This window comes from Magnolia sinica, chromosome 4 (genome assembly GCF_029962835.1).
Source record: "Magnolia sinica isolate HGM2019 chromosome 4, MsV1, whole genome shotgun sequence".
Classification (NCBI taxonomy): Eukaryota; Viridiplantae; Streptophyta; class Magnoliopsida; order Magnoliales; family Magnoliaceae; genus Magnolia; species Magnolia sinica.
This window is the reverse complement of record NC_080576.1, coordinates 45,576,248-45,648,336: the sequence shown is the minus strand read 5'-3', so window position 1 is coordinate 45,648,336 and position 72,089 is coordinate 45,576,248. Positions and strand designations below refer to the sequence as shown.

The 72,089-nt window shown below is 38.0% G+C and overlaps 2 long non-coding RNA genes across 2 annotated transcripts; both read left to right on the top strand.

The window, feature by feature from the left end:
* The first annotated feature begins 39,928 nt into the window (after nucleotides 1–39,928).
* LOC131244481 (uncharacterized) lies at nucleotides 39,929–41,380 on the top strand. The gene is made up of 2 exons (XR_009170317.1): nucleotides 39,929–39,996; nucleotides 41,126–41,380. It is a non-coding gene; the product is annotated as an uncharacterized LOC131244481 (long non-coding RNA).
* Nucleotides 41,381–43,705: 2,325 nt separating this feature from the next.
* Nucleotides 43,706–44,431, top strand: LOC131244480 (uncharacterized). Its single transcript, XR_009170316.1, has 2 exons — nucleotides 43,706–44,170; nucleotides 44,208–44,431. It is a non-coding gene; the product is annotated as an uncharacterized LOC131244480 (long non-coding RNA).
* The last annotated feature ends 27,658 nt before the right edge of the window (nucleotides 44,432–72,089 follow it).

The following is a 72,089-nucleotide window of genomic DNA, read 5'->3' as shown; positions in this document are numbered from 1 at the left end:
ATGTTTGTAATTCCTTTTATGTTAAAGTGGTGAATGCTTGTAATATTTAGTTTTATTTACTCTTGCTCAGTTTGGAATTTTGATTCTTATCACGTTCGTGAAATAAGGTTGTATTACGAATCAGTTTGAATCAACGTTTCACTACAAGTGCAATTGAGATTTCTAATTTGTTTACTTATTCAGCACTTTATTTGATTATTTGGCATAATCCTATTCACCCCCCTCTAGGACTATTTAAGCTCTCCTTTTCAGGTTAAAAAATGGGCAGAAATATGATATTGTCAATGCTATCGATGGGTATTCGATTCCATTAAAATTTGAATTTCGATGTCATCAAACTATCTTCGATTGCATCGGCTTTTTACACCAGATATTCAATTAGGTGTAAAACATATTATTTCCTATCTCATCGAGTATCCATTGATGTCATCGACGTGCACTTCAATGCCATTGAGGGGTGTCTCAATGTCATTGGGATTCCTTTTTGAAAAATACGCAAAGGTCGCTAGATAGTTTTGTCACCTATTCAATGCCATTGAACGGTTTTTCATGAGCTCAAAGAAAAATAGATTTTCTCTAAAAGCTTGTTGGACAAACTGAGGTTAGTTTCGATGCAATCGATCAGCCTTCGTTGTCATTGATAACTTACTCTCAATGCTATCGAGAAGGGTTTGATTACATTGAGGAGCACTTAAGAGTATCTTTGTATTTGGAAGAAATAAGCCCAAGGTTGATGTAATCGAAATGCGTTCAATGTCATCGAAACATAGGTTTCGTTGTCATTAAACAACATTCGATGTAATCGATAATTCTAGCATTTCTTCATTTTGTTGCTGGACAGTATTGATGTGTATTCGATGCAATCGAATGATGTTCAATGACATTGAATATGTCCTTGATTCCGGCTCGATGAAATGGATAAGGACATGATTTTCCTATTTTGTTTCTTTCCTCCAACAATACTCAAGGTGCAATTTAACTCAAACTTACCAAAAGATGTTTTGAAGTAGTTTTTAGGGTAAGTTAGTTTTTTATGGGGGCATATACCTATCAGGGTTTGTTGTGGGTTGATGAGGCTTTAGTTTACCTGTTAAGCATGATCGTATACCTTCATTTTTAAAGAGTCTTGGACTTGATGTCTTCATCTTAGGGCTCACTTAGCTGACATACTCAATACTCATGTACATTGACAAATAAGGGCACTTCCACTTAACACTTTCACCTTTTGCCCTGATTATTTTTCCACCATCGCCTTCCACTGCTTGAAGTTAATGAAAACATCAGATTTATTCTTAATAAAATAAACCCACACTTTTCTGGAATAGTCGTTAATGAATATGATAAACCATGATATCCCTCTACCAGAAGTTATGGGCGTTGGCCCTCATACATTAGAATGCACATAATCAAGAACACCCTTACAAACATGTTTAACAGACTTAAACAATAACATTAATTGTTTACCATATATACAATACTCTTAAATACTAAAATCAATACTTTTTAAAACTGTAATTAAACAGCCGTAAAAAAGTACCTTTATGCCTCGCTCACTCATGTGGCCCAAGGGTGCATGCCACATACGTACAGATGTTAAATCTACTACAGACGCCGCAACTCCACCCAATAAAATCCTCCCGATCAACCTATAAAGGTTTCCATTCCTCTGTACCTTTATGATTATGAGTGACCCCTTTGAAACTTTAAGGACATGATAAAACCCAATGAATTTGCACCCAAGTGCCTCGAGTTCTCCCAAAGATATTAAAACTCTTCCTCAAATCATGAACATGTCTCACCTTGACCAACATATGCTCCATGCCATCAAACATCTTGATGCGCATAGATCCAACACCTACCACTTTAAAGGCAATATCATTACCCATAAACACCTAGCCACAATTGTACTCATTATAACTGGTGAACCAACTCCAATGAGGGGTCATGTGGTATGAAGCCCCTATATCCAAAATTCATTATTCGTAGAAGTACCCATATTTTGATGTAGTCGGCACGTCACTACCGTCTACTTTCTCACTAGATTCCACAGTGTTGACTTCCCTAAAAGAACAATCTGAGTTCTCTTTTCTTGATTTAAAATTCTGACAATCCTTCTTCACGTGCTCGGTCATCTCACAATTCCAGCACTTCAACTTGCCTTTGCATTTGCCCTTAGATTTGGACCTCGATTGTGAAGATCCACTATCCCACTCAGAACATCTCCCCCTCGTAACTAGTGCATATGTAGAAACACCCACGTCACATTTTTTCTTCCCACGTCACATTTTTTTCTTTCTTACCACGCTCAATTGAAGGGTTGAGATAATGAACTTGATGTTAATGGTAGTTCTACTAGTGCATAATGAGTCCTTGAACGACTCATATGAAGATAGGATAAAATTCAGTAGAATGCATGCCTGATCCTTATCTTTCATCATTTCCTCCACGTCTAACCATTTGTGAATCAATTTATTGAAGTTACTAATGTAGGCCTCAACATTAACCTCCTCTGCCATCTTCAAATAGAAAAATTAAAGCTTCAAGTACAAACAATTATCAAGATATTTCTTTGCATAGATGTTCCTTAATTTCGCTCATGTACTTGCTACAGTTTTCTCCTCATGACATTATATAGGACCTCATCCGTTAAGTAAATTGGATAGAGGTTCTAGCTTTCTTATCCATCTTGTTCTATTCATCATCTGTCGAAAATATTTTTATCAGAGTATTTTTCTTAGATGCCATTGATATGTTGCTTTCAGATTCAATCTGCTTCCCAATGTTTGTTATGATATCACCTACTGGGGAACCACAAAAGCACACAAAGATGAATCAATCAAAGTACTCCAATCACACAACCAAGTACAAACACAAACAATCTGAATTTTATGTGGGAAGAAACCTTTCGGAAAAAAACTGTGGCAAAAAGCAACGAGTAATGTACTATGAAAGCAGAAATACAAGACATAGAGTGTTACCAATTCGAACAAGCCTCGAATCCACTTCACAAGCACAAGCTATGTCCTTGAAACCCTTAGGAATGAATTAGAAAGCCTATAACTCCTTTACTTACTCCAAAATCTCGATTACACCTGATATATATAGTATCATCTAGTATCATAATCAGAATAGAGAACAAACCCTACACTTACGAAATTTTGCCCGCGTGCTCAATGGGACTTTGATGGCATCGAACTTCTTTGATGACATTGAGTAAAACACCAAAATATTCTAGCAACAAAACATGGATTTTTTGAATTTTTCGAATGGCATTGACATCTACTCAATCGCATCGAGCGATCTGTTAATGACATTAATAGACCTTGTTGATTATAGATTTAAGACATCAAAAATAGTAATTTGATTTCTATGATCATGGTCCCCTAATTGGAAGCCTATTTCTATGATTGTGGTTTGCTTGTTTCGAAACTTGACTAATTTTAGAGCAGATCAACTGCACAATTAGACCCACCTGATGGCAGACTTGGATCCTTCACTTGTGTGCCATAATAACACACGTGGTTATTTGTAAATGGTATGTATTAATACCCACTTGGGGCCTTAGTTAACTCTTGATACCCATGCAATCAATTTAAAGTGTATTCATATAAACTTTAGGAGTGATGGACTCATGACATGACCAAGAGTCCCTTTCCTCCACAAGTCAATTTGTAATACGTTTCTCTGACTTCACCTTCATGAAAAATGTTATTAATCTGAGTGTAAATGTTAGTCACATGCATATTCACTAGCATATACTTGTGTGTAGCTTGCATGTTTTGTGTTTTTCATCCAATAGGAGCATTAAGTGAGCCCCCCATGATAATGGGTGGCCAAGAAATCAATTCAGGCCTTTCTGTTGTAGAGATAAGGATCTTTGGATCCTATAATCCTGTAAATATCCTGGATAAAAAAATGCTTCAGTCCTCTCAGAGCATTATAAGTTATAATGCTCCTAGTTGTATCATTTAACTTGGAATCCAATTGATTAATCTGATATGCTCATTAAGTCCAGAACACATTTCATGGGCCGCCATGGAAATATCACATTGATTGGATGATCCAATCCATCCTTGATTTGGACTTACTTTATATAGCCATCCTTTCTCCAAGCCAAGGACGGGTGGTTATGATTGCCTAATAGAAGTAATTCTTTAGGATTATAAGCAATCCATGATGGTCCTTAACAAAGGGATGGATCAAATTGTTGGTTGGATGTATTTTTTGTCTAAAAAATCTTGACTGTCGTTATTATATGACATTGATCAAATGGTTACTATTTATCATATTGATGTGACATTTGCATGCAACGTAACAGGTGCTTGGATAAAAGAGAAGAGATCACGGTCTTCTTACTGAGAATAGCCATTTTTATAAGGAGAGGAATCTTTAAAAAATGAAAAAAAAGTACTATTTTTAATAAAAGTTTATTTTCAAAGATGTTTCATACAATCGAAAAGCCTAAATTTGTAACTTTCTTAAAATAATAAATTTATTAATTAACGTCTTCTAAATTGAACAGTGCTTCATGACTCAAACAAGGACTTTAAGCTACCCAATGAAATTGCATGGAATAGGATACCGTAACTATGTGGGGAAGCTAGGCGGAGTTACGAAATTATGGTTGTCTTAGAGGGAGGGTGATTAGGACCAAATAAAAATTTCACATTTTAAACAAAATTGCTAACTTAAACTAATATGTAAATTAAACTAAGAAGGGAATTAACTCTAACACTTCCAAGCCAATAGAGGTTCTAATCACGTAAACTATACATGATATGACATTCAAGGAACTACTCCATAAATGATAATGTACATGTGTGTCTGGGATGTGTAACCTATTAACTCTTAGCATTAATCTAATCAAGCATACATATAATTAAATATTTAAACACAAGTACAATTAAATAAGTGCTAAGAAACAATCCCAAACATAAGCATGTGTAGTGGTTCGGTTTCCCTATACCACTCCCAATGGATGCACACAACCCATTACTGTACCAGATTTTGCTATCAAAAGGTTTTAAATCAGGTTCATGTTAGGAGTGAAATATTGTATATTTCATCCTTCTTATTCACTGATTTTGTAAACATGAATGTGCTTAATTGATCTAATTACACATGTTTTCTCTTACAAGGTGATTTTGAGAGCTAAGGAGAAAAGGATGCTTAAAGCATGGATTTAATACTCAAAGAATTACCAAGTGAAAGATTGGATCTATGGAGGTCAAGATTAAATAATTCAAGAGTCCAAGATTCAAGAAAACCAAGTGAAGAAGGGAAAAAAAAAACTAAGGAGACAAAGTACAGAAAATCAGAAGCACAGAATTTGATAGTTCGATGCCATTGATAATAGCTTCGATGACATCTAAGTGTCAATGCATCGAAGCCAATTCGATCCCATCATAATTATTTTTTTAATCTGATTTTGTTGCTAGACATATTTGAGCATTCTCCGATTCCATCAATGAGATGTTCAATTCCATCAAAGCCAGATCGATCCCATCGTACGAGGTTCGATGACATTGATAAAATACGTAAAATTGAAAGTTCGTTGTTGCATTTTCTCAATTTCACCAAACTCTTTGATGGGAGCTCGATGCCATTGAAACTGCGATAGCTGCGTAATATTAAGTCTATTTTGAAGTCGGTTGGAGTCAATCTTATATAAAGGGATATTTTAGGAGTTTTTAAGGACGAATTAAGGTAAAAAAAAGTAGAGCAAAGAGTTGTGGTGCTTCAAGGAGTCCTCCCTCCTCTTTAATCCTTCGGTTCTAGTTAGTTTTTATGTTTTTCTTTAAGAGTTTTAGTTCAATCATGTCTATGGTTGGCTATTCTCTTAGCTAGAGCTAAGAGGTGAAGCTTGTATTTTTTTTATATTTATTGTACTTTGTTTCAACTTATTTGGTTTGCATGTTAAACAATTCATAGATATTGTTTTAAATGAAGAAGTATTTTTTTGATCAATTGCAAACTCCGGGAACTTTGGATGCTTAGGAAAACTATTGATATTCTCTTACATGTTTTACAATCGTTTGATTTATAAAGTTCATTGATCTATAATTGACTCCAACCACAATAAATGCTTTGAATTCCTTCCGATCAATATGTTAATGCTTTATGAGGTAACCAATTTAATGAAAGTTCAAATCTATTTTAGAATTTATGAATGATACTTTAACTGCTCCATTATCCATCTGGATAGGATTTGACTTCGAGTCCAATTGTGTGAACTAATTAAATTAAGTAACATTAAGGAAGCTATAAGTGAATCCTTGACACTCTAGTATTTTATTCCTGATAGTTTCTTCCATAATTATACTTCAAATCTGAATTTATTAGATAATTTAGATTCTAGTTCTAGTTCTAATTCTAACGTATTTTAGAAATCGCATAAAAGCAAGTCCTTATAGGTATGACCTCAGTCTCACCGAGTTATTACTACATCGCAACCCTGCACTTAAGGTTTTCAAAACAGTTCATCTCTAACCATTCCTTAGGTAAGAGATTAGCTTAACATGGCTAACATCTTAGAAAGAAAAACTAAAGACAAAGTAGAAAGACAAACTACATTTGAGGGATCGAAAAAGGATGGCTCTGTAGAAGCTCTACCACCCTTAAGTCTTTCTCCCAAGCCCTAATTCGTACTTATGAAAGCCTAAAACACCTGCTTAAATAGTGAAAACTCACACTGACTTGATACTGACTTCAAATTTTTGCAATTTTATTATGCTTCGATCTCACTAACAGTAGCCTTCGGTCGTAACGAGCATCACTTCAGTCACACTGAACTGGTCTCTTGGTTGCAACCAAATTTTCCCAATATTCATTGAAGTCTCTATCATCCTTAGGTCATACTGAATTCTCCTTTGGTCGCACCGTACATGAATTTGTTCAAACCTAAGTGTCGAGCCGAATTATCTCTAAAAATCAATATTTCTTATTGGATTGTTCTATGCACATTTAGTCAGATTGAAACAACCCCAGGTGAGACCGAACAGTTTGTTATTTCTGTTAATGCACTTTATGATTATTTTATATTTTTCTCTTCCTTTGTCCTTTGATTTTCTTAGATCTTTGGCACTTGAATTCTTCATATGTCCTCTAAATCTTTAATTCTTCATTATCTTCTTTTGATATATAAATACATCCTTTTAAACACATTCCTTTTTAGGTCCAAAATCACCTCGTATGCAATATATATATATATATATATATATATATATAATTAAATCTAATTAATACTTAAATACTAGAAAAGCTAATGTAATTAAGAGGATAAACATGCAATATTTAGACGTTATCACACCACCAACTAGCATTTTGCTAGTTTTGAGCAAAACATGCGAAATATATTTCGAAACCAAATGAATAAATTTTATATAAACACAAGCAATTCTAAAAACAATCCATATTATAGAAATTTCAAAATTAATGGAGAACATACTTCCTCCTAAACTCTAGTACTTGGTAAACATCCTAATCAAGTAAAAATCATTAATCCTATAATTAGAAAAATTCTAAACATTGAGTTCTATGGGTGCATAGTGAAATATAAACTTAACACAACCAAATGTTCAACTATCTACTTTCTTGATAACAATGATAATCAAAAGAACATTAAGGATAACCAAAACTTGCCTTACAGTTCAATATTCAACTCATCTAGCTTTTGATTTTTCCATCGATAGCTTTCACGCTCTTTTCAATTTTTTTATTTCATTCTTTTTCACAACAGTCCTTTTATCGAACTTTTTCAATAGGTAGCCCTTATCGACAACAACTATTTTTTTAGTTGGGTATTACTTTTTTTTTATTCTTCTTTCTTTTTTTTTTAAAAAATTTCATTTCATTGAACATGATGGACAAATTTCCCAGGTTTAGTTCCTATCATTATCAATAATCATCAAGTTAACAATTCAATATCAAACTTAAACTTTAATGTGAAAGCTAGATGAGACATATGAAATATATGTCTCAATCAATGTTTAAAACTTTCAATTAAGAATTAAAAACTCCACACTTAACTTTAAAATCAATCAAATAATTAGAATTTAGGTTTTAAAAAAATCCTCAATATTAAATATTTTATCATTCTCATCTCTAGATTATCTTCAAAATTATGTAAATTCATAGAAAATTTTTAAAAATTTTAAAACTTTTAACTTATAAATTCATAAATTTTACAAAAATCCAAAGAATTTTCAAAGGAAACCTACCCCCAACCTAAATTCTACATAGTACTCAAGGTATACACATATGCAATAAGAGCATCATGAGAACAATAAAAATAAAGAGTTGAAGAAAAGTACCTTAGATCAGTACTCGAGTGTTACCATGAGAATCAAGTTTAGTACAAATACAAGCCAACTCAGCTAAACATTCACCTCCGATCTAACCTAAACCCGACCATTAAGAAGGGCCTTATCTGTATATCGAGCCATCCAACCCTCTAAGCATAGGACCAATGGTTAGATCTCAGGTGGGACCTTCTTGTCTTTAGGACATCTAGAACTATTAGGGAAGGAGGCTAAAAGAATTGCATTGGTAAGTCACGAGATCCAACCATTGAGATTGTAGAGCAACAATGAGATTCAAAATCGACCATTAAGTTTAGACCACATATCTTACAATAATCGACCTGATCATCAAACTTTATTATTGGACTAATCTAAAGGACTTCTAGACTTGAAATGAACTGCCCTAGAAAAAATTAGTCGTCCAAACTCGTGATCACCCATGCAAGTGAGATGTAAGAGTAACTAAGTGGGGGGATGACTGGTTAATCCACCCTAAAAAGGATTACAAACCATTAAATATGTTGATGATCAGATTTAGGAAGGATTTGACCCTTAGATCAGTAAGATCATTAGTTAAAACAAATACTCAGTAGATATAACCCACCTGAATCTAGGATCTGCCTCATTCTTTGGACTGGGCCTTAATGTTAGTTGAAAAAGCAAATGAATGGAGTGGATGGATTAGGATCGTCCCTGTGGGCCCACATTGGACGCCAACATTGGACGTGTGTGCATGTGGAGTGCGTGCACTCGCCACACACTGGATTGGGAAACCCAGTCAAAGCGGGTTTGACCCGCAACACCCAAAGAAGGAAGATTCCTTCCTTTCAAATTCCTCTCCCACTGCTCGCTACTTGAACGGACAACGTCCGTGTGGTGATGTTGTGGCCCACTATCAAGATAATCTCGAATGATTTGAACCGCACATCCTAAAGATGAGTCAATTTCGAACAAACCCTAGCTTATTTCTCATGCAGACAAGCTCACACGAGGGCACAAGTCTAGTCGCAAGTGGACTATGAGTGGAAGAACAACCTAAAAAAAAGGGAATTGTTTGATCTACCTTGCTGGATATCCACGCTTATAACGATGACCATTGGATGGAATACATCTTCGCCATCCAATCTACACCTAAAAAAGATCTGACACCAATCATAGGGCGACCTCCACAATCCAGGAAGCAAGAATCCTTCCTCATGACCCCTCACCGAGGAGACAATCGTGTTCGAAGGAGTTCCTTGCCCGAACCTAGGAATCTAGCTCCAATCTAAGCCGTCCAATCCCTGGAGATGGGATTTTCAACTGCATCCATGTCAGTAATGGAGGGAGGAAAGAATGTGGAGAGATCGACACACCCTGATTGTAGTTGAAAAAACTCGAAAATCTCGACCGAGCAGACCTTGCTGCAGGGCCACCATTGAAAGGGCGATTAAAGGTTCTTACACCCAAGAACGTAGCCACAGCCTCACATTTGTGGACCCCATCAAAAGAACAAATCATATCTATTAGCAAGGAACGGAGGAGAAGAGAAGCACCAAAAAACAGGCTTCTGCACGTAGTTGCGCAAACCGATCGTGAAGGGTATGTGCTGCAGACCACATACGTAGAAGAATCTGGACGATCCAGATTGTTATAAAAACCCCAACTCGCCGATTGCAGGAGATCACACCAATAAGAAACACTGTCTAAAATCGTGAATTTACGACGGGTTTTGCAACGGATTGTCCGTTGCAAAAATCGCTTGGTTTAACGACGGATTTAATTCGTCGCTAATGGAAAAAGTCCGTCGCCAATCCCTTCTTTCTCAAAAATCTGTCCAAACGTCGTGGAATTTTGCGATGGACCAAAATCCATCACTAAAATCGGATTTACGACGGGTTGTGGTCTGTCGTAAACTGGCGACGAACTAAATTTGTCACAAATTTTGATTTTGTGATGGAATATGATCAGTTGCAAATTCCTGCCCAAAATAGCAATTCTCGACGTTTTTTAATTTCTTTTGTGACGGATCATGGTCCATCGTAAAAGGACTTTTGACTTGAACATTTTTTTTTTCATTTTTTTTTTAAAATATGGTGGAATTTTTTTTCTAGTCTATGAATTGGTTTTTAAATACAAATTCAGTGGTTTAATCGAACATATTTGTATCTAATATTATTTTTTAACAATTGATTGAATGCAATATATATATATATATATATATATATATATGTGTGTGTGTGTGTGTGTGTGTGTGTGGGAAAAGGTACTATGCGCTCAACCTCACGAGTCCGTCCCATGAGGTCGAGCTGTGTGGGCCCCACCGTGATGCATTTCGAACATCTAACCCATCAGTCAGATGCACCATTCCATCGTGGGCCTAGGTCTCAAAAATCAAGTCAATCCGTGACTTTTGTGGGCCACACCACATACAGAAGTGGGGAGGGGCCGTGCACCATTAAAACATTCATAATCAGTTTTTTGGGCCCACAGAGATGTGGTTTGCAAATCCAGCCCATCCATTATGTGTGTCCCACTTGGATGAGGGTTCAGACCAAGTTTCAACAGCATTAAAAACTCAGGTGGGCCCCACCAAGTGCTTTTATATGTTTTAACGGTGTTTCACATGATTTTAGATGGTATGGCCCACCTGAGTTCCGTATACGGCTGATTTTTAGGATATCCCATAATTTAGAGGGTACCCATCAAATGCAAGGTGTTGATGGTCGACACGCATCACGATGAGAAGTTAAAAAAATTTAACAATGTTTGAGAAAAAAATGAGATTTTGAAAAAATAAAAATCATGATTTAATAAAAATCTATTTTGTGGGAAAAAAAAAGAATATTGAAGCAAGTTGATAATTTTGAAAAAAAGAATTTGATTTCGAGAAAAAAATATCCTGAGAAAGAAAATTAAAAAGATTTTAAAAAATGTGAAAATTTTAATGATGTTGAAAAATGAAAATATTTTGAAAAAGAAAATGAGAGTTTGTATTTTGAAAAATAAAATAAAATTGAGATGTTTGGAAAAAATGCTTTTTTTAAAAAAATGGAGAAGTTAAAAAGAATTGAAAATTTTAAAATTAAACAATATTAAAGAATCGATACTTTAACAAAAAACAAACATTTTGAAATGAAAAATAAAGTCGTAAAAATTTGTGATTTTAAAAAATAATTGAAAATGTTAAGAATTTGAAATTAAAAGAAGAAGTTATTTATAAAAAAATTAAGATTTTGAAAAAAAATAATTCATTTTAAAAAAGAAAATTGAAAAGTTGAAAACAAAATGATGCTTTTGAAGAAAAAAAAATCGGTGTCCTCGAATTTTTGAGAAAAATAAAATATAATTTGAGAAATTTTTTAAGATTTTGAAAATAAAAATTCAGAATTTGTATTTTAATTTTTTTAAAAATATTTTATAATAAAAATAATCTTTTGTTAAAAGTTTTCAAAGAAAAATTAAGCGTAAAAAATATACATTTTGAAAAAAATGTTATTTTTAAATGGAAATTGAAATTTATCTGTGAAAAAAAAAAATGTAGCCTGATCAGGGTGAGTAACTAGTTAAATTGAGGGTATTGATCAGTAAAATAGAGTGAATGGACTAAGCATATTAAATGGGCCAAATATTCTGGTCAAAATTGTGACCCAACTTACTGACCTCGCAAGAACCTAAGAATTAATGTTAGTAAGTTTTGTGGGCCCCATCATGATGTGTGTCGAACATCAACACCATGCATTTGATGTGTCCCCTTTAGGTTATGAGATATCTCAAAAATCATCCGTATACGAAACTCAGGTGGTCCATACCATCTAAAACCATGTGAAGATATCCTAAAAAATATAAAAGCACTTGTTGGGGCCCATATGAGTTTTGGATGCGACTGAAACTTGGTCTGACCCCTCATCAAAGTGGGACACACGTAATGAGTGGGTTGGATATGTGAATCACATTTAGGCAAACCCAATATATGATTATGAATGTTTTAAGGAAACCCCTCTCTACTGCATTTAGGTGAGTTACTAATTACCCTTAGCATACTAAGTAAACTCTGTAGGGTCCACCAATATTTATTTATTTTATCCACTCCATTCATCCATGTTAATAGATAATTTGAGGTCTAAAGAATAAAAAGGAAGCATATCCAAAGCTCAAGTGGACCACACCATAGGAAATAGTGTGATTGAACCTCTAACATTGAAAAATTCTTAGAGGTCATAGAAGTTTTGGATCAAGCTGATGTTTGTGTTTTCTCTTCATTCATATCTTTTTGATATTATGAATAGGTTGGATGACAAATAAACATTATTGTGGGCCCAAGGAAGGTATCAACGGTGGAAATCATTATTCCACATTGTTTCGTGTGGCAAGGTCCACTTGAGTTTTGGATTTACCGAAAATTTAGGATCAACCCACACCATTCATCCATTTTTCGAGATCATTTTAAAGAATTATCCAAAAAATGAATCATATCCAAAGATTAAATGGACCGCACCACAAATAAGGAGAACGGATTGGCTACTCCCCAAGGTGATTTGGATCACTGCATGTGATCCAAGTTCCTCAGGTATTTACTGGAAACTATCCTACCGCATTTGTTTCACTTGTCGGTAAGACCTGGGATCCTACGAACATTTCTAAATTCCATCGCCCCCTTCCTAAGTCAAAGTGCATCAGCGTGCATCGTGTTACCATAACCCAGGTCCAGTTTAATCCAAATCATGCTCTGATACCAACTTGTAATGCCCTGGATTTTGAGAGTCGAGCAAAGCTCAACTCCCAAGACCTAACGCATCATTTATGCAACATAGATAATGATGTTTAAATGTCGTCCATATTAGTGTATTAAACATGAGAGGGATTATACTAAATCGGCATATTATATTCCGGGTGTAATTAAATTAAGCAAGCGAAAGACTTAAGTATATGTATTTACACATGAGAGTATTTTCCAAACCGGAATATGCGTATGTACTAGGCTGAATATATATAAGTTGTTTCAAAATATACAAAATATCAAAATACAAATGTCCAACTAGTCCATGTATCCCTGTAATCCCATTAAAGCAGCACGAGGTCTACATAGAACTACCAGAGAGCTGAACATAGAAGAACTCTTCCTCCTCATCTATGAAGTCCAACTCTGCTGCATATACATCTTCATCACCTGCATCTATAACAAAATCTGGTTAGTGTTTTAAAACATCGTCCCAGAGTGGGAGTGAGTGATCAACTTAGTGGTACTATAAGATAAAAGTTAACATGTTATCAATTCAATCAAGCAGTAATGATAAAGCAATATGACAATCACTTCCTAAATACTCTGGTTAATGCAAGAATGGAGTGCAGTAATGATGCATGCACTCACACAAAGCTCCCTCACAAGCGACAACATCAGCTATTCATGCATGACAAACTCCCTCATCCTGCCCTTCATCTACAAAGGCACATGCAATGCGGTGCATGGTCGTGTTAGCCGAGTTCTTAATTAGGCTTATTCATACAGTAGATTTGGTAAGCTAAGGTACCTCCCTTTAAATCATTTACCCAAATAAAGGATCCATCTATGGTCGTCAATCCTAGTTAATCACATATGATAGGCAAGTTGTAGGGCATCACCCTAATGAAAACAGTGGATGGGCAAATTTAAGAGTTTATACTCGAGGTCACTACGGGGAGGCTCGTCACCTCAGTGTAGGCCGATAGCTCGAATACAGTGTCCCATACCACCGTATTCGACTAACAAGTTTGGGTTGCTCACTAGTCACTACGAGGAGGCTCGTCACTCCAGTGTAGGCCGACAGCTCGACCACGGTGTCCCATACCACCATGCCTGGCTCATGAGTCTTAACGGATCATAGTATCATAGTTGAACGGGTCTTACATTGGTAAGTGGTACCTTAGATTCAAGCAGTGATGTCCATACATGGTAAAACCACAAAAGGCCAATCAGTTTGTTGGATAAGTGCGATTGGTACGAGCGCACGCTGAATTAATTGACATGGTGTGCATAAGCACTACACGTGGCCTAACCATTGTCGACAATCGTCGTACGACCCGAATTCACCGAACGTATCAAATGTGGCGAGACTAATTCTACCACTCAACGGGAATTGTTACCGATTGCCTGGGCCAGGGTATGACCCCAATCCTACTCAAGTGCAGTAGGTAGAACACATGTGATAATCATAGTAGCAATTAACAAACAATTCAAATACAATTCTCATTTGAGCATTTTGTCAAACACATTGAACATGTTACCCAATATTTGCATTTCATCCATAAATTGCGTAATCGAAATTATGACTACGTGACGGAACCATACATATAGATAAGATAATTGAGAATCCTATCTCAATACCCTTAATAAATACAATCCATCAACAAATTCTCATTCAGACATTTTATCAAACACTTAGACTACACCTTAGTAAATACATAGACTAAATTAGTTACAACATGTACCATAGCAATTCATTACACAACATTAGTCATAAAGCATGTAACATACATGGATCTTAAATTAGAAATCATGTCAAACACAAATCAGGATTTCATGTTCATTCAAACATTTCAACAAACACATGGAATGCATCTTATATTCAACATAGTTCACACATGTGTAATTTATCGAAAACGTCATAACTAAGATCATAGGGCATCAATCAAGTCAAACATAAATCATTGCTGACATTGAGAGCATTGAAAACCATAATCTAAACGTTTATAGTCTGCACCTTTCGTCGGAATACTCGATTCGGACATGGTTCGAATCCTACACTCTCGTATACAGAACAACGGTTACCTAAACATTGAAATAGGTTAGCTATTTCATCATTTATGTTATTTAGATCCCTAAATCAAGACTAGGGTTAGGATTCCTTACCCAAATCGTATTTGAAATGAATCAGTTAGCTAAATGTAAAGGCGATTCAGTGCGTGGAGTAGCAGGAAGGAATCGCTGCAGCAAACTCCAAGAATCCTTCTTCCTTTCTTCCCCCTTTCTCTCCTTTTCTCTCTTCACTCTCCTGGGGTTTGGAGAAATTTGTATGGGAGAGAGAGAGGGTGGTTTAAGGGCTATATATAGGCCCAAAATTGATGTCAATAGCCCCAGGGCCATGGTATACTCAGGTTATAGCCAAAGGGTGTCTATTTTTGACAAACAGGGCCCTTAGGAAGCTCCATTTCTCACTGACATCATAGAGCATGTTCCTTAACTATGGATCTAAGCCAGGTTATGATTTTGGTACAATTGGATTAGTGGATCGACCGTGAAGAACCAGTATTAGATCAACAGTCATTTAGTATAGATAGTGGTTCAAACTAAATCCACCGCCTATTTAGTTTAGTATTTAACTAAATTCGTGTCTAATTTCTATAGGGTATGGTCCTTAAGGTTTTCTGCTTGAGGTGGTACTTGGGCCTTGGTACGGATTTTTTCGAGACGTTACTTGGTAATTCATCACAATTTATCTCAATCTGTGATCCTTTTCAACTTATTTTTCTCCATGCAAACGTGTTACAGATGAATGAGGTGGGTTTTTATTTATCATATCTCCCTCTAGCACATATCTTTGATCGCGTGCTTGAGGACTTGTTTATTTCTCATGGTGCCTCAATAGGATTTTGGGGTGGGGTAAGTTTTTTGGAGTTTAGGATATCATTTAATCTAATAACATCCAATTCAAGAATTGATCACGGGTTTCATCTTTAGGATGTCAATTGTTGATTGAAGACATTGGGGAGCTAAAACCAACTATATTTTGTGTTGTTCCACGTGTGCCGGATAGGATCTATACTGGTATATTTTGGGAAACCATTGTCATTGGGAGTTTCTGAACTTGCATGTGATAGTATTTTTGTGAATGTTTACATTTTTTCCCATTGGTCACAGGAATAATATATTCCATAACAGTAAGATTGTTACCATTATAATCTGCACCGTAATGGCTGTTACAGTTAATTTTTATTTTTAGAAAAAAATCTGTTCAGCCCTGTTACAGGACCTTTTTTTTTTGTAACTATTGTTACACTCGTTTTGGCCCTGCAACACGTAACAGTTACGTAACTGTTTTGGCATACCATGCATGGGAGCTTATTGAGGGAACTTGGAGTGAGGAATCTTTGTTGTTCTAATCAACATGCCAAGTATGACTCTTATTAACTGATTGTTTTTGTTGTTTTGTATCTCTTTTTTCACTCTTAATAAAATTCAGTTACCTGTAAAATAAAAAATAAAAAAAAATGCATCTCATGACCCATAAGCATACACATGCTTGTTATTCATGCATATGAAAGTGTCATAGTCCACTAATTGTCCATAACCTACTAGCTCCTTTTTCCTGATCCATTGTCACACTGCAGTTGCTCACAAAACAGAGAGGAGAGTTGTCATGCCCCAAATCCGGGGACAGACAGCTTCCGTGATGCCCCGAATCTGGCACTCGACTTCCATACACCAAGTCCCGAGTTCGGCGCACCACAAGGAAGATTTTTGATTGATTTTTTTTATATACATAGTAATACCTGAGCATAAAGATCCATGATCAAATTACCAAGCCAAAGACACTGTTATGCAGCTTGCATCTATGAAAAGTAATGCTCTACTCAAGATCAGCTTTGTTTGACAAGCACTGTTCACAAGTCAAGAATCTCAAGAAGCTTTCAAGTTTGAGCTCCATCAAGACTTCAAGCCTTGCTACTTTCAAAGGTCTCTTGTCTCTAAGTTTCAATGTCCTTACTTCACTATTGAGGTATGACTGACCTTAGGTTGACCTTTAGAGTACGTCATTCTGGATACGTAATTCATATGTTTTATGTATGTGAGTTTAGGCTATTTTAAGACTAGTCCTGGACCTTGTTCGACTAGTACAAGCATTGCTTCGACCTGTCTAAGAATTTCCTAGATCAGTCGTAAGGTTGTTGCAAAATTTGGATATTTTCTGTTTGACTTTGACTAGTCTTAGGGTTTGTTCGACTGGTTGTATGAACAGTGTCGACTGTTTCTTCGACCTGTCGTAGAGCTACGACTCAATGTACAACATTGAAGATTGGCTAGCTTCGACTAATCGTGTAAAACATACGACCAGCTGAAGGGGATCTACGACCAGTCGTAGACTACTTACGACCAGTCGTGAAACCGCCAGATCTTATCGCGCCCAAATTTTCAAATATCTGTTGGTTCTACGACCTGTCGTGGAGGTCTTTAGACCAGTCGAAGACGTGATTTGTTCACCTATAAATAGAGCATGAATCTTAGAATAAAACATGAAATTAAAGCTAATTTAATTCGGCCTTCTGAGAGATAAGTCTATGCTCCATTTTAAGTTAGGTGTGCATATTTAATATTCTCTTTCTTTAGCTTTCCTTATTTGATTTTGTTCCTGTATTCCAATCTTATTTGAAAAGTACAATTGCTGTATTCCGTCTTCTTGGAATCAAAATCAAATAGAGCTATGCCCAATCGGTTTAATTTAAAATTTGTTAGAACTTAGAACCATTACGAAGAGAGTATTGGACATTGAACTTTGACATTCAAATCTCTACTCCGACTTGGTTCTTCTGGGCTGCTACAACGAAGGAGAAAGTCAGGTATTTTACATTTATGTAATTTACTTTCATTTGGTTTTTCTTTTGGGATTTGCAAGAAAAATCTCATTGTATTGGTTATCTAAGGAGAGCCAGGAAAACTCAGAAGAGGGGTTTTTTAATTGTGTAAGCCCACAGAGAAAAACATAATTGTGAAGGTTTTGGGTGAACCTGAAAAACCTATCTTTGATAGTGAACGTTGATATCCCTTGTGTGAGGATATTAGGAGTGGAGTAGCGCTTTGTGGCTGTTGTTGAACAGTTGGTGTACACACAGGTGAACCACTATAACTCTTTGTCTTGTGATTTGAATGCTTGCTTAAGTTTTATATCTCTTTTCATTCAAATTTGTGGAATGTATGTGTGGATGTGAATGTTGTAATATTTACATTTCAAGTACAATGGGAATGTTGTAATAATTTAGTTTTAAATTCCTGCAATTTATTTTAATTCCACTCTATTTATTTATTCCTCTCTGGTTTGAGTTATTGATACAAAGGACGTTCTAAAAATAAGGTTGTCCTGCCATAAACCCTTAGTTTTTATGGTGTAATGTTGTCCTTAGAACTGAATTCGTATCAACCTCTCAATACTTGTTTCGTGAGGTTGCTTTTATTTCAGCATTGTGATTTGATTTAGTTTATTTGGCTATCTATCTTTCTTTATTCTGCTGTTAAAGTTTTATTTTGGCATCATCCTATTCACCCCCTCCCCCTCTAGGACGTATAGCTAGGCCATTTCAAGTGGTATCAAAGCCTAATAGCTTGCTCTTATTGCTTTTTATTTGGATTTATTTCTTGAGCTAACGATCTAAGCTATTTTAAAAAGATGATAAATTTTAATAGCCTATCAGTCACTAGGCCTCCACCCTTTGATGACTCCAATTATGCCTATTGGAAAGCCAGGATGAGGATCTTCCTTAAATCAATGGATGAGAGTGTGTGGCAAGCCACAGTAACTGAATGGAACCCACCTACCACTGAAGTGACTGGTATCGATGGTTCAAAATCAATGAGAGTAACACCATATTTCTCATGGACCACCCTTCAGAAAAATGAGAGTAGTGCCAATGCAAAAGTACTAAATGCAATCACTTGCGCACTATCACCAGATGAGTTCAAAAGAATCATATCTCGCGATACTGTAAAGCAAGCCTGGGATATATTAGAAATGACACACGAGGGTACTACAATTGTCAAAAAATCTAAAGTCCAACTCCTCACAACCAAATTTGAAGAAATTCATATGGAGGAAAATGAAATGTTTATAGACTTTTATACAAGATTAAATGACATTGTAAACTCAATGTAGGGTCTTGGCGATAAAATCCCAGAAAGTAAAGTGTGTGGAAAGATACTACGCTCACTTCCTGAACAGTTCAACTCTAAGGTAACCGTGATCCAGGAACTTCATGATACGGATGATATGAGGGTAGAAGAACTAGTTGGTTCTTTACAAACCTATGAGTTAAATTTTAAAGCTCCTAAAAATAAATATATCGCTCTTAAATCTTCTAAAGACAACTCTGACTCTGAAGATGATATGGCTCTTTTAGCAAAAAAGTTTTACAAGATTTTCAAGAGTAAGAAGAGGGTTGATTTTCAAAAATCAAATGACAAGATTAGATCAAAACCTAAATCTAAAACTTAGAAGTCTTTGAAAGATAGTCAATGTTACAACTGCCAAGAATATGGGCATTTAGCAAACAAGTGTCTTAAAAAGGACAAACCTAAAAAGAAGGGTATGTTGGCTACTTGAGATGAATCATCTGATTTTGAAGCCTCTTCTGAATCAGAAGATTCTGAAACTGAGTCGGGCAGTGAAGTTAAAGCCTTTATGACTCTAGCCAAATCCACTTCTTCAGATCATGATGATTCAACTAGAGAAGAAAATCTGAATAGTGATTATGAAGATGAAGATGAAGATGATCTTCAAGACGCTTACAATGCCCTATACAAGAAAAGTTGTAAAATTGCTGTCAAACTTAAAATTCAAAAAGAAAAGTTTTTTAAACTCAAAGAATGTTTTGAATCTCTTATTTTAGAAAAATTCCAAATTTCATATTGTTTTGAAAAATCAAAATACGATTTAGAATTCAAAACCTCCCTGATTGAAAATCTGAAATCTGAAAATGAGAGACTTAAAAATGAAGTATCTTCTCTTCTGAGTTTAAAGGATACATGGATATATGCGCAAGGAGATCTAATGTTAGAAAAAATTTTATCTGGATTTATAAAATGTGGCGACAGATCCGAGTTGGGTTATGATAAAAATGGTCCTCCTAAACAAAAGTATACTTCTCCTAAATTTGTGAAAGGAGAGTCCTCTAACTCAAAAGGGAAAAATACTAGTCAAGTTTTCTTTAAAAATACAAAAGCTTTTCAAAAACCTAGAGGCAGCTATGTCAACTTCAAAAATTAGAACAGAATCCCACTAGCTGAAAAGATAGTTGATTTACTCAAGGAGCTCTTAAAATCTAACTTAGTAGGTCAATCTTATAACAACAGACAGAATAAGACCAACTATACTCCTAAACCCAAAACAGTTCTGAAATGGGTTCCTAAAGTTGCCTGCTTGGTTGCCCACACCGCTTTCAAAGCAACAAGCCATTCAAAGTGGTACCTAGATAGTGGATGCTCTAGGCATATGACAGGCGACAAGGCTTTATTCACCGATCTTAAAGATATGACTGATGAGTCAATTACTTTTGGTGATGGAAGCAATTGCAAGATTATGGGCCAAGGTACGGTTCAACTCTATAACCTTCCTTTGTTTAAAAATGTTCTGTATGTTGAAGGACTGAAACATAATCTTCTAAGCATATCACAAATTTGTGATAATAACTATAGTGTTTGGTTTTCTAATCAAAGATGTGAGATTCTAAACAACAAGGGTTCAGTAATACTAACTGGACGTAGAACGTCTGAAAACTGCTATATTATTAGTGAATCCAGCTCATCTAATCAATCGTGTTACATGGTCCATACAGACGAGACTGATTTGTGGCACAAATGTCTTGGACATGTACACTATCGAAATCTATATAGATTGAGCAAACGAGAACTTATAAGAGGTCTACCCAAACTACAAAAGTTAGATAAAATATGTGGTGAATGCCAGATTGGTAAATAAATGAGGAACTCACACAAAAAGGTGAATTCCAATACCACATCAAGACCACTTGAGCTTCTCCATATGGATCTTATAGGACCTACCAGGACGGAAGTTGAGGTGGCAAAAGATCTATCTTGGTAACAGTAGATGACTTTACTAGATATACATGGGTTGTCTTCTTAAGGGACAAATCAGAAACCTTTGAAGAAGTGAAAAAGGTTCTCAAGTCAATAAGATTCGTAGTGATTATGGATCTGAATTTGAGAATAGCGGTTTTGAGAAGTTCTGTAGCAACCAGGGAATATTACATGAATTCTCAGTACCCAAAAATCCACAATAAAATAGAATAGTTGAAAGGAAAAATAGAGTGCTTCAATAAATGGCTAATGTCATGTTGAACAGTATGAAGCTCTCTAAGAATCTTTGGGCTGAAGCAGTCAATACAACTTGCTATATCATTAACTGGGTTTACATTAGTAAAGGTAATAATAAATCGACTTATGAAATGTGGTTTGATAAAAAGCCTACTGTCAAATACTTTCGAGTGTTTGGCAGCAAGTGTTATATTTTACGAGATCATGAATATCTGGGAAAGTTTGATATAAAGAGTGATGAAGGGATCTTTTTAGGATACTCTTTAAACAGTCGAGCTTATAGGGTTCCGAACAAAAGGACTGGTGTGATTCATGAGTCTATCAATGTAGTCATTGATGATCACTTAAACAAACCAGTCTCAAGTTCAGATAATGATGAAGTACTAGTAATCGATAAATCTGATACTTCATCTAATCAGACTGATTCTGAACTGAGGACTGTTAAAGATCATCCAACCACACAGATTCTTGAAAATCCTCTCACTGGTGTTCATACCCATAAACAACTTGAGGATATATGTAATTACGTATGTTTTACATCCCAGATAGAACCATCTAACGTAAAAGAAGCTCTTGCTGATGAAAACTGGATTGTTGCGATGCAAGAAGAACTTAACCAATTTGTGAGAAATGATGTTTGGTATCTTGTACCTAGACCTAAAGATAAACACATCATTGGAACCAAATGAATTTTCAAGAATAAGTCTGATGAGCTTGGCAATATAATTAGAAATAAGGCTAGACTAGTGGTACAAGGTTACACTCAAATTAAAGGTATTGATTTTGATGAAACCTTTGCACCAGTAGCACATCTTGAATCAATTAGACTCTTTATATCCATTACGTGTTTTAGAAAGTTTAAGATTTACCAAATGGATGTGAAAAGTGCTTTTTTAAATGGTGACCTGCATGAGGAAGTCTATGTTGAACAACCGATGGGTTTTGAAGACTCCAAAAATGCTGATCATGTGTGTCACCTTAAAAAGGCACTTGACGGTTTAAAACAAGCTCCTAGGGCATGGTACGAGAAACTAACAAAGTTTCTATTAAGCCATAATTTTTAAATGGGATGTGTTGATAAGACTCTGTTTATTAAAAAACATAATGATCACATTCTTATAGTACAGATTTATGTTGATGATATCATTTATGGATCTACCTGTACTAACATGACTATTGAGTTTGCAAATTTGATGAAATCTCAGTTTGAAATGAGCATGGTTGGGGAATTGAATTATTTCCTTGGGTTGCAAGTTAAACAAAAACCTGATGGAATGTTCATTTCTTAATCTAAATATGCTATGAATTTGATTAAGAGATTCAGATTTAAGAATGGCAAGAACTTTGATACTCCTATGAGTACAACTTTGAAACTCTCAAAAGATTCTAAAGGTAAAAATGTGGATCCGAAATTATATAGGAGTATGATTGGTAGTTTACTGTATTTAACTGCTAGTAGACCCGATATTTCTCTAAGTGTTAGTATTTACGCTAGATATCAGTCTGATCCTAAAGAGTCGCACTTGACTACTGTTAAGCGGATTATACGATATGTCGAAAGTACTGTTAATCTCGGTCTCTGGTATCCTCATGAGACTAGTGTTCAATTAGCTAGGTACTCGAATGCTGACTGGGCTGGTAATCTTGATGATAGAAAATCAACCAGTGGTGGTTGCTTCTATATTGGAAATTGTTTAGTTTCTTGGTTTAGCAAGAAACAAAGTTCTATATCACTTTCAACAGCTGAAGGTGAATATATCGGAGCTGGTAATGCGTGTACTCAGCTAGTTTGGATGAAACGTATGCGAAGTGATTATAGAATTAAACAGGATTCTATGTTATTATATTGTGATAATTCCAGTGTCATAAATATTTTAAAAAATCCAATTCAGCATTCTTGTACTAAACATATTGACATTAGATTTCATTATATTCGAGAATTAGTAGAAGAAAAGGTTATATCTTTGGAATATATCCCTACCGAAAATCAACGTGCTGACATTTTCACTAAACCACTCGACAAAAGCAGGTTTAACAAAATAAAGTTTGATCTTGGCATGTGCATTTTAAAGTGATTGTTTATGCCTATTTGTATCATAGTGTATATAATTGCTTGATTTGTTTTCTAATTTTTATTATAATGTCGGAAATCAGTTTTTCTGGCCGGTACTCGACCAGTCGTGAATCTACATGACCAGTCATGCTACGACCAGTCGTGTACATCCACGACTAGTCATGAATCGCGTGAATCACTTAAAATTTGGGAAAAATGCTTCTTCTTCTTCATCTCTTCTTCACTCTCCAATGGGCTAACGCACGACCAGTTGAACCCTTCTTTCAAAATCTTCAAGGTTAGTGCTCCATTTGCATTTTTCTTGTAGATTTGAGTCTAGATTTCTTATATTTTTCTCTTGAAGTTATCTATTTCAAATTTCGTTGAGATTTAGGGTTTTTCTTAGGTAAAATCTGATTTGAGAAAACCCACTTCTCAATCCTTTGCAACTCTCTATTTTCTTGAAATCCTTGTTGCAAATGGCATCTAGAGGGAGAAAGATAACATCTCGTGGTCCATCTTCTTCCTCCAGGTTGGCCCCTATCACTAAGCATCATCTTCGAGCTCCCGAGGACGATCCATCTTATGTTCGGGATATCAGATTACGTAATGTTATTGTTGAACATCCTGTTGACATTAATCATGTTGCTTCATTTGAGATCTTTCCTATGCTCTAAGCTTTAGGTTGGGATAACTTATTACATTGGGGTGGGCCAGCATACTGGTCCATTGCCCAGTCTATGTTTACATGCATATGTGATTTTTCATTGAAAAAATTATCTTTTAAGATAGCCACTAGAGAAGGACCATTTGACGTTGATCGTCATTTGATTTCAGCTCTTATGGAAATCCCCGTTAATGATGAGGGCATTCCTATCCATAACTTATCTGAAAAACCCTCTGTATCTGAAAAATGTATGCTCACTAAAGATTTATGCAATTTGGATGTTCAATGGACTCATAAAGGGAATGCGCTTCCTTCAAAATATCTGTTACCCAAATACAGAGTTCTTCACAAAATCTTTGTGTCTAACTTGTATCTTCGATCGGGTAATAAATCTGAATTGACTTCCTTCATGGTCTGTGTTCTTCATGCTATTGCTAGCGGTGCTCATGTTTGTCTACCATCCTTGATTTGTCACTCCATTATTCAGTTTCGACTCCATCCTGGTTACAGTGACATTCCTTTTGGTTATTTGATGACTGTGTTGGCTACGCATGTGCTAGTCGATATGCCGATTGGAGAGGCTCCTATCCATCATCTGATATTTAACAATTCTAATATTAATAAGATGAAGCTTGATTTCCTTCCTAGTCAAGGTGTTGGTGGTGGCAATGCTGAAGCTGAACGTGAGGAAGAAGCTAGTGATCTTCATCCTGATGATATTAACATGGATGATATTTTTGAAGAATTTGGATCTGATTATGGAAATGATCCAGATTTTGAGCCTTCTGAGTTTGATGCACGTCTATGTGCATTGGAAGATAAAGTTGAGAATATGAATGCTAAGATGGAAAACATGTCTGTTGCCCATGATTTTGTAGTTCAAGTATATGCACAAATATCTTAGGCGCTTGAACTAGGGCATGCTTCAACTTGATCCTTCCATCCCTGCTCCTTCATCTGGTTCAGATTAGTTCTTTTAAGTTAGTTGGTCTGTTATAACTTTATTACTCTTGTGTTAGCTTAACTGGTTTTAAGACTGTAACTATCTTTAACTTCACTCAGTTTATGAATTATGTGAGCTATTTATGCTAGTTAATCATATCTTGTCTTGTTTCCACTTATATATCTCTTTCCTTATTTCTCCTCAGCCATTTGTTATATGCTTCCTTTGTCCTATTGTGACAAAAAGGGAGAGAATGGATATGGATGTGATGTGTCTAATGAATGAGTATGTTATGAGGAGGGAGTAGCACTGTATGTTACTCAGGGGGAGTATGTGCAGAAGTGGACTGTATGTTTGTTGAATATTGATTTACAGGTTTGTAGGATCATGTATGCCGGTTGATAACAACTGGTACCTGATATAACAATTGGTGCCTGATTCTTTAATCAGATATTCTATGTTATGTAACATATCTTGGAAGTGTGTTTTGTCACTAATTTGACAAAGGAGGAGATTGTAAGTGCTATAGTTTATAACCCTTTTTGCTGTCAAATTTGTGGTGCCAAAGACACTGTTATGTAGCTTGCATCTGTGAAAAACAATGCTTTACTCAAGATTAGCTTTATTTGACAAGCACTGTTCCCGAGTCAAGAATCTCAAGAAGTTTTCAAGTTTGAGCTCCATCAACACTTCAAGCCTTGCTACTTTCAAAGGTCTCTTGTCTCTAAGTTTCAATGTCCTTACTTCACTATTGAGGTATGACTGACCTTAGGTTGACCTTTAGAGTAGGTTATTCTAGATACATAATTCATATGTTTTATATATGTGAGTTTAGGCTGTTCTAGGACTAGTCCTGGACCTTGTTCGACTAGTCCTAGCACTGCTTCGGCCTGTCTAAGAATTTCCTAGATCAGTCGAAGGTTGTTGCAAAATTCAGATATTTTCAATTTGGCTTCGACTAGTCTTAGGGTTTGTTCGACTAGTCATATGAACAGTGTCAACTGTTTCTTCAACCTGTCGTAGAGCTACGACTCAATGTACAACGTTGAAGATTGGCTAGCTTCGACTAGTCGTGTAAAACATACGACCAGTTGAAGGGGATCTACGACCAGTCGTAGACCACCTACGACCAGTCGTGAAACCGCCAGATCTTATCACGCCTGAATTTTCAAATATCTATTGGTTCTACGACCTGTCGTAGAGGTCTTTAGACCAGTCGAAGACGTGATTTGTTCACCTATAAATAGAGCACGAATCTTAGAATAAAACATGAAATTGAAGCTAATTTAGTTCGGCCTTCTGAGAGATAAGTTTATGCTCCATTTTAAGCTAAGTGTACATATTTAATATTCTCTTTCTTTAGCTTTCCTTATTTGATTTTGTTCCTGTATTCCAATCTTATTTGAAAAGTGGAATTGCTGTATTCCATCTTCTTGGAATCAAAATCAAATAGAGCTACGCACAATTGGTTTAATTTAAATTCTGTTAGAACATAGAACCATTACAAAGTGAGTATTGGACATTGAACTTTGAAATTCAAATCTCTACTCTGACTTGGTTCTTCTGGGCTACTACAATGAAGGAGAAAGTCAGGTATTTGACATTTATGTAATTTACTTTCATTTGGTTTTTCTTTTGGGATTTGCCAGAAAAATCTCATTGTATTGGTTATCTAAGGAGAGCCAGGAAAACTCAGAAGATAGGTTTTTTAATTGTGTAAGCCCACAGAGAAAAACACAATTGTGAAGGTTTTGGGTGAACCTGGAAAACCTATCTTTGATAGTGAACGCTCATATCCCCTGTGTGAGGATATTAGGAGTGGAGTAGCACTGTGTGGTTGTTGTTGAACAGTTGGTGTACACACAGGCAAACCACTATAACTCTTTGTCTTATGATTTAAATGCTTGCTTAAGTTTTATATTTCTTTTCATTCAAATTTGTGGAATGTATGTGTGGATGTGAATGTTGTAATATTTACATTTCAAGCACAGTGATGTCATGTTTTAGTGTTTAATGAAAATTTTTATGGGTATGCTGAACTTTTATCTGTACTTCACTCGCTTGGGGGTGCGATTCATTCACAAGCAGATTGGGGTGTAGAACTCCAAGTGCATTAATTGTTCAGATATGAATAGGTTTTTCTCAAACTAAGTAGTTATGCTAGTAATGTGAATCTCTTCTTCATGGAATTTTTTTAGGTGATCTTGTTGTATTGGGCACCTTATCTCCAGAATGCCAACATATTGTATTCTCTTCACACAAACACCCATAAAAAATCATATAGGGTTCTAGTGCAAATCCTCTTTTCTTCTTAACCTTGTATGTATAGCAGTAATGGATATATCTGTATTTTGGGGCACATCAAAATAATACCTGAATTAAGCAGCACTAATACCAGAGGTATAATGGGGACCTGTTGAAGCTTGTTTGAATCATTATAAGGTTATAGTGCCCTAGAACAATGGCAAGTTTGTTTATTTTGGCATTTGCTAACCCCAAACAAGTGTATAAATTCAGCCCCTTTGCACAACAACATTGAGCGTGTGTGTGATCCAGGCTGTCTATCAGTTGGCCCCATGACTTAATTTTCATGGCCCAAACATCAGGTGAGTCACAGTTCGTAGAACCAACTATCAGTTGAAAAGAACTTGGCCAAAATTTGTTAGTGGTACTTTTCTTTTGTGCACTGTTGCCCATTTGATGAGTGGACTGGTCTAGCTATCTAGCCAGTACCTCAATAATGTGGGGCTAAGCTAATGGACAGCTTGGATCTCAGACATATGTGACATTTAGCGATGTGTTGGCATGTAGAGGAACTACCATATATGGACATATGGGTTTGGCAAAGCTTTTTTCTATTATTAGTAATGTAAGGATGTTTAGCAATAGGAAACCTCTATTTCGTTAATGATTTTATTAAGCAATGTTGTCCAAGTCATAATTGTATCATTAGATGTAGTAGAGGTCGAATCTAATCATACCATCAATGGTATTGTTTTTTCTATTTTTTCTTAAAAAGGAAAATTTCTGAAAAATTGATAAAAAAAATAAAAATAATAACTCATATGATCACTATCTGGATGTCTTTGTCCTCTCCATAATGACTGCAGATTATTTTAGTGATTTTTTTTGTTTTTTTTTTTTTTGTTCTATTTACATCTTTTCCTTCTTTCCTCCTGTAGTTGTATAGTATAGAGTTACATGAATCTTCTACTTTTAATATTGTTTAAGTTGTTGCTCCCTTTCCCATTTTAGTAAATAAGGTTCATGGTCATAAACCAGAGGGCTGGATACTTCTGTTGAATTCAAAATCCTCACATGAAGATCATTTGAGCACCAAAACTCTTCATTGAAGACATTAGTATTCAGTAACTTCAGTTTATTGAAATGCATTGTGTAGCTTCTGTAACTCTAATTAAGATAAGTTATTTAATCCTCACTTGATGATGGATTTTGATGCCTTCCAAAGTTCAGTTGGAATTTATATATTTAAAAAATTGTGTTTAATGATATCATTGATAGAGTTGAATGCGGAACTGGATTCTTTTAGCTGGGACAATGCTTAGATTACCACTACTACTACTACATGGGAAAGTCAAATATTGGAATGTTCTGTATCATGAAACCTAAGTTCTTAACAATATTCAATGGCATTGGATTCATCCCTGGTGAAAAGTGGTGGAAATAGCTTGAATATTATTAGGCATAGCAGCTCGCTGGCAGGGCTTTTCTCACACCTATCTGTGGAAAATGGTATAGATTCTCTCTCTCCGGATTTGGCTTTTCTTTTCTTTCTTTTCCTCTTTTTTTTTTTTAATCTTTTTATCTTTTTCGAATTATGTTAATAGAAGTAGAACCAGATAAGCTTTTTGCCAGGCCAAGCTTCCTCTCCTGGGATGTTGTCTCGGATATCTGAAATGGGAATCGAAAGCCTCAGAGGAAGTAGCCCTGACGACGGGAGCTTGGGAAATAACGGTAGTAGTGGCAGATGTTACATCCCTGAACATGTTGTCTTAGATAATGTGTCTCTAAGCTTGTAGCTAATTACACTAGCATCAATCGCATCATGTGCCTTTGATGTTCAGTCTGAAATCTAAGATTAATAACATCATACATGTTTTCATCTGAAATTAAATAGTCACTATCAATCTATCATTATTGTAATAATAATGGCATTTTTGTGTGAAACATATGGTTGAGAATCTCTTATCAGGCTTCTTGTTCCAAAATTACAACCAACCATGTTCCTTTTGATGAGACCCAACTGAAAATGGATGTAAATGTTTTAATAGTTGAACTGCATGTTTGTTGGGCATCTTAATAGAGTAAGTTTACATATTTTCACTGATGTTTGGTAACTGTATCGATTTTCTTATGTAGTATGGTTGGAGATATGAAGACCCCAATGTGGTTGACTGGAATTCTCCAAAATCTGTTGATCTTGCACTCTCTAGAAGATTTAATAAATCAAGTGTGCTTCATATTGCTTGTAAAGAGTGGAAATTGTGTTGTTCTTCCTCTTCTTCAGAATCATCCGAAGCAATTTCTTCCTGAAACACTACGGAAGGTATGATGTGACTCTTTCTAGCTTCTCCCATTTGATCTCCTTTTGGATCAGAGATGGGAATGTGCATGAACATCAATAGAGATCCCTGTGCATGTGCAGATTTAATTGTCTATTCTGTCATTAATGCAACAATATTGAAAAAGAATATGAACTTCCCAATAAAAGATTATTCACACCAAAGTAAAGCTTCAAATTTTTAACTGGTATGTCACAATGTAACGACCTCAGTTTTGGGCGCCTAGTGGCATACGTTTGTACATGTAAGAAAATAATGGATATTATCATCGTCCCTAATAATAATAGAAGCATTGAATTTCGGGGACGAAATTCTCTTTAAGGGGGGTAGATTGTAACACCCCGTACTTTCCAGTACTCGGGTGTTACCGTATAACCAAGCTTAGCATAAATACAAGCCAGACCTAAGTAAGCACTCACGTTCATCCTAGTTTAAATTTGATTGTTGAAAAATAGTCCGCACCTATATATGTAATGTATATATAATATTATGAAAGTAATATTATATCAACTAAACATAGTGGATAATAATTTTTCAATGTATAATTAAAATATAAATATCAACGTAGTATTAAACATATATACAAATTTTTTTTAGATATTTAAATAAGATGGTATATGAGACATTATACAACTTTCAATCCATACATGTGTGTAATATGATATCGTATATTAGGAATTATATATTAATAAATATGTGATTAATAGCATATTAAATATATATATATATATGTATGAGTTTTTGACCATTTTAATTACAAGTACATACATATTAATATTAGTATTGGTTAATGAAAGCCTTAAATGGACCCTTGGACCCTTTTAGCCATTGACGTTCAATTTCGGAACAATCCGACCATTAGATTGATGAGAATCCACCAATTCGACCCAAATCGGGTTGTGGGCCCCACCTAGACCTTGGATCTGCCTCATATTTGGTCCAGGTCCCTAACTGGACCCTTAGAACCTAATGGGCGGTGTGGATTTCATCAAATCCACTTGTGTACCCACATTTCCTTGCACGTGTACACAGTGCAGGAGCACCCGCCGTGCACCGGAGTTGCAAGCTCGGTTAAGCACAACTGACCAGATGAAGCCTAAAGAGGAAATCTCCTCTTCTTTCGTTCTCTGCCAGCAAAACGAGCAACGCCCGTTTGATTGATCCGCGGGCCACCATGATCATTCGATCAGAAAATCCAAACCGTCCACCATCTCTAGAGTGTGGGGCTGACCAAAACCTAGCTGTCACAGAAGATTTTCCTACACGTGTGGACGCACTATCCTCACTGCAAATCGGCCCTACAAAACCATATTTTCAAAAATGGAAACTGCCAGCTGTTATGATCCGTGTGAGAAGAAGTCCTCCAATCCCAGCCCTTTATTTCAGTGAATCCCGACCGTTTGTCTGGGAAAATCTCAGCCATCCATTTGCTTAGGGCGTTCCTTGTAAAACTAGGGATTGCTTTAGTTCCCACCCACTGTTTTGGAGGCGGTTGCAGCCAGAGGAGATCCTGGCCACTTGCTATTGATCCGACGATTTAGGAGGGATCAGGGCAAGCATATAAGGCGTGCGGATCGAGGAACAGTAGCTCACCCTCCATTTTCGCAGCCACAACCATGAAACCAGCCATTTCCCTTCCACCTCCGAACCCATCGAGAAAAGCTCATCTGAGCTTCATTTATTCTATTCTCCAAGCTTACTGGGGTGCATTAGATCGGTCCACAACAGGTGGAATGAGGAAAGAGCCACCGGATTTTGATCCACCATTAGAGGCGCACCATCTTCCCCGATTGTTTTCTTCATTCAACGGTGCTGCTGGTGCCACTGGACCGAGGCTGTTGGGTGCGGTCTGGTCCAGTAGTTGTCAACCGGTACAGATAAGAAGAAAAAGGAAAGAAAGAAAGAACTAGAGAGAGAGAGAGAGGTCAGGTGGACTCGAGCTAGTGCCGCACTAGCCGTTGCACCGAGCTACTCGGGCCAACTGCGGGCCGAGTCTGCCATGTTGGGCCACCCCTGAGATGGGTCCAGCCACATCTGGACTGTTTGGAAGCAGAAAAGAAGGAGAAGAGAGAAGCAGGAAGAGGGAAGAAGGAAGGAGGGAGGAGATTTGTGAGAGAGGCGAGTGGGGCTGTCCCGGTCGAGACAGGCCGAGTTGGCGAGTTTTGTTGGGTGTTCCCAGCAGCTGGGAAGAAGGAAGAAAAGAGAAAAGAAAGAAGAAGGAAAAGAGTGGAGAAGAAAGTAGAGGAGAAGAAAGGGAAGAAGGAGGAGAGGAATGTTGTCCTCTTCGTGGCACTCACTGGCGAGTCAACTGGGCTGTGAATCATAAGGCCTGGTCCAGTCCAGCTCCTTGCTGGTCATTCCCAGACATGGGAGTTGAAGAAAAGAAAAGGAAGAAAAGGAAGAAAAGGGAGAAGAGTGCTTGTTGAGCCGAGTCAACTCGACTCGAACTGAGTCGACTAGGTGAGCCCACATCTTTCTGTCCAGTTTTAAGTTATTTTAATTATCATTGCTATTGTTATTACCATATTTTTTATATCAAAATACAATTCACCATTAGGAGATTATTCATATGGGTAATAGTTGATTCATATAAAAATCTTCATTATTTTAATATTAATATTTCACCTTGTCATTCTTAAAATATTATTATTAACTCTAGAGCACGCTATTTATTCTCATCAGGATGACTATTAGTGCCTCATTGGCTAAATGTTAAGGATATTGTCAATATTACTATTTGTTTTGGAATTATTAGCAATATGATCCACCGTGGGTTGTTGTTAGGTAATTTAATATAATAGTAGCCATGGTTAATATTTTTTAAATTAATAACCAATTTATTTGATTAATCTTATTATTCCCTTTGATAATATCATCCATGACCATACAAGATAAGAGTTCAAATCCTATAAACAAAACCTAAAAATCTAGCCTAGACCTAAACTCTAGAATAAAATCTTAGACAAGGTCAATACTTTAAACGTAGATGGTGTGTTAGGTTTAGATCTATGTGTAGAACTTAATGACGCCATATTTAAATATAGACTTATGAACTATCATTATTAACATATTAGCTGATATAAATTATAAGACTAACACTAATAGTAATCTTGTAATTATTAAAATCTAATTTTAATTAATATACTAAGTAGAGTTCAAATCCTAGAATCTAAATTTAAGGTTAAACCCTAAGATAAAAATCTAAATTTTACATTAAGAACCCTAAGGTAAATAATTCAAACCCTAGGCCATGATCTTAAACCTAGGTATTGTGTAGAACTTGGATCTAATTGTATAAGTTCATGATTTATGATAGGATACGATTCTAAGGGTGTAATTATTTAGCGACACTAGAAGGCGATTCAAAGTATAAGGTGATGATTCTTCCCCTTGAGCTTTCCATATTCTCATTAGCTTAAGTTATAGTTTTTATTAAAAAATTATAATTGATATCTCTCTCTTATAATCACATGTATTAGTTGGTGGAAATTGAATTGCTATATTGCCTGCTTAATGTTCATCCTGTATATTTGTTCATGCTTGTGAACTATTTGTGTATTGCTTATGGACTTTAAACTGGTACATTAGTGGGAAACCCCGACCTATAAATGTACACTCATACTTGGGATGTAACCCGACTAGTTGTGATTAAAATGGACCTTCGACTTAGTGGTTATTGAGTAGTGGTCTAAACGGATCATTGATGTGGGCCTACCATCCAGGGTTATTGTGTCCAAATGGTTTTCAAGGATGGTCTTTTATCGCATGGTTTTGACACTCGCCCTATGAGGCCTATTTTGATAATTGCCCTATGTGGCTTGTTTGATATCGCCCTATGTGGCTTTGTTTTGATATTTTTCCTATATGGGTTTGATGTTTTATACCGTCTAACTATACGATAGTAAGCCCCATATATTGTAATATGATTGGCCACTAGTCGACGGGTTTCCATTAAACATCCTAAGATGGTAGCCTCATGAGCCGGGGATGGTGGTAATGGGACACTATGCCCGAGGTGTCGGCCTACGCTGGGCCATGTGCTCCCCGTAGTGACCTTTGAGCTTATCTAAATTGGCTGGTTGTAAATGGACTAATAATGACTTGGCTAATCATGCATGCATGGCATACTAGACGGCTTGGATCATTATGCCCATGCGATTACGCTGCGAGTTGTGCTAATGACCAGTCGATCGATTTATGATGATGACTTGGATCACTCATGCCCATACGATTACGCTGCGTGTTGCGCTGATGACCACTCATATCTTTGGGTGACGACCCCATTGCCTGTCTGGATGTTTTTCCTGGGGCTCCGACCGTCCGGATGATTTACCCGGGTCGATGATTGCATTCATGCATCCATGCACCTAATAAGACTGCATTTACTCTGTTTTGGTTGTCTAGATGTTTTATACTATTTCTTACCTAATGCGGCGGTGTGTAATCTTGAGGGGAATTCACACTGAGTTGACCACTCATCCATCAAATATACAACTGTACAGGTAGTATAGGTGGCTTTAGTAATATGCTTGTTCAGACTTGATGAGGAGCAGGGTACGATCACCAGGGATGCATGGCTATATTTACCTGGAGGAGCTGCATGATCTCGTGGCTTATATTTATATGCTTTTCACTATTCTTCATGTATTAAATTCTTGTAAATCTTGTACTTATTAAATTCAGAGACATTGGTTTGTATAAGTCATTATGGGCAACTTCTTGTAAATTTGAATGATAATGAAATTTTCCTTTATGTTAATTTGTCCACACTACGCTCATTTGCTTACTCTGATGAAGGAAAAGAAAATGTGCACTCGAATTTGACCATCCTTTAAAAGCTAACACTCGGGTTTTTGGGACATGGGTCATATACTTGGGTCTTGAAAATTCGGGGCGTTACAAGTTGGTATCAGAGCATAGTTTGGACAAACTTGGCCTTGGGAAATGATCTTATACAAGCCTTAATTGTCTTAAGTTAGGATGTTGGAATTAGAAATTTGAACTTAGGTGAATTTCCCTTAAACTTAGAAGAATAGTTGCGAACGTAGAAACCCAAACTTAGGTCCCCTTAGTAATTACTAGAACATCCTTTGAATTTGTGTGAAATTCCCTTACAGTAAAGGGAAATTTGAGAAGATAGAGACTTCAACCTTATGCTCCCTTGAAATTTTAGGTTGGGCCTTTTGATGTTAACTTTTGTAGAAATCCCTTAGAATTAGGAAGAAACGATAATGTAGAAGCTCAAATGTAGGCTCCCTAGAACATTGTTTGGAGAATTTTAGAACTTAGAAATGATCTTAGGTTCCCTTAAAAATTTTAGGCTTAGACCTTTAAACTTAGAAGTAAAAAAAAAAAAAAACTTAGTTCCCATGTAAACCACCAAAACTACTATTTGAACTTAGGATTAAACGTAGGTTCCCTTTTGTAATTATTAGAATAACCATTTGAATTTATATGAATCTCCCCTGTAGCTATGATAAATTAAGGATATAGGGACTCAGAATTTTAGGCCCCTAGATGATTGTTTTGGACGATCATAGAAATTAGAAATGATCTAAGGTTCCTTTAAAAATATAGATATTCAATGTTTTAGGTCCCCTAAGAAAGTTGTTGGAAATCTTAGAAATTCAGACTGGACCTAAGTCCCTTTAACATTCTAGGTTAGCCATTTGAATTTAGAGACAAAGCTTAGTTCCCTATTATAGAATATCAGAGTAGTTTCTTAAACTTGGAACTAAACCTAAATATTGTAGGAGGACAACTTGAGAATATAGCTACTTCAAACTTTAGACCCTTGAAATTTTCAGGACTAGACCTTTGGACTTCAAACTCATGTAGAGATCCTTAGAAACTATTAAGTTAGCCATTTGAAATTAGGAGGAATTGAGAACATAGTGATTCAAAATTTTAGGCTCCTAGAAAAGTTATTTGAATGGCTGGAGAACATAGAAATGAACTTAGGACCCTCAGAACATTTAGTCATTGAACTTATGGAAAGTTCCCTGCAAAAATTATAGTTTTGAGAATATAGATACTTCAAAATGTTAAGCTCCTTGGAAGATTGTTTTGGTAACTGTAGGACTTAGAAATGAGTGTAGGTTCCCTTGAGAGATTTTAGGATTAGTCATTTGAAATTAGAAACTAAACTTAAGTATTGTGGATGTACAAATGCCCACTATGATGTATAAAAGGACCAAACCAGAACATTTTTATACTTAACTTCCAAATGAAAATTTGCTAGAAATTCGGGATATGAAATTTCTTAAGATTTCATGGTTAGGGATAACGTCATCGTAGTAATCAATCAAATGGATTGAATTTAGGCTTCGTAGGAAACTCCTTATCTACCACATTGTACATTAGGTTAGACATAAGCACTCCCTAAACTTAAGGAATCGCAATGGGAAATGTAATTTGAATTCTTTCACACATACCTCTACCTAGAAATAGTATTTCCTACAAATTCTAGCACATGAAATTAAATAGAGGTGAAGTTATGGGACTTTGGGTAAATTTTCAACCCTAGGATATGCATGTTGGGATTAGATTTGAAATTCTAAGTGATTTTAGAAATTTTCGACTCAAACTTCATGTAAAAATCTTGATTCTGGAATTTTCAATTAGTGCATTAAGGAATCAGAGTGCGCATTGGAAGCATAATGGGCCATGTGGTCTTATCCGTTATGGATGTAGGAAAATCAGATAATACTTCCCATGACTCTGGAACAATCAGGATCTCGGATTGATGGAACCATATTTAAGCGAAGCTTACGCAGTTTGGGCTCAAGTTCTAAGTCCTAGCAAATCTTGATGATCTCAATGCCCTGATCAGGTAGAAGATCGAGATTTAACAGGATTGTGAATTGATACCAAAATCCTCTGTCCTGCAGGCAGACGACTAATGTATCAGGCTCAAACCTAATACAACCATCTATTCGTGTTGGCTTAAGCATGAAAGTAGAAAATTGCAATGTACTTTAGTCAGTAGTGAAACCATCATTAAAAGAAAGAGAAAATAAAGAGAAAGATGCAAAATATTATTAGTGGCCACCTAAATGAACTTGTAATCTTTGTAGATACTATGGGAAATTTTAAACGTTGACAAGCGATAGGATAACCCTGCTACTTGTACCATTAAAAAAAAAATTGGAAAGAGTATCATAAGAATCTCGGGGACGAGATTCTTCTTTAAGGGGGGTAGATTGTAACGACCTCAGTTTTGGGCGCCTAGTGGCATACGTTTGTACATGTAAGAAAATAATGGATATTATCATCGTCCCTAATAATAACAGAAGCATTGAATTTCGGGGACGAAATTCTCTTTAAGGGGGGTAGATTGTAACACCCCGTACTTTCCAGTACTCGGGTGTTACCATATAACCAAGCTTAGCATAAATACAAGCCAGACCTAAGTAAGCACTCACGTTCATCCTAGTTTAAATTTGACCGTTGAAAAATAGTCCGCACCTATATATGTAATGTATATATAATATTATGAAAGTAATATTATATCAACTAAACATAGTGGATAATAATTTTTCAATGTATAATTAAAATATAAATATCAACGTAGTATTAAACATATATACAAAATTTTTTTAGATATTTAAATAAGATGGTATATGAGACATTATACAACTTTCAATCCATACATGTGTGTAATATGATATCGTATATTAGGAATTATATATTAATAAATATGTGATTAATAGCATATTAAATATATATATATATATATGTATGAGTTTTTGACCATTTTAATTACAAGTACATACATATTAATATTAGTATTGGTTAATGAAAGCCTTAAATGGACCCTTGGACCCTTTTAGCCATTGACGTTCAATTTCGGGACAATCCGACCATTAGATTGATGAGAATCCACCAATTCGACCCAAATCGGGTTGTGGGCCCCACCTAGACCTTGGATCTGCCTCATATTTGGTCCAGGTCCCTAACTGGACCCTTAGAACCTAATGGGCGGTGTGGATTTCATCAAATCCACTTGTGTACCCACGTTTCCTTGCACGTGTACACAGTGCAGGAGCACCCGCTGTGCACCGGAGTTGCAAGCTCGGTTAAGCACAACTGACCCGATGAAGCCTAAAGAGGAAATCTCCTCTTCTTTCGTTCTCTTCCAGCAAAACGAGCAACGCCCGTTTGATTGATCCGTGAGCCACCATGATCATTCGATCAGAAAATCCAAACCGTCCACCATCTCTAGAGTGTGGGGCTGACCAAAACCTAGCTGTCATAGAAGATTTTCCTACACGTGTGGACGCACTATCCTCACTGCAAATCGGCCCTACAAAACCATATTTTCGAAAATGGAAACCGCCAGCTGTTACGATCCGTGTGAGAAGAAGTCCTCCAATCCCAGCCCTTTATTTCAGTGAATCCCGACCGTTTGTCTGGGAAAATCTCAGCCATCCATTTGCTTAGGGCGTTCCTTGTAAAACCAGGGATTGCTTTGGTTCTCACCCACTGTTTTGGAGGCGGTTGTAGCCAGAGGAGATCCTGGCCACTTGCTATTGATCCGACGGTTTAGGAGGGATCAGGGCAAGCATATAAGGCGTGCGGATCGAGGAACAGTAGCTCACCCTCCATTTTCGCAGCCACAACCATGAAACCAGCCATTTCCCTTCCACCTCCGAACCCATCGAGAAAAGCTCATCTGAGCTTCATTTATTCTATTCTCCAAGCTTACTGGGGTGCATTAGATCGGTCCACAACAGGTGGAATGAGGAAAGAGCCACCGGATTTTGATCCACCATTAGAGGCGCACCATCTTCCCCGATTGTTTTCTTCATTCAACGGTGCTGCTGGTGCCACTGGACCGAGGCTGTTGGGTGCGGTCTGGTCCAGTAGTTGTCAACCGGTACAGATAAGAAGAAAAAGGAAAGAAAGAAAGAACTAGAGAGAGAGAGAGAGGTCAGGTGGACTCGAGCTAGTGCCGCACTAGCCGTTGCACCGAGCTACTCGGGCCAACTGCGGGCCGAGTCTGCCATGTTGGGCCACCCCTGCGATGGGTCCAGCCACATCTGGACTGTTTGGAAGAAGAAAAGAAGGAGAAGAGAGAAACAGGAAGAGGGAAGAAGGAAGGAGGGAGGAGATTTGTGAGAGAGGCGAGTGGGGCTGTCCCGGTCGAGACAGGCCGAGTTGGCGAGTTTTGTTGGGTGTTCCCAGTAGCTGGGAAGAAGGAAGAAAAGAGAAAAGAAAGAAGAAGGAAAAGAGTGGAGAAGAAAGTAGAGGAGAAGAAAGCGAAGAAGAAGGAGGAGAGGAATGTTGTCCTCTTCGTGGCACTCACTGGCGAGTCAACTGGGCTGTGAATCATAAGGCCTGGTCCAGTCCATCTCCTTGCTGGTCATTCCCAGACGTGGGAGTTGAAGAAAAGAAAAGGAAGAAAAGGAATGGAAGGAAGAAAAGGGAGAAGAGTGCTTGTTGAGCCGAGTCAACTCGACTCGAACTGAGTCGACTAGGTGAGCCCACATCTTTCTGTCCAGTTTTAAGTTATTTTAATTATCATTGCTATTGTTATTACCATATTTTTTATATCAAAATACAATTCACCATTAGGAGATTATTCATATGGGTAATAGTTGATTCATATAAAAATCTTCATTATTTTAATATTAATATTTCACCATGTCATTCTTAAAATATTATTATTAACTCTAGAGCACGCTATTTATTCTCATCAGGATGACTATTAGTGCCTCATTGGCTAAATGTTAAGGATATTGTCAATATTACTATTTGTTTTGGAATTATTAGCAATATGATCCACCGTGGGTTGTTGTTAGGTAATTTAATATAATAGTAGCCATGGTTAATATTTGTTAAATTAATAACCAATTTATTTGATTAATCTTATTATTCCCTTTGATAATATCATCCATGACCATACAAGATAAGAGTTCAAATCTTATAAACAAAACCTAAAAATCTAGCATAGACCTAAACTCTAGAATAAAATCTTAGACATGGTCAATACTTTAAACGTAGATGGTGTGTTAGGTTTAGATCTATGTGTAGAACTTAATGACGCCATATTTAAATATAGACTTATGAACTATCATTATTAACATATTAGCTGATATAAATTATAAGACTAACACTAATTGTAATCTTGTAATTATTAAAATCTAATTTTAATTAATATACTAAGTAGAGTTCAAATCCTAGAATCTAAATTTAAGGTTAAACCCTAAGATAAAAATCTAAATTTTACATTAAGAACCCTAAGGTAAATAATTCAAACCCTAGGCCATGATCTTAAACCTAGGTATTGCGTAGAACTTGGATCTAATTGTATAAGTTCATGATTTATGATAGGATACGATTCTAAGGGTGCAATTATTTAGCGACACTAGAAGGCGATTCAAAGTATAAGGTAATGATTCTTCCCCTTGAGCTTTCCATCTTCTCATTAGCTTAAGTTATAGTTTTTATTAAAAAATTATAATTGATATCTCTCTCTTATAATCACATGTATTAATTGGTGGAAATTGAATTGCTATATTGCCTGCTTAATGTTCATCCTGTATATTTGTTCATGCTTGTGAACTATTTGTGTATTGCTTATGAACTTTAAACTGGTACATTAGTGGGAAACCCCCACCTATAAATGTACACTCATACTTGGGATGTAACCCGACTGGTTGTGATTAAAATGGACCTTCGACTTAGTGGTTATTGAGTAGTGGTCTAAACGGATCATTGATGTGGGCCTACCATCTAGGGTTATTGTGTCCAAATAGTTTTCAAGGATGGTCTTTTATCGCATGGTTTTGACACTCGCCCTATGAGGCCTATTTTGATAATTGCCCTATGTGGCTTGTTTGATATCGCCCTATGTGGCTTTGTTTTGATATTTTTCCTATATGGGTTCGATGTTTTATACCGTGTAACCATACGATAGTAAGCCCCATATATTGTAATATGATTGGCCACTAGTCGATGGGTTTCCGTTAAACATCCTAAGATGGTAGCCTCATGAGCCGGGGATGGTCGTAATGGGACACTATGCCCGAGCTGTCAGCTTACGATGGGCCATGTGCTCCCCGTAGTGACCTTTGAGCTTATCTAAATTGGCTGGTTGTAAATGGACTAATAATGACTTGGCTAATCATGCATGCATGGCATACTACGACGGCTTGGATCATTATGCCCATGCGATTACGCTGCGAGTTGTGCTAATGACCAGCCGATCAATTTATGATGATGACTTGGATCACTCATGCCCATGCGATTACGCTGCGTGTTGCGCTGATGACCACTCACATCTTTGGGTGACGACCCCATTGCCTGTCTGGATGTTTTTCCTTGGGCTCCGACCATCCGGATGATTTACCCGGGTCGATGATTGCATTCATGCATCCATGCACCTAATAAGACTGCATTTACTCTGTTTTGGTTGTCTAGATGTTTTATACTATTTCTTACCTAATGCGGCGGTGTGTAATCTTGAGGGGAATTCACACTGAGTTGGCCACTCATCCATCAAATATACAACTGTACAGGTAGTACAGGTGGCTTTAGTAATATGCTTGTTCAGACTTGATGAGGAGCAGGGTACGATCGCCAGGGATGCATGGCTATATTTACCTGGAGGAGCTGCGTGATCTCGTGGCTTATATTTATATGCTTTCCACTATTCTTCATGTATTAAATTCTTGTAAATCTTGTACTTATTAAATTCAGAGACATTGGTTTGTATAAGTCATTATGGGCAACTTCTTGTAAATTTGAATGATAATGAAATTTTCCTTTATGTCGATTTGTCCACACTACGCTCATTTGCTTACTCTGATGAAGGAAAAAAAAAATTGTGCACTCGAATTTGACCATCCTTTAAAAGCTAACACTCGGGTTTTTGGGACACGGGTCATATACTCGGGTCTTGAAAATTCGGGTCGTTACACACAATTGATCTACAATCAATCCAAGTTCCAACATAATTGATAAAACAACAAATAAAATGATAAATACATGGAATTGCTTTACACAAACCCAATGGCATGGCGTCAAAGGGGATCTAAAGGCATTGTTTTCACATCTATTTTCACATGTTCATGTTTTTAGAAAGAAGGCAACAAAACCTTTATTTGTAGTAAAATAAAAGTGGCAAGTCATAGAAATACCTACCTATTGAAGTAATGTTCCACTCTCAATTCTCTGCTTCTACCAACTGCTTGTGCTTTTCTGCTGGCAGACTATTTAATGGAAATCAATTAACTGGGGAAATCCCATCCACACTAGGGCTTGTACAAACCCTTGAGGTTTTGTGAGTGTTCCTCTAACCATATACTCATCTGTCCCCTTCTCTTGCTAGATTTCTATTTCTACTTCTACTTACCTAGACTTTTATATTTGTAATTGCTGCTTTTGCAATAGTCGGCTTGATAGGAATTCACTAAATGGTCACATCCCAGATAACCTTAACAACCTCACGAAGATCTATGACATGTGAGTAAACTTTCCAATAAATAAATAATCAATGAACTCCAAGTTATACTTCGAATTGGAACTGACAGTAGCCCCATCACAATCCACCATGATTATCGATGTCAACTTTCTTCATGACCCTTTTCTATCTCTTTCAGGCATTTATCAAACAATCATCTAACGGGCCCAGTGCCTAACCTGATCAGAATGACTTCTCTTAATTTCGTGTACTAGATCATCATGGAAACTCCATTAAATTGAATGCACCAGAAAGTGCTAATGGTATCTTGTGTTGCTTCACCAGAAAGACCCTAAAGCTGGCAATTACACTTGACTATCTCATTTTTTTTAATAAGCAATTAAAAATTTATCACATTTATCTTTGTTATTGTTAGTGAGATATAATGGGTAAAAGCTACATCAATAGTGCCAAGAAATTCACAAATCCGACACCACTCTCAGCAAACAGACGAGAAACCTGCAGTTTATTCATACACATGAATATATGCATTATCGAGAAAAAACAACATTGTAAAGAAACATCATTCTTAAGAAGCCAGCTAGTCTACAAACCATTTTCTAATGAAAATTCTCACATGGCTTTTTAATTTCAGTTTTCAATTTCATTTCATAGTATTTTTCATTTTTCTTATCATTTAAATTTATTTTTTAAAAAAAAAAACACTAAAGTTAAAATTTAAAAATTGTGAGAATTCTTCTGTTGCTTATTGTCATGGACAATTTTAAATTGCTTATTTTTTTTTTTAAAAAAAGGTACTAAATAAAAATAAAAATAAAAAACACTAAAGTTACTAATTTGTAACTTCATTTATCTTTGTTGTTGTTAGTATTGTGTGGTGGACCAGGGAGCAAGTAAAGTGTTTCTTTTGCCCAAGGTTGAAACACACAAGGAAAATTTAATGAGAATATTACAAAGTGTCTGGCCACAAACCTTAATCTAGATGACCCTGAACCATTACCTACTAGAAGTGTGCATGTCATAAAAATAAATTTAAAAAAAAAATTTGTGAGAATTCTTCTGTTGCTTGTTGTCGTAGACAATTTTATATTGCTTATTATTTTTTTTAAAAAAACACTAAATAAAAATAAAAATAAAAAACACTAAAGTTACTGATTTGTAAATTCATTTATCTTTGTTGTTGTTAGTATTGTGTGGTGGACCAAGGAGAAAGTAAAGTGTTTCTTTTGCCCAAGGTTGGAACACACAAGGAAAATTTGATGAGAATATTGCAAAGTGTCTGGCCACAAACCTTAATCTAGATGACCCTAAACCATTACCTAGTAGAAGTGTGCATGTCTAAGACCTGCCCTGGTGTTACTATAGGAATCCTATCCTAGCCTAACATTGAGAAATTCTCTTATTTTCATATTTACATAGTAAACCATGTTATACTATTATATAAGTGCATGTTGCAATTATCATAAATTCTTTAGCCATTGTAAGTGTTCCTTTATTGTGCATCTGTTCTCCCTAATCGATTCCAACTTGATGGCCATTGGGCATTTTTTTCACTTTATTTGATTCCAACAAACTTATAACTATAGGCCAAGAGAATTTGGAGGCCTCTATTTAGAGCTATCTTAAGGGCCTATTTGGTTACCTAAAAAGTTCCATGTAGATGGCCTTATCCAGATAGTGGCACATGTCCATGGTTTGTGGATGAGCATTGGCACTAAAAACAGATACATGGTTGTAAAATGAACTAACTGTTGCCTTGTACAATGCATTTTCGATAATGTAACCAAATAGGCCCTAAGGTTTAGTTAAGATAATGGTATTAAAGTAAGAAAATTGTTCTTTTACCCACCCGTACATCTTGTGCCATTTATGGGCATGTCCATGTTCAGCAGTTAATACATTTCTTGTTGTCATCTAATAGGGAAGAAGACAATTAAACTTGAAATATGCACTAGACAGAATGGTAACACTAGAAATATAAAAGCTACCAAGCATAGTGTTGTCATCAGGTTTATCGATGAAGCTTGATGAGCTGCAGAAAGAGCTCTCTTCAAGTCATGAAGGAATATTGCCACATACCATTCTTTCCACCCAATAGATCAGCACGTTAAGTGCCGAAAAACCAACTTCCATGGAGTAGGTAAGGACTAGCCTAGTTTTGACTATCATAGGAGAAGTTTTTAAAAGGCTAATGGTGGATGATCCACTCTTCTCATTGCATACAAGTGGGGCAATCCAGAGTTCAAATCACTTCAGCCTTTTGACGCCACTCGTGCTAGGAGTAGACCATATAGAGGATTTGTTTTTATTTATTTATTTATATTCAAGACCATTTTCAATTTATTGTAATAAATATTATATTTTTTTGTTGTGTAGTAATATAAATTTTGTTTAATATTCAGTTTTATTTGTATTGCATCATTTTTATGTTTCAAATATTTAAAAAATACAGGTTTCGATTGAATTATATATAATAAAAAAAATTACTGGAATGCTAGGGCCTCTCAAATCCATACAAAGGCTTTTACCGATGCTAGTGTAGAAATCTTATGGCGCTTTTCCATGAGAAAGTGTCCAGAAACCACTTTTACCGGCGCTCAAAGTGACTTTTGTCGATGCTTATTCACATAAAAAAAGTACAATTTTAAGCACCGGGAAAAGTTGCCTAGCGCCGGCATATCTTTTGCCAACATACCTATTTATCGACGCTTGTCTAGCACCTATAATAGTATAGCTGGCGCTTCTTTGGAGCACCAGTAAAAGTGCCATTTGTTGTAGTGAGAGGATGATGCCACTGATATGAACTGGGACAATTCAATTTATGCTTGTGCTATAGCATTCTAGTGTTAGAAATCATTTGAAGCACCATTACTCTTTAAAGGCAGTAAGTACAAAAAAAAAAATCATTTTTTTTGTTAAAGATTCTATTACTTTCCCTTTTATTGCATGATTCCCACCTTTTCTACAGTAGTTAAAAATAACCAGCCAATCTAGTACCATATTGGGCAACATCCAATATGATTTTTCAATCTTCCGTGATTACTAAATACATTACTGCTGCATACAGTCACATTATAAAGATTTAGTCATTAACTATATTTGGCAATTACATGCTTTATACACAACTAGACTGCTTCTCGACCACAATCTAATCTGGAGTCTAAAAGAAATAAAACAAGTACACAAAAGAACTCACCTTTTCAGTATGTCTTGGATCAGCATAAGGAAGGTTGTGAATGACAACAACTCTCCTAGTCCCACCCTGTTAATGTTGTTAAGTGCACTAGAATTCTTTATATATGCTTCCGTCTCTTCATCCACAAACATATAAAAGTAAGCATTTCTCTTTGTAGCCTCACTAATATTTCTTGGCTGTTGTGTTATGTCATTGTTTTTGGTAAATGACATATTTAAGAGGAAAGAAGAAAATTTTGTAAGTGCTATGGTTTTATGCTCCTTTGGTTGTCAAATTTTATGGTGCCAAAACCTCAATCTATGTCTTGCGTAGTTCATTGTTATAAATGTTCAAGACATTGCATCACCACTCTAAGCACTTTACTTCAAGTCAAGAAAGAAGAACTACTTCAAACTATATTAAGAAATGCAAGTACAAGCTACTGCAGTAGAATGCAAGTACAAGCTACAATAGTAGAAGTGATATTGTTTAAGACTCAAGTCAGTGTACAACACAAGATGAATTGTTATTCAAGCTATAGAAGATCTCATGTTCAGTGCTACATCAAGTTCAAAGATCTCAAGCTTCACAATCTTTAAAGGTCATCTATCATCTAAAGATATGAAGTCTCAATGTTCATACCTCACTTTCAAGGTATGATTGACCTTTGATTGTCCTTAAGGTAGGTCATTTTGAATACATAATTCAATTGAATCATTTTACATGGAATTGGACTGTTCTAAGACTAGTCCTGAACCTTATTCGACTAGTCCTAGCATTGCCTTGACCAGTTCAAGAAATTCTAAGACCAGTCCTAAGTTGGTTGCAATTTTTTGAGATTTTCTATTCGTCCACGACCAGTCCTGGACTCTATTCGACTAGTCGTGTGAACAGTGTTGACTTGTCCTACGACCAGTCCTTGTTCTATGACTCAAACTACAGCAACCAATCTTTGCGTCCTACGACCAGTCGTGGGTATGCTAAGACCAGTCGTAGACACCCTACGACCAGTCCTAAAACGGTTTTATTCGCTCGAGCTCAAAAATTTTAAAATTTATTTATCCTACAACCAGTCTTAGTGTCCTGTGAGACCCGACCCAAGTTCCCATGTGTGCATGTGTGTGTGTGAGTATGCATTTCGTTCATTTTGGTCATGCGGTCCTACCGGTCAAATTTCGGCGACCTGCGACCTTTAGATACTGTTTGCAGTTACCCTTGAGTTGGGTCACGTAAACCCGACTCGGATTGAGTTAAGACCTATGCTATTGTAACTGCATCGTCACCGCGGTTCCAACGACGCGTCTTGTGCGTCCATCTGATGTGTGGATCATAAGTTGTGTGCATCTCATTTGTAGCCTTTGAGCATGATCATGTGGCCCACCTAGTGTGAAGGGCACATTTTTCAAGGTGGTCACCCTCTTTTGTATAAATTCCATCACATACTACCCATACACTACCTAAATCCCCCATATCCTACACCACCCACTACCCACACACTACCCACCCTACTCTAGCCTAGCAACATAGTTTATATCACCATAGGCTATGGTGATTTTTCTCTTATCTAGGAGAGAGAGTGATGATTACTTTCCCTCTCTCTCTTTTCTAGCAAATTTTCATACTCTCCCTCTTATTTCTCTCTACTCTCTTCTCTCTTTCTTTCTCTCTTACAAAAAAATCCAGCCCCATTTTACCTCTTCTCCAGCCCCTTCTCCCTCAAATCCTCTCCCATCTAACCTTCAACAATCCATCTCACCCATTGAAACATGTCCCTTGGAGCATGAAGAGAAGATTGATGTAACTTTGGAGTGGGATCAATTAAGGTGGGTGATTATAATTTTAATCTTGTTTTCTATCCTTTGATCTTATTTTTCTTCCTCGATGGATCATGTGGGATCCACCAATCCATGGTGGGGATCCCATTTGATCCCATGGATGTGGCCCGTTGGCTCATCCTACATGCATGTCATGATCCATGATGGGGCCATTCTTCATGGACCCCATCATGATGTATTTAATGATACACTCCATCTTAAGGTCATCTAGACCCTAAGGATCATGTTGGAATGGCATCCCAACCATCCATAGCAATTATAGATCATGCATGTAGTGATTTTATGTTGCATGTACAATCAATGTAGTTGTATGGGTATGATTCATTCTTGGGAGGGCCCATTACTGGCGGGGCCCTACCCCATGGCCGGATTGTCTTTCTTCTCCATATTTTCTTTCATGTTTTTATGGTAAATCTGATGTATGTGTGGCCCACTTGATGTGCCATGCAACCAGGCCCAAGTGGTTAGATGTCATGGCCCACCTTGTTGCCCCATATTCTTGTCATGTTTTAGACAGCCTTTGGGCTTGATATTATGGGTTATCTTAGAAGGGGCTTGGGTCTGAGAGTTGTGTGACCCATCTAGGTGGACCCCACCCTTAGGAAATGGTGATTTATCTCCCTTTTAATTATCTTTTGGAGTGGTTTGGACAGCAACATGTTGCTGTCCAAATCTATCTGGACAGATTTTTGGGTCATCTTGAGGCCAGATTTTTGGGCATTTAGAGGGGTGTTTAGTCCCATGTAATATATGTTTCTTGAATTTGTGGACCCCACCTACAATTATGCCAAATTTCAGCCCCAAATGACTCCATTTGGTTATCCAAAAGGGTGGGCCAAGAGGGGTGGTCAGCCTGATTTTCTGCTATGCAGTCCAGCAATGTAGACTGTTGTAAATTGAAATTCATAAATTATTTTGATGATGGTGGGCCACATTTTTATATTACCTATTATTTTATACATGATGAGAAACCTTGGTCCTCAATTTCCAAAATTTTGGAGGCCCATGACCCACCCATTGGAATGGCCCAAATTCAGCACAGTCATATTCCAGCAATACTCCACCATGTACAGATTGTATCCTTCAAATTAATTAAAATACTTTTGGGTATCCTAAAATCATGAAAATTTATAGAGATCTGGTCCACCCATGTTACGACCCACCCAAAAACTTTTAGGGCCAATGAACACCTGTACACACCATGGTGGTGGCTAGACCGGCCCATTACAATATGGTGTCCAGATCAGTCCAATTTTTTGGATAGTCTGTTTCATTTAAATAAATTAAAATATTTTTAAGTGTCCAAAAATTCTGAAATTTTTTGAGGGTGTGACTAACCTATTTATGTGTCACTCTGCATAATTTCAGGCCCAACAAACATTCGATCTGACTATGGTGCGGCCTGCAAATTTGGGTCAGTTTCGGCCAAATATCCAGGCCCATATAGGACGCCCCATGTGGGCTACCTGCTGGAATTTGTTCTAGCAGTGTGGCCCACCTACTCTTTTGTATTGTATGATGTAACCTTATGTGGTGGGGCCCTCTGACTTGATAAATGGACCACTTGGGCTGATGTTCTAATCAAACGAAACAATTATTGGATTCCAATAGGCCCATAAACCTGTTGGATTAAAAATCCAGCAACTTATTATAATTATGCTTGGCCTTTGGGCTGAAATTTTGAGGAGTGGGGCCCACCATATTGTGAAGATCTTAGAGGGAATAATTTATACCGTTGGTTCCTTAAATGTTGGGCTTAATAAATGCACTTTTGAGGCCCACCACAGTTGAATTTAATCGGGCCCATGAATGTAGCTAGTTATTGAACTCTTTAGGCCCAATTGGGTTGGAACTTTCCAGATAGGCCCATTGAACTCTTGGGCTATTTTTACCATACTATTTTGTTGGGTTAGTGGGCTGGATTACATAAGTAGATGGGCCCTTTGTTGCCCACCGAATCAACTTTAATACTTGGGCCGGGTTGTAAGCCCAACTTACTTGACTAAGAGCATGACATTTGCCCATGTGGTTTGAGAAATGGGCTGCCCACTAGGCCACCACAATATATGCGATTAGTGGCCTTTATGTTGGACCCTAACCTTTCCCCTATGGGCCCATAGTGGTATATATGGGTTGGGCTATGTGTTTTTCCCTTGGACCCATGTTTTGGATAGGCCTTGGGCCGCCTTTCTAAAACCCAACATGAGTGTTTGTGGTATGATTATGGTTGCCTGTTTCTTATTTCTGATGTTGCGTGGGCCTTGGGCCTTGATCCATGATCAATTAGAGATGGGCTACCTCTTGGGGACCAATTGTGGTTGGATGCCCACTTGATGGCCCTAAGGTAGGCCCATAGGCTTCCATGGGTGGTTAAAGGCCCACCATAGACCCTTGCTAGGCCCGTTTCATCTATTTAGGCCCATACCATTGTTCTCCTTAGTCTCGTGGGCTACCCCGGGTATATGGGCCCCCACTAGAGGTTGTATTCCTTATGAGGAATTGGTTAAGTGCCTAGACCCTTCATGGTTAGGTAGAGAGTTCATCTTCACCTCATTGACACCCCTATTTATCTTCATGGCCCACTCTCATATGTATCATATGCATGCTTGGTTGAGGTATGATTGGGCATGGTTGTGCCATTGTGTAGGACATGTTGGTATCTCCCTGAGAGATGGATGCTTGGGATTGATGCATAGGTGATTATGTGATTCATGCATCTGGCATTGCATAGCATGTGGATATCCGTCCTTACTTCATCAGGGCCTTACCTCCACAAGGGTATTCGTGGATGGCCGTATGTGTGGACACCAGAAATATTAGTTGAGCATACCAGGTGTATAGGATGCCCATGGGTGAAATTTCCAAAACTTCCATGGTACCAAGGATTTGCTCCAACGCCATGACTGAGTGGAAACTATGAGCGCACGAGGGCCTTATAACGTTAGGCCGCGACTCCCACTATTGTGTAGTCAGTTGGATAGGGGTGTGGCCTTACCTGCCTGGTGCGAGGAGGCATTGCTAGGCTGAGTCTGACCAGCTCGTAAATAGGTCCACTACCTTCAGGCCTTGTTGGTGATTGGCTGTCCACAGGCGGGTAGTGAGGTCTCTTACACTCGTTTAACTATGCGGGGTCTGTAGAGAGGCAGTCATTCAGCAGTGTAATGGACCCCAGTGATTTCCTTATGATTGAAAATGTACTTGACTTATGGTTTGGATATGAGCACTGACATTACTTGCATCGCATTAGCATTGGCTGTACATGCCCCCCCTTCATGCATTGCCTTGGTATGACACTCATTATTCATTACATCGCGTTCATGGTAAGCCTTGGTAAGGCTAGTGCTATGCTCAATGATCATGCTTCTCTCCTTATACCTCTTACTATTCTTCTATGCACCATTGTCACACACTTACACCACCCTCTAAGCTTCTATAAGCTTATACACGATTGATGCGTGCAAGAGAGGTAGGCGCCATAGCAGCAGAGCGTAGAGTAGAGTTGAGCAGTGAGGACTCCAGTGTTGCTGATTTCTCTCTCTTTTCCTTTTATTCTCATGTATGTCCTTTTGGACCTTATGGATGATGTAAAAGTTTAAATTTATAGTGGATTTTGTGATGTGTGCCTTTGTTATTCTCAGATGTACTTGCTATGATCTTGGGTATGCTCGTATTAAAAATGATTATACTATTATAAAAATCCTCCTTGTAGGATCCCAGGATTGAAACCTACCTCAGGAGCCGAGAATGGGGTACTACGGAGGTTGTTGCGGCCAGAACCGGCAATCGGGTTCCTTGTGAGTCCGGTTACCAAGTCTGGGGCGTGATAGGAGTTGGTATCAGAGCATAGCAAGTAATTCTGGGATGACTCAGGATAACATCGTATGTCTGCCAAGAACATAGGACAAGTAGTGTATAGAAATTCTTCCTTTCGCTCCGTATTGAGCCTATAATTGTCCTGATTCCTTACATCGTCATTATTTTGTAGACGATGCCACGTGCATGTGGCGCCCTTGGTCATGGCTCCCGTGGTCGTGGCACCCGTGGTCGTGGTGTCTGTGGACGAGGCGCTCGAGTTACCCATCCTACTCGAGCATGTCCTACTCCCATTGTTGAGGATCCGGTTCCTGAGGTCCCAATCCGGCTTGTTCCTCCAGTTGAGCTCGTAGTGCCCATACCTCCAGTTGCTCCGGTTCCCCCACCTATTCCCCCTCCTCAGCCTGCTGTTTCAGTTTCAGAGGCTCCTGCTCCGCCGGCCGCACCTGTGCCTCCGCGTGAGGTGAGTGTCGTCCCTACCTTTCCGACAGAGGCGAGTGCCGCCCTTACCTTTCCGACAGTACCTATAAGAGCTGAGCATTTTCAGCAATTGATGCAGCTTGTTGCCACCGCATTACAGACCTGTCAGCCTGCTACTGCTGAGGTTTCTAGACAGTCTGACTTACCGCATGCTAGTGCGATAGCCCGAGAGTTCCGGCAACATGATCCCCCGAGGTTTAGTGGTGACCCTAACCCTTCTGCCGCTGAGGCTTGGTGCACTGAGGTTGCGAGGATTTTTGACACTATACAGTGTCCTGCGGGTCAGAGAGTATCCCTTGTAACCTATCTCCTTCAGGACGAGGCCCACCATTGGTGGTCATCTATATCTAGGATGGTCAGACCTCAGTTTGTTTGGACATGGGAGGAGTTCGTGGTCTGTTTCGACCAGAAGTTCTTCCCTGAGCATGTTCAGATCCAGCGGGCGATCGAGTTTGAGACCCTAGTGCAGGGTGATATGACTGTATCTCAGTATGAGGCCCGTTTCTTGGCCTTGTCTAGATTTGCTCCTCATCTCACCAGCGATGAGAAGATGAGGGCTCGTCGTTTTGTGACTGGTTTGCGTCCTTCCCTTCGCAGTCGTGTGGTAGGGCATTGTTTAGAGACATTTGACCAGGTCGTTCATCGAGCACTGGTTTATGAGGAGGACTGGGCTATGACCCAGAGGTCGAGAGAGCAGAGTTCCGTTGGAGACCGGAAGAGGAGAGCACCAGCCGGTAGCTCTGGGTAGCACCGTCAGCAAAGACGGAGGGGCAAGTCAGGATTTCAGTAGCCTATGGTTCAGACAGTAGCTTCATCATCATCGTCAGCACCACTAGCCGCTTTATGTTTTGGCCCCTTTTTCGGTGTTTACTTCAATTGTGGATAGGCCGGGCATCGGATGCCCTCTCCCTATTCAGCAGCAGAGGCCACCGCAATTGCCTCCTCCTCGTCCTCCTCAGCAGCAGCAGAGAGCTCAGCTTCCACCCGCCGCTCCTAGGGCTCCTCCTCAGCAGCAGAGGTAACCATGCTCCTCAGTAGTGATAGCAGCAGCAGAGACAACAGCAGCCGCAGCACCAGCAGAGGGGATATCTGAATGTCCGGTCCCTGGGTCTAGTATATATTGCAGCCCAACAGGCACAGGCTTAAGACCCTCAGTCTTTCGGTTTGCTTCCCCTACCAGCTCAGGGCTATTTTTATTCTGCTCAGCAGGTGTCAAGCCAGGACCCGTAGTCATCGACCGGTGGAGTCGTTGAGGGTATTCTTCTTGTTTCTGCTTGCATTGCTCATGTTTTGTTTGATTCTGGCGCTTCCCATTCTTTTGTGGCCGAGCAGTTTTACCGATCGATCGGTATTCCATCAGAGTTCGTGTTTGAGGCCTTGGCCGTTTCGACTCCCATGGGGAAGTTTGTGGTATTGACCCCTCGCTACCCTTCTTGCCAGGTGTTAGTGGGCGAGATGTTCCTTCCTACCAATCTGTTTGTGATGCCGATGTCAGGTTTTGATGTGATTCTGGGTATGGACTGGCTTGCAGAGTATGGTGCCATCTTAGACTGTACTGCGAGGACGGTTATGTTTCACATTCCAGGCTTGCCAGTGTTCCAGTTCGTTGTTGAGCCCAGAGGAGAGCCGTTATCTAGTTTCTTGGCTTCAGTCGTTGAGGATTCTGTGGTAGAGAGTATTGAGCAGCTACCAGTTGTTTGTGAGTATCCGGATGTATTTCAGGAGATCCCAGGTTTGCCTCCACGTCAGCAGGTGGAGTTCCAGATTGATTTGGTGCCCGGTACTGCGCCCATCTCGAAGGCCCCCTACCGGATGGCACCGTTGGAGTTGAGGGAACTGCAGGAGCAGTTAGATGAGCTTCGGGAGTTAGGTTTCGTTCATTCTAGTAGTTCACCTTGGGGAGCCCCAGTATTGTTTATGAAGAAGAAGGTTGGTTCATTGCAACTCTGTATAGATTATCGTGAGCTCAACAGAGTCACCATCAAGAACCGATACCTGCTTCCCCATATTGATGACTTGTTCGATCAGTTGCAGGGTACACAGTATTTTTCCAAGATAGACTTACGTTCTGGTTACCATCAGATTCGGGTCCGAGAGGAGGACATTTCGAAGACAGCTTTCCGGACACGTTATGGTCACTTCGAGTTCCTGGTCATGTCGTTTGGACTGACCAACGCGCCCGCTATATGCATGCAGCTGATGAATGAGGTTTTTTGGTCGTTCCTCGATCAATTCGTGGTGGTATTCATTGATGATATTCTTGTATATTCGAGGACTTGAGAGGACCATGCTGAGCACCTGTGAATTGTGCTTGAGACCCTCCGTGCCCACCAGCTGTATGCGAAGCTGGAGAAGTGCAAGTTTTGGCAGGAGGAGATGAAGTTCCTCGGTCACGTGATGACGAGAGAGGGTGTCGCTGTGGACCCCTCGAAGGTTGATGCAGTGCGTCAGTGGGGCCAGCCCATGAACACGTCCGAGATTCGTAGCTTCCTTGGTCTAGTGGGATATTAACGATGGTTTATCGAGGATTTCTCCCGTATTGCAGCACCGCTGACCCGGTTGACGCAGAAAGGCGTCAAGTTCATCTAGAGTGACGCTTGCGAGAAGGCATTTACGGAGTTAAAGGACCGCCTCACGTCCGCTCCTGTTCTCACTATTCCTGATGAGAGTGAGGGTTTTGTTGTTTTTACTAATGCCTCCAGAGTTGGCTTGGGTGCTGTAGTGATGTAGCATGGGAAGCCAGTGGCGTATGCCTCGTGCCAGCTCAAGGTCCATGAGCTGAACTACCCCACTCATGATTTGGAGCTCGCAGTAGTCATCTTCACACTGAAAGTGTGGAGGCATTATCTATATGGGGTCAGGTTCGAGTTCTTCTCGGATCAGAAGAGCTTGAAGTATCTATTTTTATAGTCCGAGTTGAACCTGCGACAGAGGCGATGGATGGAGTTGCTGAAAGACTATGATTTTGACCTTCAGTACCACCCGGGCAAGGCAAACGTGGTGGCAGACGTGCTCAGCCGCCAGCCACGAGGCCTGGTGGCACAGATGATGGTGCGTGAGTGGCAGATGCTCGAGGATGTATCAAAGTTTGACTTTGAGTTCGGTCTGCAGTCTTCCATTGTTCAGCTTTCGAGCTTGTTGATTCAACTCTCCTTGGTGGCCAGGGTGATCGAGGCTCAGCAGACGGACGAGTCACTTCAGGAGTACCGAGCAGAGGCCGCATCCATGGAGCTATCAGACTGGCAGATTGGTTCCGATGGTGGATTATGCTTAAGAGGCCAGTTGTGTGTCCCGGACGTACTAGAGTTGCATCATGATCTGATGACTGAGGCACACCGATCGAGACTTACTATCCACCCGGGCTCCACGAAGATGTATCATGATATGAGGAGGCAGTACTTCTGGCAGGGGATGAAGCACCAGATTGTGAGTTTTGTAGCCGAGTGTGACACATGCCAACATGTCAAGGACGATCATCAGAGACCCCCTGGTCCCTTGCAGCTGTTGAGCGTTCCAGAGTGGAAGTGGGAGCATGTATCGATGGACTTCATCGCAGGTTTACCGAGGGCTCAGCGCGGTCACGATACCATCTGGGTTATCATCGATCGTCTGACGAAGTCGGCTCATTTCATTCCAGTACGTGCTTCCTGGTCTATGGACTGGTTAGCGAGGATATTCATTGCAGAGATAGTGAGACTGCATGACATCTCAGTTTCGATCGTTTCAGACCGAGACTCCAGATTTATGTCTCAGTTTTGGAGGAGTTTTCAACAGGCATTGGGGGTCACTTTCCATCTCAGCACCGCATATCATCCACAAACGGATGGGCAGACCGAAAGGGTCAACCAGATCCTTGAGGATATGCTCAGGGCTTGTGGGATCGACTTTGCGGGCAGTTGGGATGATCATATGCGCCTCGTCGAGTTCGCGTACAACAACAGCTATCAGGTAACTATCGGCATGGTTCCTTTGGAGGTACTTTATGGCAGACCATGCAGATCTTCTAGTTTTTAGACCGAGGTTGGAGAGCGTCGTATCTTAGGTCCCAAGCTTGTGCTACAGACATAAGATGTTATTGATGTTATCAGGCAGAGGATGCGCACAGCTCAGAGCCGGCAGAAGAGTTTTGCTGATCGTCGGCGTCGACCCCTTGAGTTCGCAGTTGGGGACATGGTGTATCTCAAGGTCTCACCTATGAAGGGCGTGGTTCGCTTTGGTGTGAAGGGCAAGCTCGCCCCGAGATTCATCGGACCTTTTGAGATTACCGTGCATGTGGGCACTGCGGCCTATAGGCTTGCCTTACCTCCTGAGTTGTCTGCTATCCACGATGTGTTCCATGTTTCTATGTTGCGGAGATGTGGGTCAGACACTATTCCTGTGATTAATTGGTAGCCACTTGAAGTCTGTGAGGATGCTTCCTATATTGAGCAGCCGATTCATATCCTTGATCGGAAGAAGCAGGTCCTCAGGACCAAGGTTATTCCCTTGGTGAAGGTGCAATGGGGTCATCATTCAGAGGTCGAGGCATCTTGGGAACACGACGTCGAGATTAGAGAATGTTATCCCCATTTGTTTGATGATTGATTGATATATGATTGTTTGTATTGCCTTCCTTATATGATGATTGCTATATGATGGCGGTGTTTTGTCTTTTATTTTGTCTTAGATTGTTCAATTTTGAGGATAAAATTTCTTTGTTGGTGGGGAGGGTTGTGAGACACGACCCGAGTTCGCATGTGTGCATGTGTGTGTGAGTATGCATTTCATTCATTTTGGTCCCGCGGTCCTACCAGTCAAATTCCGGTGACCTGCGACCTTCGGATAGTGTTTGTAGTTACCCTTGAGTTCGGTCATGTAAAACCGACTTGGATCGAGTTAAGACCTATGCCATTGTGACCGCATCATCGTCGCGGTTCCAACGACGCGTCTTGTGCGTCCATCCGATGTGTGGATCATAAGTCGTGTGCATCTCATTTATAGCCTTTGAGCATGATCATGTGGCCCACCTAGTGTGGAGGGCATGTTTTCAAAGGTGGCCACCCTCTTTTATGCAAATTCCAACACACACTACCCATCCCTACTCTAGCCTAGCAACATAGTTTATATCACCATAGGTTATGATGATTTTTCTCTTATCTAGGAGAAAGAGTGATGATTACTTTCCCTCTCTCTCTTTTCTAACAAATTTCCATACTCTCCCTCTCATTTCTCTCTACTCCCTTCTCTCTTTCTTTCTCTCTTAGAAAAAAATCCAACCCCATTTTCCCTCTTCTCCAGCCCCTTCTCCCTCAAATCCTCTCCCATCTAACCTTCAATAATCCATCTCACCCATTGAAACTTGTCCCTTGGAGCATGAAGAGAAGATTGATGCAACTTTGGAGTGGGATCCATTAAGGTGGGTGATTATAATTTCTGATCTTATTTTCTATCCTTTGATCTTATTTTTCTTCCTAGATGGATCATGTGGGACCCACTAATCCATGGTGGGGATCCCATTTGATCCCATGGATGTGGCCCTTTGGCCCATCCTACATGCATGTCATGATCCATGATGGGGCCATTCTCCATGGACCCCATCATGATGTATTTAATGATACACTCCATCTTAAGGTCATCTAGACCCTAAGGATCATGTTGGAATGGCATCCCAACCATCCATAGCAATTATAGATCATGCATGTAGTGATTTTATGTTGCATGTACAATCAATGTAGTTGTATGGGTATGATTCATTCTTGGGAGGGCCCATTACTGGTGGGGCCCTACCCCATGGCCGGATTGTCTTTCTTCTCCATATTTTCTTTCATGTTTTTATGGTAAATCTGATGTATGTGTGACCCACTTGATGTGCCATGCAACTAGGCCCAAGTGGTTAGATGTTAAGGCCCACCTTGTTGCCCCATATTCTTGTCATGTTTTAGACAGCCTTTGGGCTTGATATTATGGGTGATCTTGGAAGGGGCTTGGGTCTGAGAGTTGTGTGACCCATCTAGGTGGACCCCACCCTTAGGAAATGGTGATTTATCTCCCTTTTAATTATCTTTTGGAGTGGTTTGGACAGCAACATGTTGTTGTCCAAATCTGTCTGAACAGATTTTTGGGTCATCTTGAGGCCAGATTTTTGGGCATTTAGAGGGGTGTTTAGTTCCATTTAATATATGTTTCTTGAAGGTGTGGACCCCACCTACAATTATGCCAAATTTCAGCCCCAAATGACTCCATTTGGTTATCCAAAAGGGTGGGCCAAGAGGGGTGGTCAGTCTGATTTTCTGCTATGCAGTCCAGCAATGTAGACTGTTGTAAACTGAAATTCATAAATTATTTTGATGGTGATGGGCGACATTTTTGGATTCCCTCTTATTTTATACAAGATGAGTGACCTTGGTCCTCAATTTCCAGAATTTTGGAGGCCCATGACCCACCCATTGGAATGGCCCAAATTCAGCACAGTCATATTCTAGCAATACTCCACCTTGTATAGATTGTATCCTTCAAATTAATTAAAATACTTTTGGGTATTCTAAAATCATGAAAATTTATAGAGATATGGTCCACCCATGTTGCGACCCACCTACAAACTTTTAAGGCCAATGAACACCTGTACACACCATGGTGGTGGCTAGACTGGCCGATTACAATATGGTGTCCAGATCAGTCCGATTTTCTGGATAGTCTGTTTCATTTAAATAAATTAAAATATTTTTAAGTGTCCAAAAATTCTGAAATTTTGTGATGGTGTGACCCACCTATTTATGTGTCACTTAAAAAAATCTCAGGCCCAAAGGACATTCGAGCTGACTGTGGTGCGGCTTGCTAATTTGGGTCAGTTTCGGCCAAATACCCAGGCCCATATGGGACGCCCCATGTGGGCTACCTGCTGGACTTTGGTCTAGTAGTGTGGCCCACCTACTCTCTTGTTTCGTATGATGTAAACCTATGTGGTGGGGCCCTCTGACTTGATAGCTGGGCCACTTAGGCTGATGTCCTAATCAAATGAAACAATTACTGGACTCCAATAGGCCCATAAACCTGTTGGGTTAAAAATCTAGCAACTTGTTATAATTATGCTTGGCATTTAGGCTGAAATTTTGAGGAATGAGGCCCACCACATTGTGAAGATCTTAGAGGGAATAATTTATACCTTTGGTTCCTTAAATGTTAGGCTTAATAAATGCACTTTTGAGGCCCACCACAGTTGAATTTAATCGGGTCCATGAATGTAGCTAGTTATTGAACTCTTTAGGCCCAATTGGGCTGGAACTTTCCAGATAGGCCCATTGAACTCTTGAACCATTATTACCATATTATTGTGTTGGGTTAGTCGGCCAGATTACACAAGTAGATGGGCCCTTGGTTGCCCACCAAATCAACTTTAATACTTGGGCCGGGTTGTAGGCCCAACTTACTTGACCAAGAGCATGACATTTGCCCATGTGGTTTGAACAATGGGCTGCCCATTAGGCCACCACAATATATGAGATTAGTGGCCTTTATATTAGGCCCTAACCTTTCCCCTATAGGCCCATAGTGGTATATATGGGTTGGGCTATGTGTGTTTCCCTTAGACCCATGTTTTGGATAGGCCTTGGGCCGCCTTTCTAATGCCCAACATGAGTGTTTGTGGTATGATTATGGCTGCCCGTTTCTTATTTCTGATGTTGCGTGGGCCTTGTCCTTGATCCATGATCAATTAGAGATGGGCTACCTCTTGGGGACCAATTGTGGTGGGCCCTAAGGTAGGCCCATAGACTTCTATGGGTGGTTAAAGGCCCACCATAGACCCTTGCTAGGCCCGTTTCATCTGTTTAAGCTCATATCATTATTCTCCTTAGTCTCGTGGGCTACCCCAGGTATATGGGCCCCCACTAGAGGTTGTATTCCTTATGAGGAATTGGTTAAGTACCTAGACCCTTCATGGTTATGTAGAGAGTTCATCTTCACCTCATTGGCACCCCTATTTATCTTCATGGCCCACTCTCATATGCATCATATGCATGCTTGGTTGAGGTATGATTGGGCATGGTTGTGCCATTGTGTAGGACATGTTGGTATCTCCCTGAGAGATGGATGCTTGTGATTGATGCATGGGTGATTCTGTGATTCATGCATCTGGCATTACATAGCTTGTGGATATCCGCCCTTACTTCATCAGGGCCTTACCTCCACAGGGGTATTTGTGGATGGCCGTATGTATGGACACCGAAAATATTAGTTGAGCATACTAGGTGTATAGGATGCCCATGGGTGAAATTTCCAAAACTTCCATGGTACCAAGGATTTGCTCCAACGCCGTGACTAAGTGGAAACTATGAGCGCACAAGGGCCTTATATCGTTAGGCCGTGACTCCCACTGTCGTGTATTCGGTTGGATAGGGGTGTGGCCTTACCTACCTGGTGCGAGGAGGCATTGCTAGGCTGAGTCTGACCAGCTCGTAAATGGGTCCGCTACCTTCAGGCCTTGTTGGTGATTAGCTGTCCACAGGCGGCTAGTGAGGTCTCTTACGCTCGTTTGACTATGCGGGGTCTGTAGAGAGGCAGTCATTCAGTAGTGTAATAGACCCCGGTGATTTCCTTATGATTGGAAATGTACTTGACTTATGGTTTGGATATGAGCACTGACATTACTTGCATCGCATTAGCATTGGCTATACAAGCCCCCCTTCATGCATTGCCTTGGTATGGCACTCATTATTCATTGCATCACGTTCATAGTAAGCCTTGGTAAGGCTAGTGATATGCTCATTGATCATGCTTCTCTCCTTATACCTCCTACTATTCTTCTGTGCACCATTGTCACACACTTACACCTTCTAAGCTTCTATAAGGTTATGCACGATTAATACGTGTAGGAGACTCTAGGTAGGCGCTGTAGCAGCTGAGCTGGAGTAGAGTTGAGCAGTGAGGACTCCAGTGTTGTTGATTTCTCTCTCTTTTCCTTTTATTCTCATGTATGTCCTTTTAGACCTTATGGATGATGTAAAAGTTTAAATTTATAGTGGATTTTGTAATGTGTGCCTTTGTTATTCTCAGATGTACTTGCTGTGATCTTGGGTAAGCTCGTATTGGAAATGATTATACTGTTATGAAAATCCTCCTTGTAGGATCCCAAGATTAGAACCTACCTCAGGAGCCGAGAATGGTTTTATCCAATCTCGCTCAAAAATTAAAAAATCCGTTTCTCGTACGACCAGTTATAGTGTCCTCAGGACCAGTCGTAGCCGAGTTTCTGCAACTATAAATAGAGCCAGAATTTAAGAGATTGATAACTCAATTTAAGTAAAATCAAGGGATCACTTTGAGATAAGTTTGTGTTCATTTTAATCTACTTTGTGCATAATTTATATTCTCTTTTATTAGCTTTATTAATTTGATTTTGTTTCTACATTCCAATCTTAATTGAAAAGAAGAATTGTGATATTCCTTCTTCTTGGAATCAAAATCAAATATAGCTAGCCCAACCGGTTTAATTTAAAATCAATTAGAACCTAGAACCATTTTAAAGTGAGTCTTGGACTTTGAACTTCTACATTCGATCTTCTACTTCGATTGGTTCTTCCGGGCTGCAACAAAAGGAGAAATCTAGGTATTTTACATTTATGTAAATTTTCATTTTGGTTTTATTTGAGATTAAGCCAGAAAATTCTCATTGTGTTAGTTATCTGAGGAGAGCCAGAAAACTCAGAAGTGAGGGTTTTTGAATTGTGTAAGCCCTTTTCTAAAAAGACACAATTGTGAAGGTTTTGGGTGAACCTGTGAAAACCTATTTTGATAGTGAATGCTAATATCCCCCGTGTGAGGATATTAGGAGTGGAGTAGCAATCTGTGTGGATGTTTTTTAATAGTTGATGTACACACAGGCAAACCACTATAACTCTTTGTGTTTTGTGGATGTGTGATTTATATTTTCTATCTTTGATCTTTCAGTTTTGTGGGATGTATATGTGAATGTGAATGTTGTAATATTTACATTTCAAGCATTGTGGGGAATGTTGTAATAGTTTAGAATTTATTTCTTGCTATTTCATTTGTTTCCTTTCTGTTTGAATTTTTTATATTCAATTTGTTCTAGAAATAAGGTAGTCCTACCATAAACCTTTGGTTTTTATAGTGTAAGGTTGTCCTTAGAACAACATTGATATCAATCTCTCTTTTTGAGGTTGTTTTACATTCCAACATAGTGATTTATTAATAATGTTATCTTTTATTTATTTATATTCCACTGTTATCGTTTAAATTTGGCATTATTCTATTCTCTGCCCCCCCCTTATATAGCTTGGCCATTTCAGGTGGTATCAAAGCCTAATAGCTCGTTTTAATTCTTGTTGTTTGGATTTATTTTCTGAGCTAACTGATCTAAGCTATATATAGATGTCAAATTTTAATAGCCTTTCAGTCACTAGGCCTCCACCTTTTGATGGCACCAATTATGCCTATTGGAAAGCTAGGATGAGGATCTTCCTTAAATCCATGGATGAAAGTGTGTGGCTAGACATAGTGAATGAATGGACCCCTCCTACCACTGAAGTAACTGAGATCAAATGTTCAAAATCAATGAGAGTAACACCTTATTTCTCATGGACCACACTTCAGAAAAGTGAGAGTAGTGCAAATGCAAAAGCACTAAATGCAATCACTTGCGCACTATCACCGGATGAATTCAAAAGAATTATATCCTATGATTCTGTAAAGCAAGCTTGGGATATTTTAGAAATGACACACGAGGGTGCATCAATTGTCAAGAAATCTAAAGTCCAAATCCTCACAACCAATTTTGAGGAAATACATATGGAAGAAAATGAAATGTTTATGGACTTCTACACTAGATTAAATGACATTGTAAACTCTATGTGGGGTCTTGGAGATAAAAGCCCAGAAAGTAAAGTGTATGCAAAAATATTACGCTCACTTCCTGAACGGTTTAATTCTAAGGTAACTGCGATCTAGGAACTTCATGATATGGATACTATGAGGGTAGAAGAATTAGTTGGGTCTTTACAAACCTACGAGTTAAATTTTAAAGATCCTGAAGGAAAAACTATTGCCCTTAAGTCTTCAAAAAATGTTTCTCAAGAAAACAATTCTGATTTAGAAAATTCTGAAGACGATATGGCCCTTTTAGCGAAAAAAGTTTTACAAAATTTTCAAAAGTAAAAAAGAGGGTTGATTTTCAAAAAACAAATGATAAGAAAAGATCTAAATCTAAATCTAAGACTTGGAAATCTTTAAAAGATAGTCAATGTTACAACTGCCAAGAATATGAGCATTTAGCAAACAAGTGTCCTAAAAATGACAAACCCAAAAAGAAGAGTATGTTGGCTACTTGGGATGAATCCTCTTATTCTGAAGCCTCTTCTGATTCAGAAGATTCTGAAACCGAGTCGGGCAGTGAAGTTAAAGCCCTTATGACTCAAGCCAAATTCGCATTTTCCGATAATGATTCAACAAGTGAAGAAAATCTGAACAGTGAATGTGAAAATGAAGATGATCTTCAAGATGCTTACAATGCCCTATACAAGGAAAGTTGTAAAATTACTGTAAAACTTAAACTTCAAAAAGAAAAATTTTCAAAGCTTAAAGAAAATTTTAAGTCTCTTGTTTTAGAAAAATCCCATATTTCAGATTGTTTTGAAAAACGTAAATGCGATTTGGAATTCAAAACCTCCCATATTGAAAATCTGAAAATGAAAATGAAAAACTTAAACTTGAAGGCTCTTCTCTTTTAAGTTTAAAGGATACATGGCGATAAGCCCAAGGTGATCCAAAGTTAGAAAAACATTTATCCAGATCAAGAAAATGTGGCGACCGATCCGGTTTGGGCTATGATAAGAATATTCCTCCTAAACAGAAGAACATCCTCCCAAGTTTGTGAGAGGAGAAACTTCGAACTCAAAAGGAAAAAGTAATCAAAATTGTTCTAAAAATTCTAAAACTTTTTAAAAACCTAAAAACAACTATATCAACTATAAAAATCAGAACCGAAACCCTTTAGCTGAGAAAATAGTTGATCTTCTTAAGGAGCTCTTAAAATCTAACTCAGTGGGTCACTCTAACAATAACTACAATCAAAAGAAGACCCACTATACTCCTAAACCCAAAACAGTTATGAAATAGGTTCCTAAGGTTACCTGCTTGGTTGCCCACACTGCTTTCAAAGCTACAAGCCATTCAAAGTGGTACCTAGACAGTGGATGTTCAAGGCATATGACTGGTGATAAAGGTTCATTCACCGACTCAAAGACATGACTAATGGTTCAGTCACATTCGGCGATGACAGCAATTACAAGATTATTGGCCAAGGTACGATTCAACTCTATAACCTCCCTTTGTTTAAAAATGTTTTATACGTTGAAGGGGTAAAACACAATTTATTAAGCATATCTCAAATATGCGATAACAATCATAATGTAAGATTTTCTAACCAAGGTTGTGAAATTCTAAATAATAAGGGTTCAATAATATTAACTGGTTGCAGAACTTCTGAAAACTACTATATTATTAGTGAATCCAGTTCCTCTAGTCAAACGTGTTACATGGTCCATACCGATGAGACTGATTTATGGCATAAACGTCTTGGACATATACACTACCGTAACTTATATAGACTGAGCAAAACAGAACTAATAAGAGGTCTACGTAAATTACAAAAGATAGACAAAATATGTGGCGAATGCCAAATAGGATAGCAATCAAGGAGCTCTCACAAGAAGGTGAACTCCAATGCCACATCAAGATCACTCGAGCTTCTCCATATGGATCTTATAAGACCTACCAGGACGAAAAGTCGAGGTAGCAAAAAATACATTTTGGTAATAGTGGATGATTTTACCAGATTCACTTGGGTAGCTTTCTTAAAAGATAAGTCAGAAATCCTTGATGAAATAAAAAGAGTTCTCAAACGGATTCAAACGAAAAAATGTTCTCAAGTCTATAAGATCCGTAGTGATCATGGATCTGAATTTGAGAATAGCAGTTTTGAGAAATTCTGTAGCGATCAAGGAATATCGTATGAATTGCCTGTGCCTAAAACTCCTCAACAAAATGGAATTGTAGAAAGGAAAAATAGAGTGCTTCAAGAAATGACCAATGTAATGTTGAATAGTATGAAGCTATCTAAAAATCTTTGGGCTGAAGCTATTGATACTGCCTATTATATAATTAACCGGGTTTATATGAGTAAATCTAATAATAAAACGGCTTATGAAATGTGGTTTGATAAGAAGCCTACTGTCAAATACTTTCGAGTTTTTGGTAGCAAGTGCTAATTCTACATGACCATGAAAATCTGGGAAAGTTTGATACCAAAAGTGATGAAGGGATCTTTTTAGGATATTCTTTAAATAGTCATGCATATTGAGTACTAAACAAAAGGACCAGTGTTATTCAAGAATCTATAAATGTGGTATAGACGATCACTTGAATACACCTGCCCCAAGTTCAAATAATGATGAAGTTCTTTTAATTGACAGACCAGATACTCCATCAAATCAAACTGATTCTGAATTGAGGACTGTTAAAGATCATCCAACCACTCAAATTCTTAGAAACCCTTTCACTGGTGTGCGCACTCGTAAATAACTTGAAGACATATGTAATTACATATGTTTCACATCCTAGATAGGACCGGCTAACTTAAAAGAAGCTCTTATTAACAAAAACTGGATAGTTGCGGTGCAAGAAGAGCTTAACCAATTTATGAGAAATGATGTTTGGTACCTTGTTCCTAGACCTAAAGATAAACATATTATTGGTACTAAGTGGATTTTTAAAAATAAGTCTGATGAACTTGGTAATAAATTCGAAACAAGGCTAGAATGGTTGTACAAGGGTACACTCAAATTGAAGGAATTGATTATGATGAAACCTTTGCCCTAGTAGCTCATCTTGAATCAATCAGACTATTCATATCCATTGCTTGTTTTAGAAAATTTAAAATTTATCAAATGGATGTAAAGAGTGCTTTCTTAAATGGTGATCTGCATGAAGAAGTGTATGTTGAACAACCAGCGGGTTTTGAAGACCCTAAGAGTGTTGATCATGTCTTTCGCCTAAAAAAGGCTCTCTATGGTTTAAAACAAGCTACCAGGGCATGGTATGAAAAGTTGACTAAGTTTTTACTAAGTCATAACTTTCAAATGGGAAGTGTTGATAAAACATTATTTGTTAAGAAACATAACGATGATATCTTAATGGTTCAAATCTACGTTGATGATATTATTTATGGATTTACCTATTCTAACATGACTGTTGAATTTACAGATTTAATAAAATCTAAGTTCGAAATGAGCATAGTTGGGGAATTGAACTATTTCCTTAGGTTGCAAGTAAAACAACAACCTGATGGTATTTTTATTTCTCAAACCAAATATGCTCTGAACTTAATCAAAAAGTTCAGATTTGAGAATGGTAAAAAATTTGATACTCCTATGAGTACAACCTTAAGACTCTCAAAGGACTCTACAGGTGAAAATGTTGATCCTAAGTTATATCGTAGTATGATTGACAATTTACTTCATTTAACTGCTAGTAGACCAAATATTGCTTTAAGTGTTAGTATTTGCGCTAGAAATTAGTCTGATCCTAAAGAGTCTTAGTTAACTGCTGTTAAGAGGATTATGGGATATGTCGCAAGTTCAGTTAATTTGGGTCTCTGGTATCCATATGATACTAGTGTTCAGTTGGCAGGGTACACTGATCCTGATTGGGTTGAAAATATCGACGATAGGAAATCAACCAGTGGTGGTTGTTTTTATATCGAAAATTGTTTAGTTTCTTGGTTTAGCAAGAAGCAAAGTTCTATATCACTCTCTACGGCTGAGGCTGAATACATCGCAGCTGGAAATACTTGTACTCAGCTTGTTTGGATGAAACGTATGTTAAGTGATTATGAAATTACATAAGATTTAATCGTTCTATATTGCGATAATTCTAGTGCTATAAATATTTCAAAAAATCCAATCCAGCATTCATGTACCAAGCACATTGATATTAGGTATCATTATATTCATGAATTAGTGGAAGAAAAAATAATCTCTTCAGAATACATTCCAACCAAGACTTAACTTGCTGACATTTTCACTAAACCACTCGACGAAAGCAGGTTTAATAAATTAAAATTTGATCTTGGTATGTGCATTCAAAATTAATTATCCATGCATATATGTATCATAGTGTATATATATTTGATAATTTATTTGGTTAAATTTTAAATTTTTATGAAAAATGCATATTTTTATTGATACTTGACCAGTCCTGGTACGACCAGTTGAGGACAGCTCAAGACCGGTCGTGGAGCGCACTGTCCTCTTTTATTTGAGGAAAATCTTCATCTTCCTCATTTCTATCTTTCTCTCCAACAAGCCGTGGCACGACTAGTCAAACCCTACAGTGTGATTCGTCAAGGTTAGTGCATTTTATCAGTCTTGGTTGTAGATTCATGGTCCATTTACTTCAATCTCATCATTGGAGTGCTTGATTTTAAGCTTTGTTGGGTTATTTGGGGTTTTCTTCTCAAATTTCTGATTTTGAGAAAACCCATTTCTCATCTTTTGCATCTCCTTAGTTCTTTAAATTTCTTGTTGCCAATGGATGCTAAAGGGAAAAAGAAAACAGCCATGTTCCATCTTCTTCTAGATCTACTCCAATAACTCGGTGCCATCTTCGGTCACCCGAAAATGATCCCTCATATGTACGGGATTTGCGTTTGCGCAAGGTTATTATTGAAAGAGCTGTTGATCTTAACCACATTGCTCCTTTTGGTATCATTCCACTCCTCCAATCTGTAGGATGAGATAACATCTTACATTGGGGTGGGCCTGCATACCAATCTATTGCTCAGTCCATGTTTGCATGTATCGCTGATTTTTCTGCTAAGAATTTAAAATTTAAAATAGATGCTAGAGAAGGCCCTTTTGATGTAGATCGCCATCTAATATCTGGCCTTATGGAAATACCTGTTAATGATGAGGGTATTCCTATTCATATTCTAACTGAAAAACCCTCAGAATCAGAAAAATAAATGCTCACCAGAGCATTATGTAATAAGGATGTGCAATGGACTCATAAAGGTAATGTGCTCCCCTCAAAGTACTTGTTACCCAGATACAGAGTCCTCCAAAGAATCTTTACTTTAAATCTGTATCCGCGTTCTGGTAATAAAACAGAACTGACTTCCTTTATGGTTCGTGTTTTGCACTCTGTCATCTCTGGTACTAAAGTTTATCTTCCATCTTTAATATGTCATTCCATCATTCAGTTTTGTCTCCATCCAGGTCATAGTGATATTCCATTTGCCTATCTTATGACTGTTTTAGCTTCGCATATGTTGGTTGTTATGCCTGTTGGAGAGGCTCCCATCCATCATCTTATTTTTAACAACTTAAATATAAACAAGATAAAATTGGAATTGGCTCCTGGCCAAGTTGATGTTGGTGGTGTTGGAGCTGAAGCTGGGAATGAAGAAGAAGCTGATGATCTTCCTCCTGATGACATAAACATGGATGATATTTTTGATGAAATTGAGTCTGATTCTGTTAATGATCCTGATTATAAACCATCTGAGTTTGATGTGCGTCTGCGTGCACTTGAGGAGAAGGTAGAGAATATGAATGTTACCCATGATTTATGATTTAAATATATGTGCAAGTATCTTAGGTGCTTAAATAAGGGCCTTCATCAACTTGATCCTACCACACCTGCTCCTTCCTCAGAATCTAATTAAGTGATTTACTCTTTGGTCTATAATAACTTTAAGTCTACTTTTGTTGGGTTGTAAACTTTATTTGGTTTACTGATTATAGCTTATTGACTTTGTTTAAACTAGTTCATGGTATGCGGACTTTAATTTGCTTATATCTTAACACCTTGATTACTCATGTTTATTATCCTTTTCCATTTTTCTTCTTCCTTGGTCATATTGTGACAAAAAGGGGGAGAATTTATATAGTTTTGCATATGAATTGATATGTTGATGGAATATGGACTATGGTAGAGTAGCATTTTTTTTGAATATATGTGTGCTACTCAGGGGGAGTAAGTAAGGAGGTGTTCTGTCTACTTCATCTTGATGTGTGATGACAACTGGTGCATGATTCTTTAACCAGGCTGAGGAGATGTTTTGCCTATTTCATCTTTATGTGTGATGATAACTGGTGCATGATTCTTTAACCAGGCTGTAACTGGCTTTTTTCTTTTATAACATGTGCATATTTTTTTGTATTCATATTGGTTATATTATTGTTGAGTGTTTTGTCACAAATTTGACAAAGGGGGAGATTGTAAGTGCTATGGTTTTATGCTCCTTTGGTTGTCAAATTTTGTGGTGCCAAAATCTATGTCTTGCATATTTCATTGTTATAAATGTTCAAGACAATGCATCATTGCTCTAAGCACTTTACTTCAAGTCAGGAATGAAGAACTACTTCAAACTACTTCAAGAAATGCAAGTACAAGCTACTACAGTAGAATGCAAGTACAAGCAACAACAATAGAAGTGATCTTGTCCAAGACTCAAGTTAGTGTACAATACAAGATGAATTGTTATTCAAGCTATAGAAGATCTCCTGTTCAGTGCAACATCAAGTTCAAAGATTTCAAGCTTCACAATTTTTAAAGGTCATCTATCATCTGAAGATATGAAGTCTCGATGTTCATACCTCACTTTCAAGGTATGATTGACCATAGATTGTCCTTAGGGTAGGTCATTTTGAATATGTAATTTAATTGAATCATTTTACATGGAATTAGACTGTTCTAAGACTAGTCCTAAACCTTGTTTGACTAGTCCTAGCACTGCCTCGACCAGTCCAAGAAATTCCAAGACCAGTCCTAAGTTGGTTGCAAATTTTTAAAATTTTCTGTTCGTCCACGACCAATCCTGGACTCTGTTCGACCGGTCGTGTGAACAGTGTCGACTCATCCTACGACCAATCTTGGTTCTATGACTCAAACTACAATAACCAATCTTTGAGTCCTACGACTAGTCGTGGGTATGCTACGACCAGTCGTAGAGGGCGTATGACCAGTCGTAGAACAGTTTTATCCGATCGCACTAAAAAAATTCAAAAATCCATTTCTCCTACGACCAGTCATAGTGTCCTCAGGACTAGTCGTAGTCGAGTTTCTGCAACTATAAATAGAAAACGAATTTCAGAGATTGATAACTCAATTCAAGTAAAATCAAGGGATCACTCTGAGATAAGTTTGTGTTCATTTTAAGCTACTTTGTGCATAATTTATATTCTCTTTTGTTAGCTTTATTTATTTGATTTTTTTTTCTACATTCTAATCTTAATTGAAAAGAGGAATTGTGATATTCCTTCTTCTTAGAATCAAAATTAAATATAGCTAGCCCAACTGGTTTAATTTAAAATCAATTAGAACCTAGAACCATTTTAAAGTGAGTATTGGACTTTGAACTTCTACATTCGATCTTCTACTCTGATTAGTTCTTCCGGGCTGCAACAAAAGGAGAAATCCAGGTATTTTACATTTATGTAAATTTTCATTTTGGTTTTATTTAAGATTAAGCTAGAAAAATCTCATTATGTTGGTTATCTGAGGAGAGCTAGAAAACACAGAAGTGAGGGTTTTTGAATTATGTAGGCCCTTTTCTAAAAGACACAATTATGAAGGTTTTGGGTGAACCTGTGAAAACCTATTTTGATAGTGAACGCTAATATCCCCTGTGTGAGGATATTAGGAGTGGAGTAGCAATCTGTGTGACTATTTTTTAACAGTTGGTGTACACACAGGTGAACCACTATAACTCTTTTTATTTTGTGGATGTGCGATTTATATTTTCTATCTTTGATCATTCAGTTTTGTGGGATGTATATGTGAATGTAATGTAGTAATATTTACATTTCAAGCATTGTGAGGAATGTTGTAATATTTTAGAATTTATTTCTTGCTATTTCATTTATTTCCTTTCTGTTTGAGTTTTTTATATTCAATTTTTTATAGAAATAAGGTTGTCCTGCCATAAACCTTTAGTTTTTATGGTGTAAGGTTGTCCTTAGAATAACATTGATATCAATCTCTTTTTGAGGTTGCTTTACATTCCAATATAATGATTTATTAATAATGCTATCTTTTATTCATTTATATTCCGTTGTTATTATTTAAATTTGGCAATGTCCTATCCCCCCCCCCCCCATGACATATAGCTTGGTCATTTCAAGTGGTATCTCACTTATCCATCATAACCAATCGTTCATTCAGCTATTTCCACTAGGTAAAGATATTTGACCGTCCACTGTGAGTTTAGACCACCTGATCATAGTAAAGTAGCTACTTGATCTCAGCATCCACTTGTACACATGTTAAATTGAGATTCTAATCCGTTCATCTTGTTCACTACCTATGAATATGCTTAAACCACCATCAAAACTACAATGTAAGAAACTTACACATGTGAACAAGTCACTTGAATCTAACAGTATATATGTTCTACCTCTTGATCACTCCAAAAACTCACTTGTGATCATCCATTTACAAAAATAGCTATACACCCACTTACATACATGATCAGAGTACTAACCATCAAGTTTTTCTATTTTTAACATGTCATCTGACCATCTGTTATGTTGATTGATATATGTACATTCCCTTAATTAGTTTGGTGAATAGTTTCTTATTCATAATGATTTAAATATAAGTTCTTCTATAAGAATTACTTTAAAATGTGCATACAACCATGTAGAACCATTAGATTTTCCAAAACACTCATATCAGTAATAATTATAAAAATGTCATTAACCTAGACCCCTGAATTCTAGATCACATAGTTCCCATGGTCCGTTTGATGTGAAATTTTATATCATGCCTATGTATCTTAAATTAACCATACATGTTAAATTTTGGCCCTTAAATCATTGTAAAAGTTACCCAATTGATAAATCAACCCCTTAACTGTTGATTTTAGTGTCCATCGAGTAAAGAAACCTCGTGGGTAGTCATAGTAGGATATTTCCCTTCATATGAATAACTTGGATTGCCCATCATATGGACCAAGTGTAAAATATGAAGACCCCACTTTACTAGGCTTTTCCTTAGGCGCGAAGTTATCCTGTCAAGGCCTATCAAGTCCTTATAAATCTGGATCTTTCGATTTAACCACTCCCTTCTGTCCATCGCAATTCAAATTTGGACCACACTCTGGTCTCATATGACTACATGGTTATACAAAATTTAGGCCTCGATCTATGATCCTACACCGTTGAAGGTTTTAGTCAATTTCTTCATTTTGGTAGAAAAGGTAAAACTTTATATTTAAACTATTTCCACCATCGATCAAGCATAAAAAATTTTCCAACCATTTGCCTATCCTAACTACACATTTTTCCAAAATTGGGCCCTGATCATTAAGTGTAGACCGTTAATTGAGATCAAGTTCGTTTTAGCACCCATTAGGAGAATTTTCAAGAAAAGTCAATCTAAATTTCTGATTACCAAGAAAATTATATGCCCCGGCTCTATTCGACGACCTTGACATAATGGATGAATTAGATTTAAAGAAAGATCGTAAAAAAAGGACAAATCGAAGAAACCTAATTCAAGTGGGATGGGAAACACACCCATCTCACACGCCCACTCCTTTATAAAAGGAGTGTGCATCCCCTCTCCACTCTCACGCCCACCTCCTAAACGTCGAAAGGGAAGGAGAGAGAGATAGAGAGAGAGAGAGAGAAGGAGAAGCCTAGACGTCATCTTCCTTCGCCATATGTATGGTGTCTCCCTCTTGCTCAAGCGATGTCGTG